We start from the raw sequence: 72,089 nt of genomic DNA, 5'->3' as shown, positions 1-72,089 counted from the left end.
GACACTTCTCCAACAAATCAGTCTTTGAACAAACACCCCTTCATGTAAGTTAATGCTATAAGTCACCGTTCCTCACACATCATGTTCAAACTGAGCTGCTCCTCCTCAACAGATGGAGGCTTGCAGAAGATGTTAAAACAGCTGCCTTGTGTTTCGGCTGCATGATGAAGCATCAAGCCCGTACCCTGCTGAGTTACTGCCATTAAAGCACAGACTGGATGCAGTGGTAAATACTTCTGCTGCTCCAGCTGTGAGACAGCAGTAAAAACAAGCAGCAGAAAAATCCGTTTTTAGCAGATTTGATATCAGATACCAAAACAATAATATAAACTTGATCTTCGGGCCTGAAAGTTCTCCGGCTCTTTTTTAAGACATTCTTTGCTTTGTTCGACATTGACTGTAAGCTACATGTGGATCAGTCTGTCCCCAAACACTCTCACACAGCTCTCACAATAACAGTTCCTCCTGTTTTCATGTTCATGCTATGAAAATGTTAAACATGCTGCGCCCGTCAGATTCAAGATGAGATAATGTTTCTGGTGAAATCTCAAAATGTCTCATGTTTCTATGTCATTATTTTCACAGAAATATTGGTTCATAAGATTTGAAAATGACTGCACCAGTAATTTCTTGCTGGTTTACTACCTGGAGCTTTTTATCCCAGTATAAACCAGTCTGTAGCAGCTGAAGCTTTTAATCCCAGTAAAAACCAGTCTGTAACAGCTGAAGCTTTTAATCCCAGTATAAACCAGTCTGTAGCAGCTGAAGCTTTTAATCCCAGTATAAACCAGTCTGTAGCAGCTGAAGCTTTTAATCCCAGTATAAACCAGTCTGTAACAGCTGAAGCTTTTAATCCCAGTATAAACCAGTCTGTAGCAGCTGACGCTTTTAATCCCAGTATAAACCAGTCTGTAGCAGCTGAAGCTTTTAATCCCAGTAAAAACCAGTCTGTAACAGCTGAAGCTTTTAATCCCAGTATAAACCAGTCTGTAGCAGCTGAAGCTTTTAATCCCAGTATAAACCAGTCTGTAGCAGCTGAAGCTTTTAATCCCAGTAAAAACCAGTCTGTAGCAGCTGAAGCTTTTAATCCCAGTATAAACCAGTCTGTAGCAGCTGAAGCTTTTAATCCCAGTAAAAACCAGTCTGTAGCAGCTGAAGCTTTTAATCCCAGTAAAAACCAGTCTGTAACAGCTGAAGCTTTTAATCCCAGTATAAACCAGTCTGTAGCAGCTGAAGCTTTTAATCCCAGTATAAACCAGTCTGTAGCAGCTGAAGCTTTTAATCCCAGTAAAAACCAGTCTGTAGCAGCTGAAGCTTTTAATCCCAGTATAAACCAGTCTGTAGCAGCTGAAGCTTTTAATCCCAGTAAAAACCAGTCTGTAGCAGCTGAAGATTTTAATCCCAGTAAAAACCAGTCTGTAGCAGCTGAAGCTTTTAATCCCAGTATAAACCAGTCTGTAGCAGCTGAAGCTTTTAATCCCAGTAAAAACCAGTCTGTAGCAGCTGAAGCTTTTAATCCCAGTAAAAACCAGTCTGTAGCAGCTGAAGCTTTTAATCCCAGTAAAAACCAGTCTGTAGCAGCTGAAGCTTTTAATCCCAGTAAAACCAGTCTGTAGCAGCTGAAGCTTTTAATCCCAGTAAAAACCAGTCTGTAGCAGCTGAAGCTTTTAATCCCAGTATAAACCAGTCTGTAGCAGCTGAAGCTTTTAATCCCAGTAAAAACCAGTCTGTAGCAGCTGAAGCTTTTAATCCCAGTAAAACCCAGTCTGTAGCAGCTGAAGCTTTTAATCCCAGTAAAAACCAGTCTGTAGCAGCTGAAGCTTTTAATCCCAGTATAAACCAGTCTGTAGCAGCTGAAGCTTTTAATCCCAGTATAAACCAGTCTGTAGCAGCTGAAGCTTTTAATCCCAGTAAAAACCAGTCTGTAGCAGCTGAAGCTTTTAATCCCAGTATAAACCAGTCTGTAGCAGCTGAAGCTTTTAATCCCAGAAGGAAAACTGCCACAGCCACATATCTGCAACAAGTAAGTCCTGGGAAGTCAGCTCAATGACAAGAACAAGGGCCAGGTAACTAACAGTGATGCCCTGCCAATGATAGATACTCTGCTGGGGTAATAAGCTGACCAAAGGAGGAAGTTCAGACCACAGATGTTAAAACACGGAAGTTGTTCACCATGCATGGAGGTTTCCACCCCAGATCCAGGGTCCAGACCATACACTAAGCACAGAGAGGGAGGGTGAGGACTAGTGAGCATCGGGGCCACAATCCCAGATGAACCATCCAGGCTCCATGAAGACGTCAGGAAGATGGCCCCAAGGGATGAAGCACTGAGTGAATGCCTCAGGCAATGGAACCTGGAGGAGAATGAAATGGAGGAACCATCATGGACAAGCCCCTGCATGGGATCCACCGACAGAGAGCTGAAGTGGTGGATGTGAACAAGTTCTACTGATGGCTAGAGAGGGCTGGACTGAAGGACAGCATAGAGGCGGCCTGTGAAGGTCCAGGCCAGCCAGGACCCCAGGTCTACCGCACCAGGCAGGACCCCAGATCTACCGCACCAGGCAGGACCCCAGATCTACCGCACCAGGCAGGACCCCAGGTCTAACGCACCATGCAGGATCCCAGGTCTACCGCACCAGGCAGGACCCCAGATCTACCGCACCAGGTAGGACCCCACGTCTAACGCACCAGGCAGGACCCCTGGTTTACCGCACCAGGCAGGACCCCAGGTCTACCGCACCAGGCAGGACCCCAGGTCTAACACACCAGGCAGGACCCCAGGTTTACCACACCAGGCAGGATCCCAGATCTACCACACCAGGCAGAATCCCAGATCTACCGCACCAGGCAGGACCCCAGGTCTACCGCACCAGGCAGGACCCCAGGTCTACCGCACCAGGCAGGACCCCAGGTCTACCGCACCAGGCAGGATCCCAGATCTACCGCGCCAGGCAGGACCCCAGGTCTAATGCACCAGGCAGGATCCCAGATCAACCGCACCAGGCAGGACCCCAGGTCTACCACACCAGGCAGGACCCCTGGTTTACCACACCAGGCAGGATCCCAGATCTACCGCACCAGGCAGGACCCCAGGTCTACCACACCAGGCAGGACCCCTGGTTTACCAGGCAGGACCCCTGGTTTACCACACCAGACAGGACCCCAGGTCTACCACACCAGGCAGGATCCCAGATCTACCACACCAGGCAGGATCCCAGATCTACCGCACCAGGCAGGATCCCAGATCTACCGCACCAGGCAGGACCCCAGCTCTACCACACCAGGCAGGACCCCAGGTCTACCGCACCAGGCAGGATCCCAGATCTATCGCACCAGGCAGGACCCCAGGTCTAATGCACCAGGCAGGATCCCAGATCAACCGCACCAGGCAGGACCCCAGGTCTACCACACCAGGCAGGACCCCAGGTCTTTTTTTTTTTTCACCTGTCTTGTCCAGCATCGTTGCAAACAGAATGATTGTCTGGCTGCCGTCTGGTGCCGGGCAATTTTACTCTATCAAGCAGGGATTTATACTACATGTATAAAGTCCCTCTTGATGATATGAAAAACTTTATTAAATCAAACTCTTAATGCTGGACTCGACCGGAGGGGACAGAGAGAGAAAGAGAGAAAAGAAGGGAGAGAGAAGAGGGAGGGGAGGGAGAGGGACAGAAAGGGTGTGGGGAGTGCAGGTGGGGACTTCAGACATCATACAAAAGACCATGTAATCCATACTACTTACAACATATATAGCTAAGATCATCCTGGCCAGTAGGTCATTACACAACTAGTTGATAATAGTAACAATAATAATAATCACAATAATAATAATGCACGGCGACGCAGAGACTGTGTCAACATACCGAATATACGGAGTGGAGACGTTCAGGAAGGAGTGACCATGCAGAGTGATCATGCAGATGCCACCTCACCTGAACAGAGGCCAGAGTCAGGCCAGCGGTCCCGAGACCCAGGCCACCAGCCCCCCCGTAGGTAACAGACCCCGACCGGTCCACAGAGACGACCACTCGCCCGCCCAGGAAGACAGCAGCAGGAGACCCCTGCAGGAGCCCCCCCGCTGACACAGGGCACCGGCCCCGGCAGGCCGAGGCCAGCAGTCCCCGACCCCCCCCGAGCACCGGCCGCCTGGGACAGACGGGGCAGAGGGCCCGGGCCCAGGAGCGCAGGGACACCCCCCTCCCCCACAGGCCAAGGGCCAGCACGCCACCCGGGGGGACCCGGCCCGCCCAGATGGCCACCGCCAGAGGCCAGCCCCACACCCCAGTGCCCAGCCGCACACCCCGAGAACTAATCCTGCCCCCCCCCCAGGACCCCAGGTCTAATGCACCAGGCAGGACCCCTGGTTTACCACACCAGGCAGGACCCCAGGTTTACCACACCAGCCAGGAGCCCAGATCAACCGCACCAGGCAGGATCCCAAATCTACTGCACCAGGCAGGACCTCAGGTCTACTCCACTAGGCAGGACCCCAGGTCTACCACACCAGGCAGGACCCAAGGTCAAACGCACCAGGCAGGACACCAGGTCTACCACACCAGGCAGGATGCCAGTTGCAGGCTGTGCAAAGAGGCCCCTGAAACAATCCAGCACCTCACAGCAGGGTGCAAGATACTGGCAGGCAAAGAATCCATGGAACGCCATAACCAAGTAGCCAGCGTGGGGTACAGAAACATCTGTGCAGAATATGGACTGGAGACCCCTAGGTCACAATGGGAACACCTCCAAGGTGGTTGAGAATGAGAGGAATCATACTGTAGATAAGTACCAAAGGAAAGCCGTTGTGATGGATGTAGCCATCCCCAACGATGGAAATATTAGGAAAAAGGATCACGAGAACCTGGAGAAATACCAAGGACTTACGGAAGAGCTGGAGAAAGCCTGGAAGGTGAAGGTAACAGTAGTACTAGTGGTCATTGGAGCACTGGGGGCCGTGTCCCCCACACTGGAGAAGAGGCTCCACCAGATACCTGGAGAACCATCAGACGTCCCCATCCAAAAGAGACACACATGCATTCATACACATGTATATACACATATGTAAAAAAGAAACTGGGTGAGTGTAAAGTGTAAAATAAAAGAAGTCTAATATTCCTCCCACCTCTACCTGACAAGTCTTACGTCAAATTGTGCAGTATTGTGCACCCCTACCACCCATTCTTTGCAACTCACAACAACTTCTGCTTCCGGTCTCTCTAAACCTGATTCAACTCCGTTTTTCTGAGATTCAAACATTCCAGACCCACAGCATTACGATGGGAACCCAGAAAATCCAAAGGTTACTATTGGGATGCTTGATTGTTTCAGATCAGAAGTATTATCTTATTAGACAGCTGGGAAATTCGGTGAGAATCTCAGGTCCATTTCTGAACAGGTTTGAATCCCATTTGAAAGACAGGAACTACTTTGTATCACCTGGCAACTATAAATCTACTCAAATAAACTTAATATGTGGAGTTCCTCAAGGCTCGACATTGGGCTCCCTAATTGTTCAGCATCTGCATGCTCCCACTAACTAGGAAACAAGCCAGATATCTAATCATAATTATGCTGAGGATACTCGGCTCTATATTACTGCCTCACCAAGGCACCAGACAAAGCTGCAGTTTGTGTCTCGGTTAACTCAATAATTCTGACTCACTGCCTGGAGCTCAGTACAACCTGTGAAAAACTAAAACAAACCACAGTGAATTCATTTACATGCACACCAAAAATCTGATTATTATTTCATTTCTAGCAGTTATCAGATTATTCAAGCAATCATGTAGACAGCATAATCTGATTATGAGAAACCAGATTAATACACCTTGATTTCTTCCAAGTACTCCGATGTCTTCTTTAATATAATCTGTAAATCTGATTTATTTAGCTTCTTTTACATCTGTAAAAAAAACTGTATGCCATGCAAGGCCATGACAGATGGATGGATGGATGGATGGATGGATGGATGGATGGATGGATGGATGGATGGATGGATGGATGGATGGATAGATAGATAGATAGATAGATAGATAGATAGATAGATAGATAGATAGATAGATAGATAGATAGATAGATAGATAGATAGATAGATAGATAGATAGATAGATACTTTAAATAAATATAGATACTCTAAATAAATTGAGGCAAGGTAAAAAATATTAATACACCAAAATAAACATGTACAAATAAGTAAATAATTGTATACAAAGGTAGATTAAAAGTGACAGAGATAATTAAAGTGACGTGTTAATAAAATGGGTAAATAAGTGACAGTCCTGCCCTAAACTGGGACAAAGCATGACAATGTTTTTTTTTTTTGTTTTTTTTTTTTTAACTTGTCCTGTCCAGCATCATAGCAGCAAAATGATAATCTGGTTTCTGTATTGTGCTGAACAAATTTGCTCTGCCAAGGGGAGGCCTATGGGTAAGGCTCCTCTTGATAATGTTATTAATTAATTAATTTATTTACTTTGAATCACGGAATCTCTGTAATCTTGCTGGACCTGACCAGAGGGGACAGAAAAAGAAGGAAAATAGCAAAAAGAGCAAAAGGGAAAGAAGAAAGGAGACAAAAAGATCACAGACAGAAGGAAACGACCTTCAATCCACACCATCACCAGACAACAAACTGTTACACCTGTACATGAACACACCAGAACATTTCCTACAACTTTTACAAAAGCAGAAACACACACACAGAAAAAAACTAGTCATTAAGAGTTTGTAAATAATAACCAAATCAAAAAGACATAACAGCGACCAGATACTAACTCACAGGAAAAAAAAAAAAAAAAAAAATTATCACTTAGTATTAAAACCCACTGGACAACTCAGTGACTGTGTCAGCATGCAGAGCATGAGAAACAAGGAGTGATCAGTGGTGAAGAATGATGAGTGAGATCATGTGTGAGACCACGCCTCCACGGAGGCCAGAGGCAGACCAGGGCCAGAGGCCCGGGCCCTCAGCAGCAGACCCGGAGCACCAACCCAAGCCACCCCACCACGAAGATGACTCCAGCCCCATCACGAAGATGACTCCAACCGGCTACTCAGAGAAGCCCAAGTGAAGGGCCCAGGGCCCCAGGAGCCCAGAGGCGGCCGCCCCACCCCCCAAAGGCAGAGGGCCCGCAACATGCCTAGGAGGACCAGGCCCCCCCAGACAGCCACCCGGCGCAGGCCAGCACACACCCCGATGTTCCAGCCACACACCCCGGGAACCAGGGTGCTATCAGCCCCCTCCCCCCACTCCCCACCTGCACCCTATATAACCCCACACTCAAACCCTCCCCCACGCCGCACCCACAATTACTCACCACCACACAGTCACGCCACACACAACCCACCCACCATGCCCCGTGGGGGACACCCCAGGCGGACCAGAGGACAGCAAACCCCAAGAACCCCCACTTGACCCAACACCCACAGAGCCAGCAGCCCACCAGCGCAGCCACCCCGGGACCCGGCCCCGGGGAACCACCTTCCCCTGCCCGACCCCGGCCACACACAGGGGAACAGGGGTGTGAGAGGTCCCCAATACCCTCTCCCTCCCCGCTCCTGACTGTTTATGTAGTGTGTGTTGTGTGCAATTAAAATTGAGGGGCAGTGACCGCAATGAGCCGGGAGCCGGGCCACCTAAGTGGCCCCGCCCGACATGCACCGCATGCCATGCCTCCCAGGTGTTGTTTGTGCGTTGTGTTTCTAGTGTTTTGGTGTCTTGGTGCAATTAAAACTGAGAGGCGAGTCGCCACGGGGTGCATCCAAGGAGACCACTGAATGGTCTTCTCTGTTCCACCCCGCATGGCTCCACGCCTCCCAACTCCCTACGTGTGTGTGTGTGTGAGAGACAGAGAGAGCGGGAAGTAAGAGGGGTCCGGGGACGGAAGTACGTCCAGAAGCAAACTTCCCTCTGGATGATGAGCCTCTAGTGGCATTAGGCACCCCCGCTCCCCAGGAGGCCCCCCAGGGCAAGACAGGCCAGGAGAGGCTGCCCCCCACGACCGGGCCATTCAGGGACCACAGCCAGTGAGCCGTCACCAACCCTAGAAAGTACCCACCCTCCCACATCCCTAACGGGGAATGAGAGGATGGGGACAGCGGCAGATCAACCCCCCCCCCACCCCAAGGCCCGCCCAGCCCCGCCCCAACCACACACAGAAACACATGCACATGCCTATTTCCTTGCACACTCCCGCTCATCCTAACTCATATATGCCCTCTCAGCCCCACCCACACAATATAAACACTCACACAGCATCCAACCCTCCCACTCTCACTCCCCAGACACACCCCCACTCATCCTAACACATGCATACACACGCACACAAACATACCCCCACATCCACACAAACATCATCCAAAGTACAGACACACACACACAACATACAAGCATCCCTGTCTCACACCCCAGCATCTCCCCCTATAATCCCCCGAATCCCACTCAGCCCTCCTTCAAACCCCTACACCCCCCCTGCCCCCGGGCCATATCCTGACAATGTTTGAGTCTACAGGAGGATGAAGCAGACAAAGGTGGCGGGAACCACCTCTTCTTTTCTGGACATTACCAAAGGGGTACCTCAAGGCTTAGTGCTGGGACCCATTTTATTTTCAATCTATATTAACATCTCTGTAATAACTTATCAAATGCAATGTACCATTTTTATGCAGACGATACAATTATTTATTGCTGTTCTACCTCTCTCACTCAGGCTTTTGAGTTTTTACAATCTGCTTTTAACATTGTCCAGTCTCATTTAAATGATCTTAAATTGGTTTTAAATACAGACAAAACCAAGCTCATGGTCTTCCATCATTCAAAGATGCTACCGCAGAATATTCCAAATATCACAACATCAAATGGAAAACCTATAGAGCAGGTCTGACATTATAAGTACTTGGGTTTTATCATAGATCAACAGCTCTCTTTTAAAACTCATATAAATAATCTGGTCTCTAAACTTAGGGCGAAGCTTGGTTTCCTTTTCAGAAATAGAACCTGCTTCTCTGTCAGGGTCAGAAAGTAATTAGTGACAGCGACCTTCTTGCCCATTATCGACTATGGGGATGTGCTTTATTTGAGTGCTTCGTCCAAATGTCTCCAGTCCTTGGACACTGTATTTCATGCGGCACTGAGATTTGGAACAGGCTGCAGTTATCTCACCCATCACTGTGAACTATATGCAAAATCAATCTTGCCTTCTCTGAGTGCCCGTAGGTATGCACACTGGCTGACCCTAATTTATAAGGCTCTCTTAAGCTTGAGTCCTCCTTATTTGTGCACTTTACTGCAGAAAACAAGCAGCTGCTATGCCTTGCGATCTTGTTCTACACTTGTTTTATCTGTTCCACGAGTAAGGTCTGAATTTGGAAAAAGAGCATTTAGCTTTGCTGCCCCCACAGCATGGAACACTCTACAGTCCAAACTGAAACTTCTTGAAATTATTCCTCTTGGAGCTTTCCGCTCTATATTAAAGGACAGACAGAGTGAGACTATCGGACAGTGCCTGTGTTATAAATCTTAATTCGTTGTCTGTTGTTGAATTGCTTGGATAGTACACGCACTCTATGTTGAAAATGCTATTGCTCTGGTGATATTGTATGTTTTAATTTTGTTTTGTTTCTTTGTTGTGGTTCTCATACTGTTTTCTTTGTCTGTTTATGACGTGCTGCAGACCTCTTGGCCAGGTCACCCTTGTAAAAGAGATCATGATCTCAATGGGTTTTTTTCTATCTGGTTAAATAAAGGTTGAAAAAAAAAACAGGTGTTCATGTTCTTAATGACCCTGAGCTCCATGGTAGACTCCCTTCTGCCTCCTGCTTGGACATACTGAAAACCTTTAAGTGTGACGTGTAGCTCAGTCAAGGCGACAACATTCTGGCCTTCTGTTATGGTGTAACGGTGTGCTTTGACATGGAGTTGATATAAATCTTTAGAAAAAAACTCCCAGACAAACAAGCAGAGAAGAGGTGTGATTCCAAGATCTTCAACATGTGCAGCGGCTCTGTGAGAAATCTGAGAGCACCGGCCAGTTAAATCTCAGCTGGACTGAAGCAGCATGCGTGTTATTGTGTCATGAGCCATTTCAGGGTCATTTCTGTTGGCTTGTCCAAATGAAGCCATGTTTGACTCGACTGCTTTGTTCAGCTCTCTGGAGACTTCTGCATGATCCCAGTTACTGGAGTTGCAGCAGTTGTTGTCCCCCCCCCCCCCCCCCCCCGCGCTCTCCTCTCAGCTGTTTCACCTGCTCAAAAGGCTTGAGGCAGAAACACAGAGGGTGCAGTATTAGGGAGGAGTGTCATTGCAATCACTTCAGATTCTTGAAGAAACTCCAGCTGATGGGTCAGAGTGGAAACAGTCTGGTTTTGGTAATGCTGCTGTGGCCTAACCATGCACTCTACCGGCTTGGCTTGGAAATGTGTAACCTTTGCAATCCTGTCTGAAACTGGTCGGTGGTACATGAATATTGGATTTAGCCAATAAAAACTCTTCATTTGATGGATACTGGGTTGTCTTTAAAGGTGATCACAGGATGCAACACACAGAAAGGCAACATGTCATGCTCCCCTGTGTGGGCAAAGACCTGGTGGTCAGGAGGCTGAAGTGGACTACCACTGGGTGTGCTGAGGAATGTTAAAGTGATAGATAGATGTTAGAAGTTACATTTACATGGACATATTTCATCTATCCCACTGAAATCAAGCTGAAATGCTTCCATGGATGATAAATAAAGTAATCCAAGCTGTGTGTTTACATGGAAAAAGGTTTAAAACAACATGTGCAATGTGCAGTAATTTAGAAGACGAAGACAAAGATTTCCTCTTGGAGGAAAGTGAGCCTAATAAAACTGTATCTACTGCAGGCTATTTTTACTTTACTGGTGCTCTTTGTCGAGCAACAATCCCTTCAACTGGTGAGAAACTCAACAATCCTTACATCTGCCAGAGTTTCCAACAAAAACGTATCCACCAAAGTCCAGTTCAGTTTTGCTACCGACATTTTGCACGTCTTTCCTGAAGCTCATCTTGTCTTTTATTCTGATGGGACGTTTGATTGGCTCAAAAATTATCCACATTAACGCAGCTGGAGATTGTTATATTCACTTATATGGTATGGGTTGGTAAAAGAGGAAAGGCAAGTTTATCTGTACGTCACATTTCATGTAGAAGACAATTCAAAGTGCTTTACATAAAACATTAAAGCATCACAGCGGGGAGCAGGAAGCAATGACAAGTGCATTAAAAACTGATTTTAAAAGAAATAAAAGAAATTTAACAAAAACAGAAAATAGAAACGTAAAATAAAATAAAATGGATAAAATAGAAATACAGTTCCAGTGTGGGGAATTAACAGCTGTTCTGATAAAAGGCAGCAAATAGAAAAGTTTAAACTCTGATGTGAAACTGCTGAGTCAGCAGACCTGCAGGTTTCTGGATGTTTGTTCCACATGTGAGGAGCATAAAAGCTGAACGCTGCCTCTCCACGTTTAGTTCTGACTCTGGTAACAGAAAGTAGACCTGATGCTGATTATTCTGGTCCTAAACTATTCAGGTCTTTGTAAACTAACAGTAGGAAGCCAGTGTAAAGATCTGAGGACTGGAGTTCTAGGATCTACTTTCCTGGTCTTAGTGAGGACTGGAGTGGAGCCTTGGGGAACTCCACAGGTTATTTTGGTTCGCTCAGATTTATAGTTACCTATAGACACAGAGTAGTCCCTGTCTTTTAAATAGGACTCAGCCCAGTTAACTGCAGAGCCAGAAAGTCCAACCCAGTTTTCCAGCAGGTCTAGTGAGATGTTCTGGTCGACCGTGTCAAATGCAGCACTGAGATCCAGCAGTACCAGGACTGAAATGTTCCCGCTATCTGTGCTCAGGTAGATGTCATTAAAGACCAGAGCTGAACTCCACTCGAATCAACATGGTTTAACCACCAGGCCCAGAAGCTACCAGCAACCACCAGGCCCAGGAGGCATCAGGAGCCACAAGGCCCAGGAGCTACCAGCAGCCACCAGGCCCAGGAGGCATCAGGAGCCACCAGGCCCAGGAGCTACCAGCAGCCACCAGGCCCAGGAGGCATCAGGAGCCACCAGGCCCAGGAGCTACCAGCAACCACCAGGCCCAGGAGGCATCAGGAGCCACAAGGCCCAGGAGCTACCAGCAGCCACCAGGCCCAGGAGGCATCAGGAGCCACCAGGCCCAGGAGCTACCAGCAGCCACCAGGCCCAGGAGGCACCAGAAGCCACCAGGCCCAGGAGGAACCACTAGCCATTGGGTCCACCAACAGGTGCCAGGCTGAGGCTACTTGACTAGCCAGGTACCAGGCTAATGGCTATCAGCCAACAGCTTTGCGGCCACTTGGTCTCCTTTGCCACTGGAGTATTTTTTCAAGATGGCACCTAAAAGAAATGTCACTGATGAGGAAACTGAAGAAATAAAGAAGTCTCTTAAATTCATGTCTCAAGAAATATCAACAATTTCAAAACAACAAAAAATGATGATGGACTTAATGGGAGAGATTAAAACCCTTAAAAGACTAAATGAGGAAAGGGATATGAAAACTGCCCCCCTGGAATCTCGAGTGTCAGAACAGGAACAGTACTCCAGAATAAATGATGTGACGATCAGTGGTCTGGAAACCACACACCAGTCATATGCAAGGGTTATGCAACAGAAACTGGGGACCCACCAGAGCAAGAACAGTAATTGCCTACTTGGAAAGCAAGACCATAAAGGTGGAAAGTAAGGATATAGAGGGGTGTCCCCCTCTTCCAAGAAAGAATAAAAATATAAAACTGGCAATCATTATCCGCAATCATTTAATAATAATAATAATAATACATGTTATTTCTTGGCGCCTTTCAAACACCCATAAAAATTATACAAAACAGTCAGTTTACATGAGTTATAGGGAGTATGCCAGTTTAAACAGGTGGGTTTTGAGTGCAGATGTGAATGATGGAAGGGAGTTGATGTTCCTAATCTCGGATGGAAGTGAGTTCCAGAGACGGGCAGAGGGAACAGTAAGGTGAACGGAGGAGGATGACCTGAGAGCATGGGAGGGAGTGGCAATATGGAGGAGATCAGACAGATAAGGAGGGGCCAGATGGTGAATACCTTTGAAAGTGAGGACCAGTAACTTATAGTTGATTCTGTATTTTATTGGGAGCCAGTGGAGTTGTTGAAGGACAGGGGAAATATGTTTAAAGGAAGAGGTGCGAGTCAGGATACAAGCAGCAGAGTTCTGGAGAAGCTGCAGTTTCTGGAGTGATTGTAGTCGATGCAGGATGTGATAAGACTATGGATAAGGATTGCAGCAGCATGTGGAGTGAGTGAAGAGCGTAGACGATCAATATTACGAAGGTGGAAGTAGGCAGACCGAGTAATGCTATTGATGTGGGCTTGAAATGATAGGGTGCTGTCGAGAATGACGCTGAGACTCTTGACCTGAGGGGAGGGGAAAATGGTAGAACTGTCAATGTTGATGGAGAAACTGTGAGACTTGGTTAGAGTGGAGGGCGTGATGACAAGTAGAGCCTCAGCTTTACTGCTGTTGAGTTTGAGAAAACTGAAGGAGAACCATGCTTTTATTTCCTGGAGACAGTCAGAGAGAGAGGAAGGTGGAAGAGAGGAGTACGGTTTGGAGGAGATGTAGAGCTGGGTGTCGTCTGCGTAGGAGTGGAAGTTGATATTATATTTATGGAAAATGTAGCCAAGGGGGAGAAGATATGTGATGAACAGAAGGGGCCCAGGACTGATCCCTGGGGTACACCGGCCCAGACAGGGAGTGACTCTGAAGTGTGGGTCTTGAGATGAATAAACTATGTGCGGTTAGAGAGATAGGAGGAGAACCAAGTGAGAGGAGTATGAGAAACACTGAGGGTTGCCAGTCTATTGAGGAGGATGTTGTGTGAGATGGTGTCAAATGCTGCACTGAGATCTAAGAGGATGAGGATTGTAAGAAGACCGGAGTCAGCTGCCATCAGCAGGTCGTTGGTGATTTTTAACAGAGCAGATTCTGTGCTGTGAAAAGGACGGAAGCCAGACTGGAATTGTTCGTAAAGGTTATTGTTAGTGAGGTGTTTGTGGAGCTGAGAGGCGACAACCTTTTCCAGAACTTTGGAGAGAAAGGGAAGATTAGAGATGGGACGAAGGTTATTGAAGTCAGACAGATCAGCACCAGGTTTTTTGATGATCGGAGTGACAGCAGCAGTCTTGAAGGCTAGTGGAACATATCCGGTGGTGAGGGAGGAATTTTCATTTATCATGTAAATGAAAAACTCACAAAAAAGCATGCAAGACATTGCAAGACAGGCACAACTAACAAGGAAACAGAAAAATCCAGTCAACGTAGACTTCAGATTGCAAGGTAGAAAGGCAAAAGTCCTAGTCATCAGAGAGATAACAGAACTGGAAAAATACCTGCGAGGACCTTCACTATGCCTTAACTAGAGCATCTCAGTGCTGTGGTTTGGCCGGAAACCTGACTGGTCGACATCAGAACAGTTATTTAGTGTCAGGAAGTTGTGTAGCTGCTGGAAGACAGCTTTTCTAGAATCTGACTAAGAAAGGGGAGGTTTGATATCGGCCTGGAGCTGCTCATGAAGGACGAGTCCAAGTTTTTCTTTTTCAGTAGAGGCTTGATGACGGTTGTTTTTAGGGTCTGAGGGAAGACGCCTGAAAGCAGAGAAGTGTTTACTACTTCCTGCTTTGCTGCCGTGTGGACGCTTCCTGCTTTGCTCTCCTTTCTGCTTGCATTTTTCTTCTTTTTTCTTTTTTTTTCTTATCTTTACCGGCAAGAAATTTAGGAAGAAGGACTCCTGGTCACTTATAAATCACCGGAACAAATATATTTTTTGATAAATTTAGTTGACTGCCATCGCAGAACTAGTGGAATGATGTCTCCTAACCCTGCAGTATCAGTGAGCTGCACTGAGTGTGAGCAACTTTCTTTGAGGATAACACAGTTGGAGAGGAGGATTGAAACACTGCAAGACATTCGTGTGAATGAAGAATTTATTGACTCTGTAGTAGCTTCTGTACAAGCTACTGAGTTATCAAATGGATTGAGTCACATCTTCATACGCGAAGGCATGTCGAATGTGGAGACTGTCGCTACAGACCTGGCTGATACACTTCCCTGGATGTGTTCAAATGACACTGGAATAGCTGGGAAATCCCAAACCGGACCATCAGACTGATCTCTCCTTCTGGAACACTGTTGGTGCCAGACCAAAGTCATCAACCCCGGCCAGAACCTGGTCTGATGTTGTTCATCGCAGAGGTAAATCCAGCAGGAAATATAAAGCTCCAGTACTCACTCCACCACCTGAAGTCTCACTGCATAATAAATATGATGTGTTGAGTCATATTAAAATGAATGATGATGAATGTAATGCAAGGATATATCAAAATTCAAGAAATAGCCCTAAAACTCAGCCCAGGGCTAACCAGACCAGGAGGAGAGGCCAAAATTCCACAAACAGGAGGACTAGAGAAGCTATCGGCGCCTCCACACAAAAACAAATAGACACAATTCTGACAGCTGACAGCTGTTCTGAGATCAAGACTGGACCCAGTAGGATTCCTGTGTTAGTTAGTAAAATAAGGAATCGAACACGGTCAGTTTGTGGGGTGAATCGATCTAATCTGTTAACTGTACCTTGTATAACTCAGAATACAACAGAGACCAGTGTAAACTTCATAAAGCTGCTGTACTAAATGTTAGATCTCTGTCCAACAAGTCACTGTTAGTTAATGACTTCATCATTTCTCACAGTTTAGATTTTCTTTTTCTGACAGAAACATGGTTAACAGAAGACACAAGTGCTACAGTTCTTAATGAAACAGCACCCCCTCATTTTAGTTTTATGGATAAATGTGGAAACGGGAGGAAAGGTGGAGGAGAAGCTGCCTTATTTAAAGATTCATTCCAGTGTAAAGAGATTTCATTTGCTGATTTTACTTCTTTTGAATATCTTAGTTTTATTTTAAGGGGCATTCCTAAAATCCTATTTCTAATCATCTACAGACGTCCAGGACACTGTGTAAATTTTACTGATGAATTTTCTGAATTATTGTCGGTTATCTCTACTGATTTTAACCATTTCATCTTAACTGGGGATTTTAACATTCACATAGATAACATGATGGATGGTAATGTCAAGGAATTTTCTTCCATATTGGATGTTTGGTTTGTGGCAACATGTAAAAGAACCGACCCACATTCGAGGTCACATTCTGGACCTGGTTATTTCAGGGTGTGGAAATTTCTTCTGTTACGGTCACTGACTCGACCTTGTCTGACCATTTTTGTATTTTGTTTGATTTACTGATCACTCAGAATGTTCAACCAACCTGCTCCTCGGTTAGGAAGAGGAACATTAATGAAAGAACAAGTGCTAAGTTTGTGGAGGCCATAGCTATGTTACCAACAACCAGAGCAGAGTCAGTTGATGGACTCCTGGATCATTTCAATCTGAAAGTCTTGAATGTAATGGATGCTGTGTCACAATGCAGTGGAGGTGCAGACCCAAATGCAGACAGAGGTCTAGAGCTGAGGGAAAAAGGTTTATTTGATGACAACAATAGTTTAGATTAATGGCAAGCAGGCAGACAGCTGAATCCTCGGTTTGAAGGGGCTGAGTGGTGCAGGCGAGGCTCTGGATTTGACAGGTTTACACAGGATTCACTGGAAGACAAAACGGATTTACACCAGGAAACAATGGCTTGACAGAATCTCTCAAAAATACAAATAACCAGATACCAAGTGAGGTTGGTACAACGCTCTGGCATCGAGTGAAAGAGGGATGTGGTCTAAATACTCTGGCAGATGAGTAGATGACTGGTAGCCATGATGAGTAGATGGGTGGCAGCTGTGATGATTAGATGAGAAGCAGCTGCACCATAGGAATCTGTTTGAAGAAACAATCATGCCCACAAATACACATAGGGACAGAACAACAAAAGAGCAAAAACTAGAGTCCGGTGTCCATGACATGCTGTTGCACCGATAAGAATCAAGAGCACTTTGAGCAAACAGAAAACACCATGGAGAAACACCACTGTGGTTACCAGCCTAAAAAGAGAATGCAGAAAAACTGAGCGGAAATGGCGGAAAAATAAACTTCAAATTCACTATGAGCTGTACAAACAAAGCCTGCGTAACTATAACAATGAGCTGTGAAGGCCAGAGAGCTGCATTTATCTGAAATGATTAACAGGAACGTCAACAATTCTCACATTCTGTTTGCTATGATTGAAAAACTTACTAATCCTCCTAAACAGATAAGCCCTGAGCTCCTTTCCACTGAGAAATGCAACCAATTTGCAAACTTTTTTAGCCAAAAAATTAAAACAATTAGGCAAAATATTAATTCCACACAGTCAAACAAGAAAATTAGTCTGCGTCTAAAACCCGGAAAAAATTCTGATGTTATGTCGCAATTTAAAATAGTGAATTTAAAAATCCTACAAGAAACAGTTTGGCATCTGAAATCAACAACATGAACTCTGGACATGATACCATCCGACTTTTTAAAACCAGTTTTTACCTCAGTAGAAAGTGGTCTCCTACTGATAGTTAACAGCTCACTGGCATCAGGCATCTTTCCCAAGTCACTAAAGATAGCTGCTATTAAGCCTCCTAAAGAAAAGGACTCTAGACGCCTCTATAATGAACAACTATAGACCGTCTCTAACCTCTTTTATTTCCAAGATTATTGAGAAAGTTGTATTTCACCAGCTTCATGACTTTTTAAATGAAAGTGGAAATCTTGATAAATTTCAGTCCGGCTTCCGACCTCATCACAGCACTGAAACAGCTCTGGTCAAAGTGTTAAATGGCATTAGGTTGTCAAGTATCAGTCCTGGTTCTGGTCTAGTACTAGTCCTGGTTCTGATCTAGTATCAGTCCTGGTTCTGGTCTAGTACTAGTCCTGGTTCTGATCTAGTATCAGTCCTGGTTCTGGTCTAGTATCAGTCCTGGTTCTGGTCAAGTATCAGTCCTGGTTCTGATCTAGTATCAGTCCTGGTTCTGGTCTAGTACTAGTCCTGGTTTTTGGTCAAGTATCAGTCCTGGTTCTGGTCTAGTATCAGTCCTGGGTCTGGTCAAGTATCAGTCCTGGTTCTGGTCTAGTATCAGTCCTGGTTCTGGTCAAGTATCAGTCCTGGTTCTGATCTAGTACTAGTCCTGGTTTTTGGTCTAGTATCAGTCCTGGTTCTGTTGGATCTCAGTGCTGCGTTTGATACTGTAGATCACAGAATCCTGTTTTCAGGCTGAAAACTGGGTTGGACTTTCTGGAGCGGTCCTTAACTGGTTCAGGTCCTATTTAGAAGGCCGGAGTTATTTAGTTACGATCGGCAGCTATGAATCCGAGCGAGTGGCCATGACTTGTGGAGTCCCCCAGGGGTCAGTCCTTGGACCTCTTCTGTTCAACTTATATATGCTCCCTTTGGGTAAAATATTACAGAACTATAGCATTAGTTATCAAAGTTATGCAGATGATACACAACTTTATGTCTCTGTCCAGGGGCGTGGCCTGGCCTGGGCGTTCCCGGCTCTAGCCCCGAACATTTCACATCAAGCCCCGAATGTTTTTTCATCCCAGAAGGAATAAGTTTACATTCTCTCAGCCGCCTTATGACATTAAAGAAGATGGTAGTTTTGTAATTTCCTGGCATATGTGAATGCAACACAGGTACAATAATATGACCAATTTATGGAAGCAGGAATCCTCCGTGTTGGCTAACAGCCCAGCGTTTTATCCCTGAACTCTGGTGTTATTTCGACGAGAAGAAGACGAGAGAAACTCTTCAGTTGTGGTCGCTGCCAACGGGCAGCAAGATTCTGGCCAACACATGAAACATGTAAACCACAAATAATTTACACCCTGTTTGTCTTAAAATTAAATGAACATTAGGCAGATCATTCGTGACAGTACTTAATACTTCGAAGGTTAAGCTAGCTGTACTAAACCGTTAGCCCTGCCCTTTTCTGTTCTACACATTTGCATTAAATCCAGTGGTGAAGTCTACGTGGTTCACTGGTTTACCCGCTGCTGTGTGTGTGTGTGTGTGCGCGCGCGCATGCGTTTGTGTTGTAGATGGAAACGGCTTTCCCAGTGTTGGATGTTCAGTTTCTAGATGCTGCTTTAGTTTAAATATAGATAAATAAAGAACAGCTTTATTATAAATTTATTTACTGTTTTTGTTCACCTCCAGGTCACTGGCTGGTCATAGCTAAAGAGTTTTAAAGAGTGTTTTACATTTTATGTTGCTCACAATACACTTATATTTGGAATACAAACCAGTCTTTCATGGTCTCACCTTTGTGTGTGTGTTTACTTTATGTATTAATGAGGTTGGTGGTTCTTGTATGTGTGTGTTGCTCCAGGACAGGTGTGTTCGAGACTGGAAGGAAAAATCAGAGTTTACCACTAGTTTAAACTCGGCTTTACTACTGAAAAAGTAGTAATGGTAAAGATGGAAAACAGCAAGAGAAAGAAGTAAAGAAGGGAAATGATGGAAGGAAAACAAGTGATGAAGCCTGTAGGGAAAGAAGGAAGAGACAGATGAGATGATAGAGGTACAGTAAATACTACAGCATGATCTTTATTCTGAAAATTGCAAGTGACTGAAAACAGTTCACGTACATCCTTTTGTTGCAGAAGATGTGCAGTAAAGAGCAGGTTGTGGAGATAAACAGCAGATGTCTGGAAAAGTAAAAGTTTAATACGGATCTTAGAGATCTTGTTTACATGGTCACGTTTAAGATTGAAAATAATACATATTGAAGCACATATTACAGTATTTGGCTTTAAACAAGCTGACACAATGCTGAGTGGACCAGTGACGTGCGGTGAAGTTTATGGTTGGTGAGGCACTGATTTACATTGTAAGAACTGAAAAGAGCATCTTATTTCTATATTCATTCAACAGCATGCAACTGGTAATGCTTCATATCCTATCAGCATTCCTCTTTTAATTACACTCACACACCCACTGTAACTAACTCTTTAGTGAGAAAAGTAGCTGCTGGCGTCCTAAAAGTCGCTAAATCGCTAAATGACATCATCTAATGTGCATAATAACCTGGTACATGGAGGCTGCTGTGGAGAGGAACGTCATGGGAACGTATGAAAAGACAAGCTAAAAATGTTAAAAAAGGCAAAACTAATAAAAATAAAACAAATTCTTTGGTTAATATTTTCTTTTATCATAGTTTAATTTTATTAGGTGTAGGCTATTTTCTAATTAGGAGGCTGCAACATTTCACAACACTTGTTTTCCTCCACACTCTTCATTAAAAGACATTAATATGTGACGGTAAGCCAGCCGAGATCCTCCTGCAGCAGCTTTGAACATTTCATGTTCATTAGCACTGCCTCACCTGCCTCACCTGCCTCACCTGACCACACGTCACTGGAGTGGACACAGGGACATATGTCATCCCCTGGCATGGAAGCACTGACTGCCTGGTTTTCTGGATGCAGTCGGTAAAGAAAGAAGCCAACTTATTCCAGGCCCGGTTGGATAGAAGTTCTGGGTTACTGACCAGGAGGATCAGTTAGCCTGTTAACAGTAACGAACAAGGCTCGAGCTTTGTTGCTGTTCTTAGCAATGATGTCAGAAAGAAAGATGGTCTGAATTTCTCAGCTCCAGATTAGAAATCCTCGGCCTCTTTCTTTCTGCATATGTGTGTACGCCGCCCAAGCTGACGTACGGTGTCGGCCAGCCTCTCTGATGGGTCGGACTGACAGCCTCAGTGAGCATCAGCTGATTCGTACATGTGACACAGCATCCAGTGACACCTCTGACTACCATCGAAACCTGTCAGGTAGACAGGTTTCGATCAGAACTAAATCAGCTGTAGAACATGACAGACTCTACCAACTTTACTGGATTATCTGAACTTTTGTTATTCTAATGGCAAACAATGAAGCTTCTAGACAGATAAATGACATGTTTCTACCTGCTGAGATCATGTTGAAAGAAACTTGTTTTTACAAGTTTTAATAGGAAATAAAGTCTTGACATGAATGATGGGTATGTTTGGTAAAAATCATGTCATGGCTGCATGAAGTTGTTCATGTGAGTTCTGTGAGGAATAAATGTGTTTTGTTTCACACATCCAAGAATCAGAACAAACCAGGTCACTTTTGTTCCTGGTTGTCATGTTTTCTGCTCTCTGCGGTTCCGTTTATAACAGTTTTAATTGCTTTTTGTCTGCATTCACCAACCCTAATGACTCCAGACACTGTTTGGCATGCTGCAAATGGGCACACACAAAAACACACCCATGGGAGCGTTAAGAGCCCTCAACACATTTTCTTAATAGTTTTCATTTAGCTGTCATGTGGAGGGTGGTGGGCTTTAATGGGCGGTGGTAGATGGAGCGTATTCCTCTGGTCTGGCAGCCTCGCTGAACTTTTTCTATCAGCTTATAAATCTGGCGACGAAGCAGAGCAGCAGCTGATCCAGACACTCTGGCTGCAGAGAGAAGACGAGGGACATGCATGAATCAGAGGGAAAAGGACGTCGAATGAAGCCTGAGGCAGATTCGCAGGATTGAGCAAAAGTTTGTGGAAGTCTGAAGGTTTTACGTTTCTGCTAAATGTAATATACTTTTATTTATTACAACCCGAGGTTAAAAGAAAGTTGTTCAGCACAGATAAAAGAGAATACAATCACTTTCAAACTGTCTGAAGCAAAATATTTTACTCACAATAAAAATATAAAAACATTAAAATAGTGAGACATGAAAAACTATTTCATTCAAATATGAATTTGATGTTTAAACTGATTATTTTTAGCATCAACAGTTTAGTGACATGAGTGGGTAGAAAAAGAGCACCACAGGGAGGCAGAGTCTCTCAGGAATGGTAAAAATGCTAAATGCTCCCTATTTATAAAGCGCTTTACTGTACCTGGAACGATACCCAAAGTGCTTTACATGATACATCACATTCACCCATTCACACACACATTCACACACACTGATGGCCGAAGCTGCCATGCAAGGCGCTAACCACGACCCATCAGGAGCAATTACGGGTTCAGTATCTTGCCCAAGGACACCTCGACATGAACTCGACTTGGCCGGGGATCGAACCGGCAACCCTCGGATTACGAGATGACCGCTCTACCTTGCTGAGCCACGCTGCCACAGGAATAATAATGAGCAGAAGTTCAAATTGCATACAAATTGAGGAGCTGTTTCAGAAAACTGTTCCTCAAAGTAAACTGGGAAAACTTTTCATCATCTGCAGCAGGGGTGCCCAAACTTTTTCAGCTCGCGAGCTAGTTAGAAAATGATCAAGTCAAAATAATCGACCTACAATAAAAATGCAAATGCTTATTTATCTATTCTATATTGTTTTTTTTAAATTATTATTATTGCATATTCTTTTTGTGTTTTTAGGATTAGAAATTCAGTCACTGAATTTGAATTTCAGCTGAAAACACACATTGGTGTTTCTTGCACAACTGCATTAACTCACATTGAACAAGCCCGTTCTGTACATGTCAGGTCTGGTTCCCTGTCCTGCGTTTTGGAAATTAACCCTTTTATCTGCATTGATTCTGGTTCTGTCCGCATTTGGCCCACTTCTTGACAGTACCTTAATCTTCCTTACCTTATTCTACAGTCATTTCTATTCTACAGTCATTTAGCAGACGCTTTTATCCAAAGCGACTTACCTTACTCTGATGACTTGCCCTGAATGGCATCAGCCAAGGCTGCAGAGTCCGGACAGGAGCTGCTGACAGCCAGCCTCACGCACGTTTTCATATGACCATCAGTCATGGTAGAACGGTATTTGGACCTAATCTTCATGTGGGAAAGGCTGATTTGCATGAATAAGTGGAACCGAATAATGCAGTCATGGAGGCAGCATTTCCTCATGTTGGGGTAGTTTTTCTCTGAAGAATTTTAGTTCTTTCTCAGCTCGCTTTTCGGAAGTAAGTCAAGGTCAGTGTTGTGGACAGTCTGAAAATGGTGCTCTACGTTTCCCTTCTTTGGAAGAGCAAAGGCACACAGACAGATGAGACAAACACACTTCAAATATGACACCGGGGGGAAAAAATCCTCCTCCTATTCCATATAGAAGTGATAAGTCTGAGGTTTCTTCTTTGGACCAGCTACAGCACTCATTTTATCCCCTTTCTTAAATTTTGTTTAAACTTGCGGCTAGCTATGCAACACGGTAGCTTGCTAAAATCATTAAGCTGAAGTTAGCGCAGGTAAATGCTCGTGCGTAGGGTGGCAACCCGAAGCTGATCAGACGTCAGATTGGCTACCCTGTATGTCAAACACAAATGTCATGGTGCAGATGGATGATAGCCTGTCATTCTTCCTCTACTTTTAAATGCCAGGCATCTACTTTTTTTTCTTTTTTTTTTTTCAACTTCATTCTGGGAGTTCTGTGCAATCTTCTTGTACTCCCTTTGCGATCGACCAGTAGATCGATATATTGGGCACCCCTGATCTACAGATTCAGATAATCAGATGGAATCTCTGTGTGCATGGGACAAGGCTGGATGCTAGTGATCTTCTGCATTAAAACACTTTGAATTGTATTGTACATGAAATGTGCTGTACAAATAAATTTGCCTTGCCTAAAAGCAGACATGATTCTCTACTAGAAACCACTGCATGGACTCAGGAAGACTTCCAGAAACCACTGTCTGTGAACACAGTTCACCCTGAAATCCACAAATGCAGGTTAAAGCTCCATCATGCAGAGAAGAAGCCAGATGTGAACAGGATCCAGAACCAGCTTCTTCCGTCTTCTCTGGACTAAAGCTCATTTAAAATGGTCTGAGGCAAAGTGGAAACCTGGATGAAGATGTGAACTAGTTTGTGGAAACATGGACGGCGTGTCCTGCAGACTAAAGAGGAGAGGGAGCATCCAGCTTGTTATCAGTGGACAGGTGAAAAGCTGCATCTCTGATGGGATGGGGCTGCATTAGTGCCTATGGCGTGGCCAGCTTCCACATCTGTGAAGCTCCATCAATGCTGAAAAGTACATGGAGGTTTTAGAGCAACATCTGCTCCCATCCAGACAACGTCTCTTTCAGGGAAGGCCTTGCAGATTTCAGCAAGATGATGCTGAACCACATCCTGCATCCATCACAGCAGCATGGCTTCACAGGAGAAGAGTCCGGCTGCTGAACTGGCCTGCCTGCAGTCCAGACCTTTTACCAGTACACAACATCTGGAGCATCATGGAAGCAGAAATCCAGCAACCAAGGTCCAGGACTGTAGAGCAGCTAGAATCCTGCATCAGACCAGAATGGGACAACATTCCTCTCCTAAAACTCCAGCAACTGGTCTCCTCACTTCCCAGACGTTTCCAGACATGATAGAAGAAGAGATGCTACACCATGCTGAACACCACCCTGGAACTACTTTTTACACCATGCTGAACGCCACCCTGGAACTACTTTTTACACCATGCTGAACGCCACCCTGGAACTACTTTTTACACCATGCTGAACACCACCCTGGAACTACTTTTTACACCATGCTGAACATCACCCTGGAACTACTTTTTACACCGTGCTGAACATCACCCTGGAACTACTTTTTACACCGTGCTGAACATCACCCTGGAACTACTTTTTACACCGTGCTGAACATCACCCTGGAACTACTTTTTACACCATGCCGAACATCACCCTGGAACTACTTTTTACACCGTGCTGAACATCACCCTGGAACTACTTTTTACACCGTGCTGAACACCACCCTGGAACTACTTTTTACACCATGCCGAACACCACCCTGGAACTACTTTTTACACCATGCCGAACACCACCCTGGAACTACTTTTTACACCGTGCTGAACATCACCCTGGAACTACTTTTTACACCATGCTGAACACCACCCTGGAACTACTTTTTACACCATGCTGAACATCACCCTGGAACTACTTTTTACACCATGCTGAACACCACCCTGGAACTACTTTTTACACCATGCTGAACACCACCCTGGAACTACTTTTTACACCATGCTGAACATCACCCTGGAACTACTTTTTACACCATGCTGAACACCACCCTGGAACTACTTTTTACACCATGCTGAACATCACCCTGGAACTACTTTTTACATCATGCTGAACATCACCCTGGAACTACTTTTTACACCATGCTGAACACCACCCTGGAACTACTTTTTACACCATGCTGAACACCACCCTGGAACTACTTTTTACACCATGCTGAACATCACCCTGGAACTACTTTTTACACCATGCTGAACATCACCCTGGAACTACTTTTTACACCATGCTGACCATCACCCTGGAACTACTTTTTACACCATGCTGAACATCACCCTGGAACTACTTTTTCCACCATGCTGAACACCACCCTGGAACTACTTTTTCCAGACATGTTGCTGCATCAGATTCACTATCAGCTCGTATTTTCGTCACATGGTGAAACGTCTCTGTTTACTCTGACATGTTGCTGATCTTCTACTGGGAATAAAATGTGACCTTATGAGATTCTGCTTTTTTCAGTTTTACTCAGCATCCAAACTTCTGTGGGAGGCCGAGTGAGCTTATGGTTATAAATGTGCAGGTTTTACATGAAGGTGGTGAAGCTCAGTGACACAGATGAGTTTTAAAGAGAGATGAGATGAGACAATAACAGAGAAAAAGTTCAACACTGTGAAGAGACAGCTGTAGAAACAAAGGTGAATAAAAGAGCAAGGAACATGCAGGAGAGGAGGAGGGGGGAGAAATAACAGCAGAAGGTGATGGAGAAAAACATCTGAGAGGAGCAGAAATCATTACAACAGGAGGGACTGAGATGGACATCATGGTGGGCAGACATGGTGGTCCTCCGTTGTCTCCTCTCCGGTTCAGTCCTAATAGGTTAAAGGAACAGTTCAGAGAACATGAAGTCCAAACTTGATGGACAATCAGATCATTAACCCTTAAAACTACAAGACATTATTTCCTGATTTTGGTACGACCGAGACCACCTCCCCCTCCAGCCTGTCTGGTTCCTGCAGTCAGGATGAGGTCTGGACTCTGACTGGTCCACACCGAGACCACCTCCCCCTCCAGCCTGTCTGGTTCCTGCAGTCAGGATGAGGACCTGCTCCACACCTGGTTCTGGTGTAGACCTTCTGCTGTGTTTGGGATCTTGGTCCTGCTGCATGAGACAGTTCCAGCTTCAGCTGTTGGACAGATTGGCTCACATCTGACTCTAGAAGACTTTGGTATCTAGAGGAGTTTATGGTTCAGCAATGACTGCAGGTGTCCAGACCATCATACCTCCACCACCGTGCTGACAGCTGCTATGAGGCGTTTAAGGACCAAACCTGTCCACTTTGGTCAGGTCTGTCCAGAGGACCTTGTTCCAGAAGTCTGGTGTCACGATCTGTGGGTTCTGGTTTGGGGTTTTGTTGGTCTGAGTTTTGTTTTGTTTTATTTTGAAGTTTTTCCCTTGTGTTCTGTCCACTTCCTGCTTCCTGGTTATCTGGCCTGGTTTCTTCTGCTGACTGCCTCGCCTGCTGCTCATTTTGTTGTTAGAATCACATGTTTCAGACTCTTGGTTTTCAGTTGCCTCTTGTTGGGTCATTACTCATGTTACTCCCTGTTTCGTTCCTGTATCTATAGTTTCTGGTATTTCCTCATTAAAGCTTAGACACCACTGGGCTTCAGCTCCTCTGTCTTTGTTCTGCATTTGGGTCCTTTCCAACCCCTCAGTCCTCTGGGACGTCTTCGGCTTGTTCAGATGCAGCTTTGCCAGCCTAAGCCGTGCTGCCATGTTCTTTTATCTCCTGCAACCTTCCCAACAAGCCGTACTGGTTCAGTCTGATTCTAACTGGACTGTCCTGAACTTTTAGACTTTACCTGCTGACTGAGACCTGGAGAGTCTGAGGTGGAGATCTGGGTTTTTTCTTGGGCTGAACCTGCTGGGACACCCAGTCCTGGAAAATAAACAACTGTTTTAAATGTTTTCTCTCTGACGAGTGATGGACTCCAGATATTTTGAAAATGACCTGATGACCTTCCCAAACTGCTTCTCTGATCCTTGCTGATGTCTTTCCTCCTTGGCATTGAGTTAAGCTGGATCCGGGTGCTGATCTGTGGAAACAGAAAGGATGGAAGCAGGTTTTCTCACTGAGCTGGTCTTTTGTTCGTCTGAGGCTGTAGTGAAAGAGAAGGACCAGATGGTGTTTGGTTCTCTTCTTATGTACATGAAACATCAGAGCTGAACAAGGATTCCACTTCTTTTGTGTCTCAGATCAAATATGTTGAAAAATTCAGGATTTCTATGGCGTGTACTCACAGGACTGTATATGACTGTTATTTGTTTTTGGTTTTTTTTTATAAAAAGACCACAATATTTAATTTGGCAGAATTATCAGCTTTCAAAAGAAACCAATCCCTGACATTTCCGTCCAGCATGGCAGCAGAGGACCCAGGGGAGGAGGGTAGTGTGGGAAAAAGGGAGTTTCCTTCTGCTTCCCGTCTACTCTTCATCCCAACAACAGCCAACCTGAGATGCCAACAAACCCAGAGCTGGTCACTCCTTTCTAACTTATTTCTAACTCCTCTGATCCTCCCACCTTCTCCCTCTGCTGCTCCTGCTGGCTGGAGAGGAGGAGGAGGAGGAAGAGGGATGCAGGGCGAGCACACCTTACCTCCCTCCCTTCTTCACTTTCTTCCTCCCTCTCTCTGTCTCTCCCTCTTCACTCCACAGCGACAGCAGCTCTCACCCACACAACACAACACATTACAGCCGTCGCTAGCTAGCTAACATACATCCACACCCTGCACACACACAACACACACACACACACACACCCACACACACGCACACACACACACACACTGAGTGGCATCCTCCACACAGACCAAGACGCCCTTGGACTGCTGCAGGCGAGGTGAGTGTGTAAATATTTATAACCTCCTCACCGTGTGTTCTGCTGGGATTTGTGTACTTCCTGATCCAGTGTGTTCATGTTCTGGTGTGTGTGTGTGTGTGTGTGTGTCGTTGCTGTTGCGGTTTGCTTCTGCTGTGTGTGTGTGTTTATGGGCTACACTAGAGCCAATGAGACTAGTGTTTTGCACCAGACCAAAACAAATTCACAAAATAATGCTGACTCTACCTCAGAGGAGTGTGTGTTTTTGTGCAGGCGTGCGGTCATGTGTGTTCCTGGAGAGGCCCGAGTCTGTCTGGAAACTTGTCAGCTGTTGGGAGATATGTGTGTGTGTACATGCATGTGTGTGTGGTGACGTAGAGGCTTACATTCATACTAGTCCTACCTGTCAAACTGTGTTCAGCTGCAGAAAGTTTGCAGGAATAAAACCTCCACACATCTTCTCTGTCGGCTTCTATTCCCACACGTCAACCTAACAGCGTAGACAGCTCACATCTGATTGGGCTCCTGTTGCTTAGAGACGACTTTACTGACTGAGGCTCGCTGCTCCATGCAACACCTTAACTCTTAAAAGGAAGGTTTTCTTTACTTTTTATGCTCCAGCTTTTCATCTGAGTAAATACAATCAGCTGCTTAGAAACCAGTCAGTTGTTCCTGATAATAAACTAAACTGGAAAAGTCACACAAACTAAATAAAATGCCCAAATCTTCTGCATTGCTGATTCAACTAGTTTTTTTTTAATGTCAGAAATCATTGTTTATATCAGTGGTTCCCCTTCTGGGGCCCCCCAAAGAGCACAGGGGTAAAATGTTAAATGGCTGATTACTGACCGGGTTTATCTTTTACTAAAGACTCCAGTCAGTCTTTCCAGTAAAGGGATTATTTCATCATCCATCTCTATCAGAAACCTTTTATGACCTAATGTTCAGTTAACATGAATTTATCTGTTGTGGTTTTCTCTGAAAAAAGCTGCGTATTCTGGTTTTAATGGATGATGATATGAGGAAAACAGCAGGAAATCTTGTGTAACTCATCAACAACATGTTCATTTTAAATGGAGGGTTTTTGTGTCACATTTACCTGCACAGAATGAGATACTGGGGAACTATTTTTCCTCCTTTGAAATGTTTTTGATTCAGACATTCTGGAAATGCCGGGTGGTGTTCCTGGGAATCCAGCTCTGAAGGGTGAGTCAATAAATAGGTCATAGTTCAAGTGTGAGCCTCTGTTTGCCCCCCGGGGGGGCGGCTAAACTCTGCTGACCTCCCTTTGGTTTCTCAGAGTCTTTTTCCTTCTTTCCTCCTTCCCTCTTATCTGCTGTATTTGGACTTCAGTCCTGTGCAGGGGGCCAAGGAGAGCCTTGAATCCCTCCAACCACCAGCAGTTTGGCTCATAAAGCAAAAAGCAGTGACTGAATCTGCCTTCTGAGAAGCAGACACCCACAACCACAGCCTTCTCCTCCGAGTCTGACCACTGTGGGCTTTGAGGCTTTGGAAGACAGACAGTGACACACTGGGGGTCGTGTGATCACTGATGTGTCACAGAGTTGTTTCCATGTTAAGAAATCTGAAGCATGTATTGGTCATGTGACCTGCTGACGCTCCACGCTCATGTTCGGTTCGAAGCTTTCTCTCATGTAGAAAACATCTGTCAGGTTGTGCAGGTGATGCATTCTGGAGGTGAAACTCCATGTTCTGTGGTTCCAGCATGTTTCATACCTGAGAAAAAGACTCGGGATGTCCAGCACCTTCCATGGCAGCAGTGTGTGAATCAGGGTGGGAGGTCAATCCACAGATGCTTCAGTCCCTGATGAGCTGGAGGTTTGTTTTGTCTTTGATCTCATGAGAATATAAGGTTGACATTACTTTATCTGGTCCTTTTGTTTTCTTTTTTCCTTTCTTGTCTCCTGCACAAGCCTGGAGACGAGCCTGGAGACGAGCCTGGAGACGAGCCTGGAGACGAGCCTGGAGACGAGCCTGGAGACGAGCTCGGTATGTAAATCCAGTTTGGTGCGCAGCATGCTTCAGCTGATGGAGGAGATTGCTGGTGGACCAGAGTTGGTTCATCTTCCTTCAGTTTGATTTTGCCTGTCAAATATTTAGAAAGACCTGCGTCCCCCCAGTTGCTAAAACTGATGGATGTATTTATAATATGTTAATTAGCAACCTTGAAACTCACTTTTCTTTAGAAAGAACCATAACCTCCAAAATGAAGAAGAACTTACTCCTCTATGTAAAACAAACTCAAACCCTGTTGGTTCGTTTACGCTCCCTTCATGTCCATAGATGGGTAAACACATGCTCGCCATGCATGCTTTGCTTCTGCGTGGTTGTTCAGTAATACGTCCACTAGAGGGCAGAGTTCAGTGTTCACCTTCAAGATCTGATGTCAGTTTATGAAACAAGCATGGTGGTGGTGTTTTATTCTTTGTTCCTTTTGCTGGCCTCATGGCGTCCAACGCTACTGCTTCGTTTGCTAGGTTTGGCTACACATCCGCAAGCGCTCAGAAAAAATGTTGTAACGTGCAGCTAATGAAGCAGAGGTGGGAGAAAAAGCTTCATCCATGTGCGTATTTAATGTTGCCTCATGCTTCGTCTAAATATGTCTGCACAGAAATGAGCCAGTCCTCGTCAAACTGCGTCGAGTCTGGTACACACTGATATCTAGCGGCTTTATAAAACTGTTAGGGAGTTCTTGTCTCCATTCACATCTGTGTTTATTCTCTATTCTCTCTTGTTACCCTTTTTTGGTGGAGATCAACTCAAAATGGTCACCCAGCATTTTAACGTGTTACAGGCCACTGGTGAGCTACAAAAGGGGCACCTAGCCCACCGGTCAGAATATAAACCAGGGGGAGGAACCGCTACCAGCAGCCGGTCAGCCTGATAAGTCAGCACTTTCTACTCTGTGTAAAACCCTCATTTCAAACATTTGTTATTGATATTGCAGGTGTCCACAGCATCTGGATCAGGTCCAGTATTAAATCAGAATGTTCAGCGCTGGTCTGAGGTATCGGTCCGAACGTTCCTCTAAGAGGACGAACTGCTGCTGTCTGTCTGCTCAGGCTGCCAGCACTACAAAAACAAGGTGGAGAGGCGAGGGGCCCCAGGGGTCCATCGGGGTGGGGACGGCACAGGGCCGAGGGAGGGGGAGATGGTGTTTACTTTCGTCCTCTTCGCCTGCCTTGCCTGGCTGCTGGGAAATAACAGCAGAGGAAAGAGGAAGACCCTGTTTGGACTGGGGAGACAGACTCCTGCAGGGATTTTGAGACTGAAAGTTGTTTCGGTGTTTCTTGATTAGCTTCTCTAACATGTCTGAGCAAAACTTTTCTGTATTTATATAAAAATGACAAATGTTTCAGAAGGCAAACTGAGAAACAGACTGTAAATCTAGAAAAACCTGTGTGTTTATGTGTAAAGACTCACTGTCCACTTTACCAGGTCCACCTACTTCCTGTTAACGCAAACATCCAACCAGCCAATCACACAGCAGCATGTAGACGTGGTGAAGATGACTTGCTAAAGTTCAACTTGAGCATCAGGATGAGGAAGAAAGAGGATTTAAGAGACCTTGAACGTGGCATGGTTGCTGGTCTGAGTATTTACTGGGATTTCCACCCACAACCATCTCCAGGGTTTCCAGAGATGGTCTGAAGAAGAGAAAACATCCAGAGCAGCAGTTGTCTGGACCAGGATGCAGCAGAAGACACACCGGGTGCCTCCTGCCAGCTAAGAACAGGAAACTGAGGCTACAATTCACACACACTCACCAACACTGGACAATAGAAGATGGAGAAACGTTGCTGGTCTGATGAGTCTCCATTTCAGCTCCACATTCAGATGCTCGGCTCAGAATCTGCTGGAAACATCATGAAAACATGGATCCATCCTGCCTTGGATCAACGCTACAGGCTGCTACTGGTGTGATGGTGGGGGGGAGATTTTCTTGGTCCACTTTGGACCCCTTAGTACCAACGTGGCCTGGTTTAACCAGCACAGCCTACCTGAGTATTGTTGCTGACCATGTCCATCCCTTTATGACCACAGTGGAGCATCTTCTGATGCTACTTCCAGCAGGATAATGCACCATGTCACAAAGCTCAGATCATCTCCACCTGCTTTCTAGAACATGACGATGAGTTCACTGGACTCCAACGGCCTCCACAGCCACCAGATCTCAGTCCAGTAGAGCAGCTTTGGGATGTGGTGGAACGGGAGATTCTCATCATGGATGCAGCCGACAAACCTGCAGCAACTGTGTGATGCTGTCATGTCGATATGGAGAAAACCTCTGAGGAAGGTTTCCACCTCCTGCTTCCACCTATCACACCAGGATTAAAAAGGTTCTGGAAGGAAAGGGAGTCCAAGGTTGACATCAAGTTTATTTACAGCACATTTAAAAACAACTTAAGGTAACCAAAGTGCTTGATATTTAATAGAAATTTACAGCTAAGGTAATAAAAGTAATAAAATATAAATAATAATAAACTTATTTGCAGACACAGGTCCTTAAAACACACATACAGGATGAAATAATAAGAAAAGAGGAAACCAAACATGATTAGTGCACATTAAAACACATCAGGCTGTGAACCCAGTGCTGTCTCAGTGTAGAAGTGAATGGACAGCAGAGTTTCAGAGGGCTAGCCAGGGCTGCTATGATACGCTTTTCTGACTTATCCAGTCAACACATAAAACTAAACATGAGCTGCCTCAAGACGGCAGTTGGCACCCTTGTGGCCACAAACAAGTGACTGGCATTGCGCCACCTAGGTACACCAAGCAGCAACCTCATGGCATCATTACAGGCGACCTCGAGCCTCTCGGACTTTTTTTCCTGTAGTTTGACCACAGCTGACCAGTTTAAAACGGTGTGACAGGTTCTGAACAGAGAGCACTTCACAGAATCAGAGCACATAGAGAATTCCCTTATCAGCGTGTTCACTTGAGCATAAATTTTACAGCGTTGTCGATGGACGTCTTTGTTGTCCCTCCAGTCATCAGATATGACGTGGCCTAAATTTCCTTACAGACAGTCAGAGGACCGTTAGACAGGAAAACACAGGAAAGGCTGAATTCCTATCATTAGCGCTTCTAGCATCATTATTTGGCTTTCCTTAGCATTATATTCTATATATAATCTACGGCGTACTGAGAACACACCTTCAACGTTTGCTGTAAACCAGCACCACGTGGAGCAGGATCAGGTCGTCGGCATGCAGGAGGAGACTGACAGCAGCGTTCTCCACAAGACATCCAGTGTTTGCCTTATTTAACGGATGAGATGGGTCATCCATATAAATAAAATAGGGATAAAATTCCTTCTTGACGTACTCCGTTACTAAGATGAAATGGAGAAGAAACAACACTGACCTGGAATGTGTGATGGGCATAACCAAAAGGATAAAACGCTCACCAAAAATGTAGGAACACCTCTATCTAGTAATTTTACAAATAATTTTTCATGATTGATTCTGTCAAATACCGTAGATGCAACAATAAAGTAAAGAAATACTGATGAATTATGGCTTTGTACAGTTAAGTACAATCTCTTTAAGAGCGTAAATACGCAGGTCAGTACTGTTTTTCTTTTAAAACCAAACGGATTGTCAGTGGTGAGAATATACTTTTCTAGTTTTGACAAAAGTATTCTTTCCAGGACTTTAGACAAGATACTGGCTAATGCAACATGTTGATAATTGTCTAAACCATTGAGTCTACCAGCCTCATGCTTCAGCACAGGAACAACATTACAGCCATGATGGCTGAGGCCGAACACCATGAACCAGAAACCCTGTGAAAATGAGCGTCTGGCCGGCACGTTTTAAATGTCCTGCAGCGATGCGGTCCACACCACAGGCTTTGTTAGCATCCAAAGCTTTACTAGCATCATGAACCCCTGCTGCCCCCACCGTCTGCAGCGAGCAAAGGATGAACCTGGCCGTAATCTAAAAGCCTCTCTAGCAGCATGATGCTCAGCCACCACATCAGTCCACCCAGGTCTGATGTTCGGTACCTTACAACTACTTTTATGAAAAGGCTCGATGGCAGCATGAAGACATTTCACAATAACATCATACGTAGCACATAGTTGGTCAGCGTCATGCACTTCATTGCAGTTAATATCTGCGCACATTAGGGCCTCTTTACGCGATTCAGTATTTTTAACAGACCGTCATCAGTGAGTATCCCTCCAAATACTTTTTACTCAGTTCTGACCAGTCTCATTTTCTTCTGGATGCAGCAATACTGTTACTGGCCACCAGGGGGACATTTTCAGCATTGAACAGTGCAGCAAAAGGTATGTGATCAGAGGTGGCAGGACTAGAACATCTCCACATTTTCCAGTGTGTCATGACAGAGGTGAAACTTGTATCAGGCTAGAGAGATTTACTTGATACAGATAATTTAGAATCAATGCAAAACTGCTGCAGATGTTTTGCAAATAAGGAGTTACAATCAGACACGTCTGCATTAAAATCATCCATGACGTACACACAAGATGAGCTGTTGTCCTCTATGCTCGTAACATTCACAAGGTGTATATACATTCAAAATAGTACATTTTTTCTCATTATAATTAAAGTCTCGCCCTATGGCCCAATCAACATTCAGACGCACCACCTTCACCAGTGGGTCATATCTGATGCTCCATATAATGGCTACACCACCAGCTATCCTACCACCAACCAGTCTAGTACTGAGATCGGTGGTGGAATCTCCAGCCCCATGGAAGTTAACTTGTCAAGGTCTTTTTGGCCATCCATGTTTTTGAAGGCACAAAATGTCACACTGGTTCAAAAGTGTGTCCACAACCATGCATGTAGGATCCCAGTGTAACCTACTCGCAAACCGCGAGTGTTGTATGAAACCACACACATTATTTACCTTTATAAAAACCAAGAAAAAAACTAATTATGCAGCTAGAACAGTGAAGATGAAGAGGTGAAGCTTTATCTGTGATTTCTACATGGAAAAACCACAAAAACGCCTCTGAGTTCTTTGTCTGGAACATCTGAGAGAAACTGGCTGGATGACCTCGCTGCTCTAAAAAAGTGATTCACGCTTATTTTCAATTTTCGGGTTTTAGGATTACTTAGACAGTTTCAGTGGATTTTTACTGCATAGGGAAGTAGATCTGGATGTCATCTGCTGAACAACAGAAGGGAATATTAAAATTCCTGAAAATACATCCCAGAGAACATACACAGATTGAAAAGCAGTGAGAGGAGCGCTACAAAAATTCCTTAAATGAATAGAATAGAATAGGAATAGAATAGGAATAGAAAACCTCGTCTTAGTCAGGTGTGATTTAAACCTGGTTAACTGGTCAAGTCTAGATTACAGAAACCAGGCAGCTACCACCAGAAACCACTCGGCATTGTTGGGCTGTATAGCTGATGTCCAACCCGGAGCCACAACGTAATTAATGTCCTCTCAGACCTCCTCCGTTCATGACGCTGCCTCTTTTTATGTCTCTTTCTGAGAATGAGCATCAACATGAGCTCTTCCATTGTCATCTTGTTTGTTATTGTCTGAAACTGATGCCAGAACTTGGACATGAACTCTGAACCCTGCACTGCCCTCTAGTGGATGTGTAGGCTAACAAATAAGCTAACATGCTAACATCAGGGATGTGTGGAAGTATAAACACAGTGACGTTTAAAATGGATGTACATATTTATGTACATAACGTGAGCATAAATGAGCCTTAAGAAGAGATGTTTGGATACTGCAACCTGATTAAAAACCAGACTGGAACTTTGTCCTTTCAGGGTTTTCAGCATCTGGTTTACTTCAGAGTTTGTTTCTAATCTGAGAAAATCAGGTCTGCTTCTAAAAGTTGTTTCACCAGCAAAATTATGATCAGATATTCATTTTGTTGATCTGAGTTGGTGCAGATCCTGAAAAACAGAAGGCCCAACATGGAGCCTTGAGGAACTCGACTAGTCGGCAAAAAAAAAACAATAAAAAAACACATGCACAATAAAGTCCGCCAGGGGAAGAATATGGCCAGGGAACAAACGGCGGCAGAAGATGTCAAAAGTCTGAAATAACTTCAAGTTAAACTTATAAAATAAATTAAATACATGTGAGGTTTGTAAAGCGGACCTTGTGTAACACAAAGTACGTCTGCAACGCTTGAACATTTAAAGAGGAGGAATGTTGGACTTATTTAACAACCTCATGCAAGATTTCAAAGCTGGAAGTGAAATAAAATCCATTTAATAATCATGAGATACAACATCCGATTGGTGGACTAGTCGTTCTAATAGTCGGTGACTAATCGACCATCAGAATAGTTATTAGCTGCAGCTCTACTGAGCAATAGAAGGCCCAACATGGAGCCTTGAGGAACTCTGCATGTCATCTTTGTTTTAGTAGATCCATAGTGGGTTCGGGTCTGGAGGACCTCAGTTCAGGTTCCTGGGTTGGCAGCTGAGATGAACCACTCATCACTACCAACTGGACTCTGGCCTGGCAGCCAAATGCTCCTTGTTTAACTAGGATAAGAGATTCCCGCCCAGTTTTCCAGTTCAGTTCAGACTGACTGCGTCAGAACCAGAAACTTCTGCAGCTCCGTTTTTAGATAGATCTCAAGACTTCCATAAGGAGAGTTTTAGTTCTGTGGTCCAAGTTCTGACAGAAAGACAACAAAACAACTATCAAGTACCAAGAATGAATAAATCAGTTGAAATAAACAGCTTTTTAATGATTTTACTCAGATGGATGGTTATTTTGGATGGATATGCCCTGAATGCGTTTTATTTTTTATTGTTATGACCAAACTGACGTAGATAAATGACCCTTCCAGGTCGAGGCGCACGTGAGGGCAGTGGTTCTGCTTGAAGTCATACAAATGTGTGTGTGTTTATTTGAGGGCTTTTGCATGACTGTAAGTGAACAGTATGAGCGTGCACCATTGTGTGTGTGTGTGGAGTCACGCCATTGGCTGAGTCTATCCTCATGCGTGGCGGTGTCTGACAGAGTGTCCTTCTCCTCTGTGAATGTGTGTGTGTTTGGCAGCTGGCTGGTCTCCAGCTGTGTCTGGTTGGATAATCAAGTCCAGGTGCTGCTGCGCCTGCTTTAAGACACCTGTCACCAATATTTAGTGCCAGAGAAAGCCAGACTTCATACGGGCGAGGCGAGCTCTTTGCTTATTTTAACAAGGCTGCCTAACTGGATCTGAGGGTGCAGGATGTACAAGGAGCTCTTTGCTGAAAGTGCATATGAGTCGTCAGGAATCATTCAGGTCTGCAGTGTTTTCTGATCAACATTTAGAAAATCCAGAATAATTAAAATTATATTAATAATCCATTTAGAGTTGGTTGTATATTGTGAGGTAGCAACACATCCACATGGTTGCTGTAAGGCAGCTGTGCTGTGAACCCATGCAGGTATTAAGCTTCATATCAGAGCAGGTTTTTCTCCTCGTTTCTCAGTTGTTTGGAAATAAATACACAATAATGATCGGACATTTAGCCAAAGCAACATTTAGCAGGCAACTGTAGATGTGTTTAACGTCTGCAGTTCATCCCAATGAGGCTGATCCAGACTTTCTGATGGACTTTTATGTGATATGTGGACCTTTTGCTTCTATAGAATAAATATCAACCTTAATCACTGGCATCAGGGGAATGTGGACACCTTAACAATAATACCATAATGTCTAGGAGTGGGGCTTTAACGTGTTAATTCTGATTAATTAATTACAAAAAAAGAACTCGTTAAAAAATTTAACAAATTAATTGCAATGTGAATTCAATGTGGAACATTTGTCAGCGCTTGAATTCCTGATACACCGATTAAACGGCTTCTAAATGTAGCGTCAAAGTCTGTAACAGCTTTTAACGAGTTTTCAGACTAAAAATCGACCAGCGACAACTCAAGCAACTTGGAAGCAAGTTTACTCTTTTCAGTGAGGAACAGGTGCTGCTGCAGGACCCTCCCCTATCCAGAAAGACACACCTGCAGTCATAGGACGCCTCCGCCGGAGTGTCGCTCAGAGCGGGAAACGTTCTCCTCCTCCTTACACTCGTTTTAATCGAGTCCTACCATTTTACAGAACAGTTCGCCTCACATCTCACCTGCTTCTTGTGATTTAATTGTTGATGATTTTACCAGTAAACTCAGGTCCACCCTGGACTCTGCAGCTCCTCTCAGGATTAAACATATTAACAAAAACAAAGCCCACCTCGGAAAAATGAAAAAGAAGCCGCAGAAGAGCAGAAAGAAGGTGGAGAAAGACCAAATTAATCATTTAACTATATACCATACAGCAATAAGTCAAGCAAGACCAAGATTATTACAGAAAACCACAAGGATCCAAAGACCCTTAATAAAGTCATTTAACCCTTTTAAAGACGCGGGTGTTAACAGATGTTTAACAGATGTTAAATGTTTGCAGCTCATTTTATGAATTAAACTGATTCTATTAGATCGGGTTTTAACAACATTGCATCAGTTTTTGTTCTGGACATCTTTGTTCCGGTTGATGCAGAGATGGTTAATAAAGGAAACCTGTCCACCAGGGGGGCTGCAGGCCAAACGACAGCTTCTTCCCATCCCCTCCTGTTTATAAACCTGTCTGCACCTTTTTGGAGGCTGATATTTTAAACACTGAATTTGAAAATGAAATTTCAGTTGAGAAAAGAACAGTCAAACCGTATGGTTCCTAAAATAAAACATCCAACATCGTTGACGAGGTCTCACACCCAGAAGAAGTAGCTGAAGCATTTTGAATTTTGGATAAAAAGCTTTGTGATACACAAAAGAAACTGGAAGCTCTGTTTAAGGACCCTAATTTAGCAAAACTCTGAGTCAGAAGCAGATGAATTATAGCACCAATTAGAGAAAGTGAGATACGAGATGTAATCAAAACACTGAAAAACAGCAAGTCCTCTGGCACAGATGGCCTACCGAGCCAGTTCTATAAAACCTTTATGGAGGAGCTTGTCCAAAACGTTGTCAGGTCTTCAGTTAGGCCTTACAGGAAAATGACCCACCAAAAAGCTGCTCAGAAGCCATAATAGCAGTAATCCACAAGGAAGGGAAGGAGCTGCTGGACTGTGGTGCCTATAGGCCAATCAGCCTGCTGGGGAATGACTTTAAATTCCATATTGGCAAATAGGATGCAGAAATACTTCAACTGGTTCAGAATGCAGCAGCCCGGGTCATCACAAGAACCGCGTCCACCCGTCACATCACCCCTGTCCTGCAGCAGCTCCGCTGGCTCCCCGTCACCTACCGCAAGTCCTGCTGTTCACCTACACAGCCATCCATCACCTCACTCCTCCCCACCTTTCTGACCTCCTCCATGTCTCCATACCAGTCTGTTCCCTCAGATCCTCCATCCACCTCACCGTCCCCCCGCCCACCTTGTTATCTCCCCCAGACCTCCGTAACCTTGATTCAGTACAGCTGTTCCAAACTTTAAACCGTCATACTCCCTGTAATATCTCACACCGCTCTTTATTATTGTTTTATGCATCCTTTTATTTATGAGTGTATTTACTGATTTATTGTTATGCTTGTGTTTTATCTTGTAAGGGGACCTTGAGCACCACAAATAAAATGTATTATTATTATTATTATTAATGTTCTGTGACCAGATATGATGGTAACAACAATTATAATGTGAACACTGAGTTTCCTCCTGTCAGATACTGTATTATTGATTGGTTGGTTGTGATGATGGAGCATCTAAAACTGCCGTTGCTTTAATAAATCAGAGCTTTCACTGACTCACTAAACTCCTGCAGGGACCCTCCTTTTCCTGTGTCTGTGCCTTTACATTCAGACATCTACATTTCCTTATAGTCTGAGCAGCCATACAAAGGCCTCCCTGTGTAAAGTCCAAGGAAACTTACCTTCATCCTTCCAGCACATTGGAGCTTGTTTGACTTATTACACGGGCCCCTCTGCTGTCCAACTACCCCGTCTCCCACACCTGTGGCCTCTCAGCAGCCTGTCTGTGTCACCGTCCACCTTCCAGCTGCAGCCTGCCAGCGCGGTGGAATACCTGCATCCTGCTGCACGGCCTGCAGCTGTCTTTCCTGAGCTTTGCTGATGTACTTGGAAACCCGACAGTGTGTTGTGTTACATTCAGAGCAGAGTTCAGTGGCTGCTGTCATCCAGAACATCTTCTACATACAAAAAACAGACTTTTATCACAGAAATCATGTGACATTATGTCTGTGACTTTATTAAATGAGCAGGTTTTGGGAATGTTGGAACAAGCCTGATGTGATTTGCTGTGCTACAGCCTCCTCTCTCTGCAGGGATAAAGTCGGCATCAGCTCGGCAGGTATCCCTCTGAACGAGCACCGATGCAGCCGGAGGAGGGATTTCACTGCAGAGCAAGAGAGGAAATCTTACAACCACAAATGTGCTCTCATGGTGTGAAAAAATCCAGCTTTAGACCCTTCTGTGGGTTTGGAAGCTGAGAGGCCTCAAATTAGAGTGGGGAAAAAAAAACATACCCACACGTCTCTGCAATATGTTTTCATCCACAGCTCACTCCAGCGTCTGGCCACAAGAAGTCATTAGTGGTCAGGATGTTTCCCTTCATGCCCCTTCCTGTTAAAGGCTCATCACTCGCTGCCTTCATCGAAAAAGCTGAACCTGTCTGCAGCATTTTGCTGGTGATGATTTTCTGGATCTACTGGACAGGAAGCAGGTTTGTGCTGCAGATTAACTGAATCTTTCTCTCTCGTTCTCTTGGATCAGGATGAGGGTGTGGTCATGGCAGTGTGGGGAGACGGGTGTGGTTCTGCTGGGTTTCCTGACCCTGGCGGTGTCTGTGGGAAACCTGTCCACCAGGGGGCTGCAGGTACAGAAACTTCACCTCCTTTGGGCCTTTTTACACAAACAAAGAAACTACATGTTTCTTCCAATCACAGGTCAGTCATGTGATCTGATGAAAGTGCTGTTCATGTGAGGTTGACCCTGCCAGGGTCCATCTGCAGTGTTAGAATGGGAAGAAGCAGTAAAATAAGACCAGGCAGCTACATGCTAATTGAACAGAAGATCTGGCTCCCAGTTTTTTCCTTTTGCTACTCAGTAGTGATATTTCATTCATGGACGAGCTGGTTCTAAGAGCCGGTTCTTTCCAGTGAACGAGAAGAACCGATTCCTGTCTGAGAGACAAGTCTTTAGAAGGTTATTTTGATGGACACCATACCTACTACCTACTATTGCTACTCTTATGACAAAAAAATAATAAAAACTGTTTGCCAGCAAACAAACACTCATAGCTGCTAAAGTAGATTAAAATAGAAGCTCTGAGTGAATCTAAAAGAAGAGTCGACTCTTTTAAAGTAGCCGAGTCAAAAGAGCCGAACTTCACATCACTAATGCTCATACCAAGACGCTGATCAGTAGGGATGTGTGATACTGCAAAATTTGGTATCGATCCGATACCAAGTACATGAAAGGCTGGTATCATTTATACCGACACCTTTTAAGTTAATATGCTGATGCAAACAGATGAAAATCTGGAATTAATCATTAATTTTAAACACATTAACACATAAACAACAAAGTTATAACTCATACTATTTTAAAAATGGCTGCATGCCCACCGTCAAGACGAAGTTGATGCATCTTTGGGACGTCTGATTGTGACCAATCGGCGCCACCGCCAGCTAGGTGTTAAAACCGCGCCTATCCTGTGATTAATCCAATTAATCCCCAGTTATAGATAACCACAGCAATCTGTGGTTTAAAGTCATCTCTCTCTTACTCTCTCTCTCTCTCTCTTTCTCTTTCTTCCTTTCTCTGATATGGTCTCTCGGCCTCTCACTGCTCAGCTTCACACCTTTACAAGCAGCTCAGAACACATTCCAGCTTTCAGTCTGATGAATCTGTCTGAATGAAGGGCTACAGCCATCGGCCTGAGTTAATGCTGTTAATCCACATCAGGAATGTAAGAAATGCTGTAACACAAAATGCCGTGACGCTGGTGTTGTGACGTGCGCGCCTCTGACCATCCAACATTCATCCTGCAGCTGTTTCCACACAACTCGCTTCCTGAACACCACCAGCTGTTAAAGCTGGAATTTCTCTATTGTCCCCTTTGTTGGTGTTAATCATCTGCTGTATAAAATCTCTCTGAACTGAGAAAACAGAAAATAAATCTATTATCATCAATATTAGTCATAATTCATTCAAAATAAATATTTTAACAACAGTCCCAGATGAAAGGCAAAGATGCTGGTGTGTTCGTCCACCAGCCAGAATCACTTTAACCTGTAATGTGCTTTCAGGAAAAAGGAGAAATTGTGTTTAAAAAGTAAATTAATAGAATTATTGCTGTGTGTTAACATACAGATCCAAGCCATGTGAGTACTTCATGGACTCCTGTAAGGCTGAGATTAACAGAACTTTTCTACCTTTTATCTCCAGTTTTGTAAGTGTAACAAATAAAATCTACAAGTACAAAAATATTGTCCCACATTTTATACAACTACACAGGAACCAATCAGATTTCTCCAATCCCTGACCAGTCACGTGGCGCTCTGTGACTGGTCAGATCAATAAAAGCTTCCTAATTAAAACTGGAACTGTGAGATGAATAAGAGCAGCATTGTGCTGGTTCACGCTGAACCAGTTCAAAGTTTCATTTAAGTCTTTGTAGGTTAGAAATGAGAATGAAAGACTTGTGAATGAAAATAAATTAAAGTGTTTAGTTATACTAAACCTTAAATTCTATCACATGAATAGATGCATGTTTAACAAATGTGTGGACAGAGGACGAAAATAACCTTTTCAGTGGAACAAGGTCATATTTTCATTGATGAAGCTGATCTTCTGACATAGCTTACATATCTCCCTCGTTCTGCTGGGGGACTTCAGTGGCCACGTGGGCAATGACAGCGAGACCTGGAGGAGGATCTGAGTCCGAGTGGCCACCTGGAGCTGTGGCCGTAAGATTGTCGGTGCCTGTCACAGCGGAAATTCCCAAACTCGTTGGTCGACACCAGCAGTGAGGGATGCCGTCACGCTGAAAAAAAGAGTCCTATCAGGCCTTTTTGGCCTGTGGGACTCCAGAGGCAGCTAATGGGTATTGGCAGTGACTCAGGGGCTGAGGCAAAAACCCGTGCATGAGGAGTTTGGAGAGGCCATGGAGAATGACTTTTAGACAGCTTCGAAGAGATTCTGGTCCACCGTCTGGCGGATCAGGAGGGGGAAGCAGTGCTCTGTCAACACTGTGTACAGTGGGGATGGGGGGCTGCTGGTCTGCTCGACTCGGGACGTTTTGGGTCGGTTGGAGAAATACTTCAAAGACCTCCTCAATCTACGTTCCTACCCTCACCTATGGCCACGAGCTGTGGGAAGTGACCGAAAGAACGAGATTGCGAATACAAGCGGCTGAAATGAGTTTTCTCCGCAGGGTGGCCGGGCTCTCCCTTAGAGATAGGATGAGAAGCTCGGTGATCCAGGAGGGGCTCAGAGTAGAGTCGCTGCTCCTCCACATCGAGAGGAGCCAGATGAGGTGGTCGGGCATCTGGTTTGGATGCCTCCTGGACGCCTCCCTGGTGAGGTGTTCCGGGCACGTCCCACCGGAAAGAGGCCCCGGGGAAGACCCAGGACACGCTGGACGGACTACATCTCTCACCTGGCTTGGGAACGCCTCGGGATCCCCCCCCAGACGAGCCAGCAAATGTGGCCTGGGAGAGGGAAGTCTGGGCTTCACTCATTAGGCAGCTGCCCCCGCAACCCGACCCCAGATAAGTGGAAGAAATGGATGGATAGATGGCACTTTTATAAATATGCCAGATTAAGCTAAAGAACTGCTTTGTAATCTGTTGTCTTTGGTCAGATCTTACAATGGCTCCCTAAATTGTGAGGAAAACAAATATCCATCTATCCAAAACTAAACTCGTGATAAAACAGTGTGCAGTAGCAGTGTGGGCTACTACTTCATTACTCCCTTAAATTTGATTTACATCTCACCTGTTTTCTGACCTGTTTCTAGTTTTTTGTTTTTACTTCCACATACTGTGAAACATGGGCCAGAAACGGCTCCTCAGGGACAAACGTCTTTTTTAATTGACCTGAAGTGTAATTTTTCAAACCAGAGGATTCCACTAGGGGGAATCAGAGAACTCAGACCAGATAGAGATGCTGAGTTTGTCGGCTGGAAACAAAACAATAAACAGATGAAAGAAGAAGTCAGTGACTGGGCAGAAAAAAACCATGTCAGCAGCATCACAGAGGGTCAGTACAGACTCCAAACATCTGGTCGAACTGGTCTCTACACTGCCCCCTACTGGTTACTGCAATATTGCAGCATGCTAACGCATAGTGTTAATTTCTGAGGACTTTATTCTGTGTTTTACTGTGTTTTTAGTCTGATTACTAATTTCACAGATGTGAAATAAAATCATAAATATCAGATTCGATTCAGTGTTTGAGCTGAAATGTTTCTAATTAAACTTAAAACATGAGTAGCTTCTTCCCAAAAGACCATAATATGATTATCTTTCTTATTATCATTATCAGTGTGTATTGATTGAAATTTGATAATTCAAACAGGATGGAATAATAACTGAGAGAACTAACAACCGAAACAAGGCAGGTAATCAGTGAACTCGTGGACAGGAAGGAAAACTGAACAAGGACACAAGTCCAAGTCCAACCCGAAAACGAGCAGAACATGGAAAGAAAAACTCACTATGGACCAGAAAAAAACTAAAAAAAAAAAACTAAAATATGCAGCATGGAAATCCAACGGATGCAGAATGTTAACACACTGTGACAGTTTGTATGTGTGTTTCTACGTCCAGGAGGAGGGCGTGGCCTCCAACAGTCTGGAGGAGGAGCTAGAGGTGACCACATACTGGTGGGGCGAGTGGGCCAAATGGACCGCCTGCACTCGGACCTGCGGAGGGGGAGTGATGTCGCAGGAGAGACACTGCCTCAAACAAAGGTCGGTCGGTGGGTCGGTGGGTCAGTCGGTGGGTCGATCCTAGTCTTTGTATAAAATTAGAGATGGGTATTTCAGGTGATTTTTGAAGTCGACTAGTCAGGCCAATCAAAATTAATTAGTCGTGACATCATCATGACGCCATCAGTAATGAAATGAAAAACACTTTATCTCTAAATGGAAACTGTAAATTGTGTGAGATGTTATCTGTGTGTGTGTTTCATAAGCGTGTGTTGTGTAGATGAAGTGTGTCAGGAAGACGTCAGGATGTGCAAACCTGGTTTCTCTGACTGCGACGTTCAGACTCCCACAGTGGTCTCACACACATCGAATGCACTGCACAGGATTTCCTACACAAATAAAATAAAGAAACTGTCCTGATTGATGTTTAGTGATATAAAAGAGTGTTAAAAACCTCTCCAGGTGTACGTTCATGCCTTTTTAACTTGAACACACCTGCAGATTTACAGGATCTCCGGAGAGAAAATAACAAAATACATAAAGCAGTAAATTAATTATTATTTATTTCAAATAGTCACACAGAATTTAAATGACTTACTTTTAATAATCCGTTTATCTATCATCATCATCATCATCATCATCATCTCAGTGATTTCAGTCAGACATTTGGTTTCAATCTGTTTTTATTTCTCCAAATGTTTGTTTTCTGATTAAAGGAAAAAAGTTGCTGCTGGAAAGGACAACATGACCTGCACAGGAACTGCCAAGAAATATCGTCTCTGCAACACTAAAGTGAGTCGCAGACATCCAGCTCACACCTCCTCACGTTATTTCGCTTCGCCGTTAAAAGCAGCGGTCCCTGAGAGCTCAGGACCAAAACCTTATAATGAGTTCTATAATAAAGCGTAAAAGCAGGTCTGCTCTGTCTGTGGGAAACAGGACTGTCCTGCCACTGGGAGGAGCTTCAGGGAAGAGCAGTGCTGGTCCTTCAACTCCCAGATCTACAGTGGGAAGAACTACCAGTGGAAACCTCTTTATCCTGGTAATAATTCCAGTAAAATCCCCTGACAGCTGCTTCCTCATCAGCATCTCTCTTTCTGAGTGAGTTTAAAGCAGAAAAGGCAGCTATAAGACGATAACAGAGATCTTCCATCTTGTCTTCAGATGATTATATTCATATCTCCAGCAACCCCTGCGACCTTCACTGCACCACGACCGACGGCCAGAGGCAGCTCATGGTGGCGGCACGAGACGGGACGTCCTGCAAATACAGCAGCTACCGCGGGGTCTGCGTGGACGGTAAATGTGAGGTGAGTCCGGCATCGGCTTCCAGTGCTGCTGCAGAAGCATCTCAGTGTGACTGAAAGGCCTTGATTTCATATCCAGCATCCCACACACATCACTTCACTCGTAAGATCAGAGATTTAAAATCATGAACAGATCTGAACTGACCCATGAGCAACATTTACATCAGAAACAGGGGAAGATCTCTGCATCGCAGTGCTCCTTAAAACACAGTAAGAGAAGAGTCAGCCTTTCCAAGCCAAAGAGCCATTTTCCTCCGCCAGCTAAATAAGACCCGTTTAGAGACGCAGAAAAAAGACAACTTATCATTTTTGATAAATATCTACTCTAGGACACATTTTTATTTCAGGTTTTAGGTTTTAAAATAAAGAAAAACAAAACTTTTGCACTGGACAGACTTTCTTCTGTGGGATGTAAATGTTTGTGGAAAATTATGTGGAAAAAAGTCCAAAGTTTCCAACCTGACAAGAAAAACAGATAAAAATGATTCCTGGTACTTTTAGTGTCATTATGTTGTGGAAATTCAGTGCAATTATTCCATGGAAAAACTGAAAACATGCTAAAAACCTGCATTTGTTGTTATATCCAGATTTGAAAACATTCAGTTGGTTCTTTAGCATTTTAGACATTAATTAAGAGCCAGTGTGGAAGGTCCAGTTACAGCTCCAGAGCCGCAGGTTGAACACCCCTGCTCCGGTGGGTATTCTCCTGTGCTTGTGCCACGTGTTGGCTTAATTCCCAGAAGTTCCTCAGAGTTTACTCCACGGAGAAAGACTGACAGCTGGGAAGTATCTGATATGTTGCTGCTTTCACCCACTTCCAGGGAATTCACAAGGAAATCTTTTCCCTTTCCGTCAGCTGCTGTTGCAGGTTGGTTGCAACCATGTTTCTGCTCGGCGTGATGTTTAAAAATGCTCTCCTCTTGTCTGGACACTCGACTTTAGCCATGCATCCTTTCACAAGCTCTTCCTCTGTAAAAAGCTGGAAGGATTTAGCCAGCTCAGCAGCTGCATCACTTAGTGGTTTCACTTTCATGAACTCAGTCTGCGATGATACTGAACTCCTTAGTTTCTGCTGCATGTCCAGATCCAGCTACCTGTCCTTGTGTTTTGTTCTTTAACATCAGCTCCACACAAGACGAACGGGTCTACCTTTCACGTTACCTGTCTTCAAACTCCGTTTTCAGAGTTCACCTTTTGTTTTACCATTTTCAGGTATAGCTTAAATTTCCCTTTAGGTTACTACATGAAGCAACAGACACATCAGCACACCTTCAGGCCTTGGTTGCCGTGACGATGGACAACTCTACAAATCCCAGTGCAAGCCAGAATTTTTAAGTATGTTGCTGCATGATCAGTATGTTGGTAGTCCAGCTCTCATCCTGCAGGCCTACTGTAAAAGCAACGGGCCTTGAGTTTGACACGTGGTCGTCAAACTTTGCTTTTTTCCTTAAATTATGAAAACTCGACTTACTGTGGTGTTAATGTGTCAGTCCAAAGTCTAAACCCAAGATTTACAGCTGTAGACTTAAAGTGCATGGCCAGGGGACCCAGCTCAACAGGAGGGTCCTGGAGGGCCACAGTCCTGCAGGCCTACATGTTTACCTGCTCCAACACACCTGATTCAAATTAAATGTCTCTCCTCAACAGCTTGATGTCAAGTTCTTCCCATTAATCTGATTCAGGAAACATCAAAAACCTGCAGGACAGCTGGCCTGGAGGACAAGCGAGCGCCTCACCAGGCAGTCGCTGCATCGGCACCTTTTTCTGACATTTTCTAGTGTCAGAAAAGTCACATTATTTTCCAAAGTGCTTCATCGTGACATGAAATGACTACTTCTGTGTTCACTTTCACCTGTGTTTGCCCCCCAGCCAATCGGATGTGACGGGGTACTATTCTCCTCCAACACCTTGGATAAATGTGGCGTTTGTCAAGGAGACGGCAGCAGCTGCAGCAGAGTCACCGGAAACTTCCACCGCGGGGCCTCCACTCTGGGTAAGCCTACAAACATTCCCCGTTCCCCCCATGACTCTGTTTCCAAAAGGTTGGGCTGATTTATTTTGCTCTTATGCTGTTTGAAACGTGTGATTTGTGGAAGTTCAGTCAACATCTGGGGTGCCTTCACACACTGCTAAGTTAAAATCACATGATGTTTATTTATAAAGCACTGAGTTTTTAAACTGGTGGGGGATTTTGCAACCACTCCAACATCGAATCAGATAAAAACCAAAATATGCAGCATTGCCCAGCCCTTATCACAACTTAAAACCTTTAAAATACATTATTTATTTCAGGCAAACATGTAGTGTAGCCTTATCAAACCACACAGTTTGCCAGGCTGAGAGCGCCTGATCTATCTTCTTCATTTCTTCATCCACCACTGTACTTTAAATATATTTTTTCCTTTTACATCTCTTTTCTGTTTCAAACTGCTAATCTGTTAAGTGTGTCAAGTACATTGTATTTTTGCATCTTACAGTTTAATTTTACTCTTTCTGTGGATGATGGATGGATGATGGATGGATGGATGATGGATGGATGGATGGATGGATGGATGGATGGATGGATGATGGATGGATGGATGGATGGATGGATGGATGGATGGATGGATGGATGGATGGATGGATAGATGGATAGATGGATGGATGATGGATGATGGATGATGGATGGATGATGGATGGATGGATGGATGGATGGTTGGATGGATGGATAGATGGATAGATGGATGGATGATGGATGATGGATGATGGATGGTTGATGGATGGATGGATGGATGGATGATGGATGGATGGATGATGGATGGATAGATGGATGGATGATGGATGATGGATGGATGATGGATGGATGGATGGATGGATGGTTGGATGGATGGATAGATGGATAGATGGATGGATGATGGATGATGGATGATGGATGGTTGATGGATGGATGGATGGATGGATGGATGATGGATGGATGGATGATGGATGGATGGATGGATGGATGGATGGATGGATGGATGGATGGATGGATGGATGGATGGTTGGATGGATGGATAGATGGATAGATGGATGGATGATGGATGATGGATGATGGATGGATGATGGATGGATGGATGGATGGATGGATGGTTGGATGGATGGATAGATGGATAGATGGATGGATGATGGATGATGGATGATGGATGGTTGATGGATGGATGGATGGATGGATGATGGATGGATGGATGATGGATGGATGGATGGATGGATGGATGGATGGATGGATGATGGATGGATGGATGGATGGATGGATGGATGATGGATGGATGGATGGATGGTTGGATGGATGGATAGATGGATAGATGGATGGATGATGGATGGATGATGGATGGATGATGGATGGATGGATGGATGGATGGATGGATGATGGATGGATGGATGGATGATGGATGGATGGATGGATGGATGGATGGTTGGATGGATGGATGATGGATGGATGATGGATGGATGATGGATGGATGGATGGATGGATGGATGATGGATGGATGGATGGATGGATGGATGGATGGATGATGGATGGATGGATGGATGGATGGATGGATGATGGATGGATGGATGGATGATGGATGGATGGATGGATGGATGATGGATGGATGGATGGATGGATGGATGGATGGATGGATGGATGGATGGTTGGATGGATGGATAGATGGATAGATGGATGGATGATGGATGGATGATGGATGGATGGATGGATGGATACTTTTATTGATCCCAAGACTTTTTTCCCTTTTCAGGTTATTCTTTTATCACTCAAATCCCTGAAGGCTCCTGGGACATCCAGATCATTGAGAGGAAGAAATCAGCTGATGTTCTCGGTATGCTCTTCCTCTTTTCCTCTTCTTCACACACAGATCACAGCCTGCAGAGGAAACTTATTAACTCAGTTTTAAATATTCATTAAATGAAATGAGCTTTTTTCTCTTGTTTACTCACAGTTTTTCTCTTTTCTTGCTCTGCAGCTGTGACCGACCAGGCAGGAAACTTCTTTTTTAACGGTGCCTACAAGGTGGACAGTCCCCAGAACTTCCATGTTGCCGGCACCGTGTTTAAATACCGCCGGCCCATGGATGTTTACGAGACCGGGATCGAGTACATTGTTGCCAAAGGCCCCATTGACCAGGCCATAAATATCCTGGTACATTCAACGTTCCTCTGTCCATGTCTCACATGAGTTTTTCTGGTTCACTAACCATTAGCATAAATGAACCTCTAAAACCCAACCCCCAGGTAATATCTTGGTAAACTAATATCATAGTAAGTTAACATCCACATAAGCTCATATCCAGGTAAGCTAACATCCAGATACCCTAATATCCAAGTAAGCTAACATCCAGATACGCTAACATCCAGATAAGCTAACATCCAGATAAACTAACATTCAAACAGGCCAGAAAACAAAAAGGAAATGTTTTTTTAATTCTTGTTGTTTAGAAAGTTCTGAGTCAGAATATGAGTCACTTTCTCTTTATCTTTCCATCCACAGGTGTGGAACCAGAATGGTCGAACTCCGTACATCACCTATGAATACACTGTTCTTCGAGACTCCCTGCCTCCCGTCCCACCTCCACCTGTCTACACAGGATCAGATACCTCAGCAGGTGAGGTATCAGTGGAAGTGGGTGGCCTGCTGGCCCCTAACAGCAGCATTTATGATCAGAAGGCCCCCATGGACCAGCTGGAAACAGGGGATGCAGATAGACAGAAGGGCCAAGAAACCAATGAAGTATATGAACAGACGGCAGCGATCGACTGTGACCAGGACGACGCGTCCACCTCTAGATTTACAGGTAATGACACCTGTTTGAAACGTGTCTGATCATTTATATTTTACAGGATTTAGATTACAGTAATTAGATTACTTGACAATGGGTCAGTAAAATGATCAGATATATAACAGCATGTGAGTCATCCACACAGACGGAAAAGGTTTTCACCTCTCTGCTGGAGACCATGGGTGAAAGTACTAAACATAAATTGACATAAACTTCAACCCAGAGTAGCTGGTAAGACCTTGAGCGGTGGGATGATGATGATGGGGTCAGTGAAGGAAACTTTTTTTTTCTACCTTGCTCTGTCCAGCATGGCGGCAGCAGAATGATGGTCTGGCTGCTGTGTTGTGCCGAACAGGTTTGCTTTGCCAAGGGGAGCAATATGGATATAAGCCTCCTCCATAAGCTGATTTTTTTTTTTTTATCTTATTTATTTATTTTGAATTATAGAATTTATGTAATCTTACTGGATCTGACCAGAGGGAACAGAAAAAAAGGAAAATAGTAAAGAGAGTAAAAAAAGAAAGTATTAAAAAGACAAAGGAAACAAAGATAGAACAGATAGAAGCAACGAGCTTCAATCCAATCTAACACCAGACAAGCAGCTGCAACACCTGTACAGAAACACTTTTACAGGTAAACTAAGCTGACAGTCATCAGGAGCTCCTAAAAATAACCAAAACAAATAAAAAAACCAAACAAACATGTATCACAACAACCAAAGTACCAGAAACACAAAAAACTCTAAACAGAAGTAGCTCTTAGTGTATAAACCCATCGGAGAGCTCAGTGTTTCCATTACACTTTTTTCACAAAATAAAATCAAAACTTCTAAAATTTTGCTAAAGTACAACCGGGATTTGCAGGTGTTTCCACTGAATGGTGTTTAGCATTAGCTGTTATCCTCGTAAAATCTTGTCCTGCGAGACTCCGCTTTGAGGTGGAAGGAGATTTCTACTTCTTTGTAACACTCTGCATTTTGCTGTTGTTTGCTATCAAGGATGGAGGTTATTGTTTTTTGTTTGTTTGTTTGTTTTTTTTTGTAAAATGATTTCCGTCTCCTCCTGCATCTACTCATACCACGCCATCTTTATTTGAAATGAACTGGTCACGTGACCCCCTATGTCACGTCCGGTGAAGTGTACATGTGAAAAAGTGTTTCAATTTTCTGATATACCTCTATACTGACATTTGGCACAACATGCCACAGAACCCTTCACATTACTTATCAACAGTAATTAAAAAGCATCCCATGACCTCCATGTTCACCCAAAATACATTAAAACAGTCCCACATGTAACATAGCGTGGAGCACTGCGCTAACCTACCTCGAGCACGTCCGTCTCACCACTGGCAACGTTCTGCCACTCCCAGTGGTATTTACCAACCAATGAGAAGAGAGTGAGCCCGAGAGTCAAGATATCACATTAGTGGTATTCTTCAGTATCCCTGGTGACAAGTGGAATAATGTCTTTTTAACTCTGGTACATTCCCGCCTCCCAAATCCTGCCGGCACCTGGCGATAAGAAAGAAGAGAGAGAGAGAAAAAATAATAAAACGAGAGAAAAAGGAAAAAAGAAAAAAATAGCCACCCCAGCATCAACAAACCCAAAACACAGACACAACAGAACAAACCAATACAGTAACAGCAACAGCAGAAAGAAAAAGAAAAGACAATACAAGCACAAAAAAAAAAAGTGTGTCCCAGTGCACCATCCCCAATTACACACCACTGATGAAGTCGTCAGTACAGTCACAAGACCGCTTCAGACCGCTGAAACACCAACATCAGACCCTGCTAATAGTTCCGGCCTGGTCAACAACCGTGAGGAAAACAACGAGACAGAACGGTGGATACCTGGCCAACCAATGGCACAGACAGAGTGACACTACCACCCAACACTGGGCTGGATTCACCCTGTCCAGAACCCCTGGTCATTGCACCACGCCTTGAGACTTCCAAATCTCCCTTGTCAGAAGACACCGACAGAAAGACAGGCATCCACTCTCTAGTCCGGTATTCCGCTGAATCCACAGAGATGCCCACAGACATGGAGCCCACATCTACCTCATTTCCAGACACAGGGTCACACAAGGGAAGGAAACTCACATGGTCCGGTCAGGTTACGATGAACCACCTTTTTATGACCATTGGAAACATCCCGGATCCTGAAATTGTGACTTCTGTCAGCAAGTTTCCTCTTAACACGCTCTGTCTTGTTAGCCTGCAACACACGGTCACCCACTTCCACAGGTGCCTCTTGCACTTTTCTGTTATACAGGTCTGTTTGCCGCTGCAAATGCTTAGTTGCCACACACTGTCAACGGCTTCCTTCAAATTCCTCTTCAATGGCTTAACATACTCACTGTAATCCGACCTCTGGAACATCCAGTACGGAACCAACGGTGAGATCAACAGGCAGCCCCTACACCCGTCCACACATCAACAGGAACTGTGCATAGTCCATTGTCTCATGAACTGTACAGTTGTAAGCAAAGGTCAGGGAGTTTGGTGCTGCAGGCCATCTGGACTTAGCCTTAGGCGACAAAGCACAAATCATATTTCCCAGCATCCTGTTCACCCTCTCACCAGAGCCATTGCCCATAGGGTGATAGGGCGTCATGTGAGACTTATGAACACAAGCCACCATCAACAATTCAGCAATCAGCGCGCTCTCATAATTGGCGCAACCGTTTAGGAAAGCCACAGATACTGAAATAGTTATACTGCAACTGATGTGTGACCGCCTTAGCCGACTGGTTAGGACACAAAAGCGCGTGAGCCTTCTATGTGAAATGGTTGGTGACAACGAGGACATCCAGCAACCTATTTGCTGCATCCTCAGTGGTCCAGAAGTTCACACACACCAGCTCAAGAAGCTCACACATTCAGATGTTGTCCAAAGGTGCCCTGGCTTCAGGCTCAGGTGATTTGCTCACCACACAGGTGAGGTTCAATTTTGCAATCCACCTCTGTTCAAGAAAAGGGACAGTCTAGACCAGTCACTGTGGGCCAAGTCATGAGTAAAAGCTTGCTCTTCAAGAAAATACCCCCATCCTCCCTGCAGAAAGACTGAAAGGATGGGAAAGAAAGAGTATAAACGTAAGGATAAAGGATTTCCTGCTGTTGTGGTGGAAACAGGACAAGCCCGTCAGATTTCTAACCCTCTCCATTTTCCTGGATGTGAGATGGCTCTTTGGAGCTTTGCATTATTCACGGTACAGAGACATAAAGAGGACCAGCAGCAAATAAAAAATTTAGTTTCATGGTGTTTTGCTCTGATGAAAATGGCTGGATCCCAAACATTAATGGCCTTTCTGTGGGCTCTCAGTTCGCTCAGCTGACTGCTGAGACCATTACACCTGCTTCAGGTGTTGAGCTGAGACTGAGAGGCTGACGTCATGCTGCCATCATCCTCTCTCTGGCTTCATTTTTCCTCTCTGGATCGTGTTTAAATGGATCAGAATATGCCGAAGTACAGAAAGATATTCTCTCACAACTACTGGTTTGAGTCATCTTAACATCTGAATCTGATCTAATCTATAATCTATTGTTAATAAATGTCTGGTACCGGTCTCTTAGTTGTTCCCAAAGTCAGAACCAAGACTTCTGGTGAGGCCCCGGTCCACCACTACGGACCTGGACCGTGAACCAGCCTGCCAGAGAACCTCAGGCTGCAGAGATTGATGCTGATTTAAGAACAGGCTCAAAACCTTTTTATCTAATAGCTGAATTTAATGTGATTTTGTTTAGATTTTCACTTATTTAATCACAACTTTTTCTATTTATTTTAAATACCACCTGTTTATATGGCTCTTTGTTTTATTGTTTTGTTTTACCGAAGTACAGTTTTTATAAACTCCTTCATTTTATTTTATTTTATTTTATTTTATCATTGTCCTGAGCTCCTTTATCTGTATTTTTACTCGTGTGGCTCTTATCAGTTCTTATTGTTTGGAAGTGTCTTTATTCTTGTTTTTACTGTTTAACTCCAGTGTTTCCTCCTGGGGATCCTTCACACCGGTAGCTCTGCCTGCTCTGTCTGTGGGGTTGTTGCCATGGTGACGGTCCTTGTCTGGGGGGCTGGGGGTCCTGCACTGCAGCCCTGTGGTTGTGGTGTGAACCCCGGCCTGCCCTGACCTGGGTGGTTCCTGTGGTGGCGCCCTCTGTGGTCATGTGGTCCGTTTCCTCACAGCAGCGTCGAGCCAGATGTTTTGTTTTTGATGATTTTGTACTTTCATCCAGGTCAGAGACAGTAGCCAGGGATGGAGGTCATGTTGGTACAGAATGGGGTCTGGGTGCTTGGGGGGGGGGTTACATGTGCTTTGTTTGAGTGTGTGTGTGCGATTGTGTGTGAAAGAGAAGACTGAGGTGTGTTTGAATTCCCTGCTAAATACTCTGATGTGTGAAGACTTTTAAATTTAGTTTTTTAATTTAATGTGCAGAATTTGTTTATATTATGAAAAATACTTTGTGTTGCATTAAAAGTGCTCTATAAATAAAATTTGATTTGATTTAAAAATAACATTGGTAAAGCTAGCAAAACATTGTCGGTTAGCTTTTTTAATATAATGTTTTCTCCTTAGGTTCATTTACCTTTAAAATGATCTTGTCTAGGTAAAAAATGCAGCTCACACCTTTTTATGCTAACATTATCATATTTTGGCCAACATAGCTGCTGAAGTCATATTGTTTGATCTGAAATCGCAGCTAAAGTATTATAGTTTAGGCTAACATCACATTTAGACTAAAATAGTAACTATAGTTATCTTTCTCCACTAAAATAGAAACAACAGATTGAGCTTATTTATAATAATAAGAAGAAGAATACATTTTATTTAAAGCGCCTTTCAGGGACCCCAATGACGCTGTACAAAACAGAAAACAGGATTTTAGCAGCAACAAGGTGATTCTCAGAAACCTGCTGGCATGTCTCAGCATGTTGTGTAGAAACTGGACACATGGAGGACAAAGAAGAGTCAGGACAGTGAATGAGGGTGGATCAAGGCTTTAGCCATTAACAAGAAGGAAGTAGAGACTAAGTGAAATTCTCCTTTAACCTTTAAATCGCAGCTGTTAAACTTCTGCTTGTGTTTATTCAGAAAATGAATATCAGCTCCAATAAAGTTGACTTAAAGCTTCATCCTGTCCTCACTGAACATCTTGTATTCTGTCTCCAAACAAATGTCCTCCATTTTGATCCGTGTGAAGGAAACAGCAGTCGAACAAGCAGCACAGCCAAACCGGCTCCTGACGGTGGACATCCGGACACAGGATCAGACTCCACAAACCTTATATGGAGGGTCCTACTGGATGGACGGATGGGTCCGGACGAGCTGCTCATCAACATCTCCACCAATCAGCTGCTGACGGAGGGAGACGCTTTGTTCTCATCAGAGATGGGCCTAAGCAGCCTGGAGCAGGCCAGGGCTTTGGATCTGAACGAGACCCTGGAGTTCACTCTGGGCCACAAACGCAACGACAGCGGAGACGCCAACCAGAACAGAACAGTGCCGAGCGGAGGGAGGACCTCCAGCCGCTCCAACAGAACCAGGTACATCATCAGGTCACATGATCCCGCTGCTGATGGAGAAGAAGCTCCAGAGAGTGGCGGCCGTGTCTTCAGTCACAATATCAGGAGAAAAGAAAGGAGGACATCAGGAGTTACTATAGAGGGAGTCAACGTAAAAGTTTAAGACACAAAGAAATGATTTTTTCAGCTGCTGTGGAGTGATTAATAACGGTGAAAATAATAGTTAGAGAAACTTCCTCAGCATGAATCATTGTCGGTTTATTCTGGTGACAGAATATAATCCAGGATGTTCAGAGAGAGGAGGAGATGCTGAGGCTGGAGGAGAGGAAGGTGGTGAGGAATGAGGAAAGGCTGGAGGAGATGAAGGTGGCTAGGAATGAGGAAAGGAACAATATCAGAACAACGTTCTTGGAAGAAACAAATGAAGAGAGAAGGTCTTTGGCTAGTATGTGGTCTGAAGAGCCTTCACCTCTCAACCAACAGCTGTGCTGGGTGGCTGAAAACCTTCAGACTGGCTTGGTTCATCCAACAGTGATGAATGTCATATGCAGGCCTGCAACAGCAGGAAGACAGGCGGTAAGGCCAGTAAACCTACAGACCAGCAGTCTGCCAGAGAGATATGCAGCAAAGCTGTTAGAGAAGTTTATATATCTGCAGTAAAGCAGGCAGACGGGTAGATAAACAGCACAGACAGTAAATCAGACGAGGTAGACAGTAAGCAGGTGGATTTATTGTGCGGGCAGACATAAAGGAAGATAGAAGCTCTCAGGCAGAGAGTGTATATGCTGCAGGGCAGGCAGACAGACCTGGCAGGTTCTGCATTCATCATTTTTATAATTCATGTTGGCTTCAGTCATCAGCTATAAAACATCTGATGATGCAGCCTGTCCTCTAAGACACAGAAAAGAGAGGAAATGAGCAGAGCAGAGGAGCTCAGGAGGGAGGAGGGGGCTTAGACACTTAAAAACAAATAATTCAAAGTATTTGCAGGAAAAGTGGGACATAAAAGTGAAAAGGGAGAGAAGTGCTGTCAGACTGTAGTCACCTCTGGGGAGAAAATAATGTGTGAGAATCAGACATGGAGGGATGCCGGTGAGGTATAACTCAGAAGGGCCGGAGATTTTCAAATAAACATCTGGCAGCAGGAACGACCTGTGATATGCCAGGAATGTGCACATGACTTTTATGTGATGAGAAAACAAATTGTGTCTGCTGGAGCTCAGGCTGTGAATCAGCTGTCACAATGAGGACGTCTGGGAGGCCGCCTCACTCTCTTTCAGACTCTCGCTACTACTAGATATCCTTAAATGTCCTTAGAAGCATATTTCTGTAAAAATAAAGAAGCTGAAGCTTTTAATCCAGTATAAACCAGTCTGTAGCAGCTTTTAATCCCAGTCTCTGATTAAACACTACATCTAGTGGCTGGATTGTAAACCTTCTGGAAAACTTCTGTAGATCTATTCATCACAGTTTACCAGTTTACTACCGCTCCTGGTGGTGGAAGAGATAGACCTTGGGGAGATCTGCTGGACGTTTAAGGGTTAAATAAAAGACATAAAAGTTCAACTTCTGAAAAATTTTAAGGAGATTCATAAGAAGACTGGTGAATGAGGCCGAACAATCCCAAGCACATCAGTAGAGTCTCAGTGTGGTCCAGTCCTGACTGCGATGCTGTGGTGGGACCTTCAGATGCTGCAAACCTCCATGAGCTGCAGCAACGATGGAAAGAAGAGTGCAGCAAAGTTCCTCCACCTGCGTAAGAGAGACTGATGACGTCATCCAGGAAACCATGACTGCAGTTTCCTGCTGCTGTTGGAGCTGCAAAATGGAGAGGAAGAGATGAGATGAGATAAATTAAGATAAGATAAGATATGATAAGATAAGATAAGATAAGATAAGATAAGATAAGATAAGACAAGATAAGATAAGATAAAATAATATTAGATAAGATGAGATGAGAGAAGATAAGATGAGATAAGATAAAATAATATTGGATGAGATGAGATGAGATGAGATAAGAGAAGATGAGATGAGATAAGATAAGATAAGATGAGATGAGATAAGAGAAGATGAGATTAGATAAGACAAGATAAGATAAGATAAGATAAAATAATATTAGATAAGATGAGATGAGAGAAGATAAGATGAGATAAGATAAAATAATATTAGATGAGATGAGATGAGATGAGATGAGATAAGAGAAGATGAGATGAGATAAGATAAGATAAGATAAGATAAGATGAGATGAGATAAGAGAAGATGAGATTAGATAAGATAAGATAAGATAAGATAAAATGATATTAGATGAGATGAGATGAGATGAGATAAGCGAAGATGAGATAAGATAAGATAAGATAAAATGATATTAGATGAGATGAGATGAGATGAGATAAGCGAAGATGAGATAAGATAAGATAAGATAAGATTAGATAAGATGAGATAAGATTAAATAAGATGAGATGAGATAAAATAAGATAAGATGAGATTAGATGAGATGAGATGAGAAGATTTAAGATGAGATGAGATGAGATGAGAAGAGATAAGATAAGATAAGATAAAATAAGATAAGATGAGATGAGATAAAATAGGATGAGATGAGATAAGATGAGATGAGATAAGATAAGATAAAATAATATTAGATGAGATGAAATGAGATGAGATAAGAGAATATGAGATGAGATAAGATAAGATAAGTTAAGATAAAATAAGATGAGATGAGATCAAATAAGATGAGCTTAAATGAGATGAGATGAGAAGATAAGATAAAATAAGATGAGATGAGTTGAGATAAGAGAAGATGAGATGAGATAAGATAAGATAAGATTAAATAAGATGAGATGAGATAAAATAAGATAAGATGAGATTAGATGAGATGAGATGAGAAGATTTAAGATGAGATGAGATGAGAAGAGATAAGATAAAATAAGATAAGATGAGATGAGATAAAATAGGATGAGATGAGATAAGATGAGATGAGATAAGATAAGATAAGATAAAATAATATTAGATGAGATGAAATGAGATGAGATAAGAGAATATGAGATAAGATAAGATAAGATGAGATGAGTTGAGATAAGAGAAGATGAGATAAGATAAGATAAGATAAGATAAAATAATATTAGATGAAATGAAATGAGATGAGATAAGAGAAGATGAGATGAGATAAGATAAAATAAGATGAGATGAGATAAGATTAAATAAGATGAGATAAGATAAGATGAGATGAGTTGAGATAAAATAAGATAAGATGAGGTTAGATGAGATGAGAAGATTTAAGATGAGATGAGAAGAGATGAGATAAGATGAGATGAGAAGAGATAAGATAAAATAAGATAAGATGAGATGAGATGAGATAAAATAAGATGAGATGAGATAAGATGAGATGAGATGAGATAAGATAAGATAAAATAAGACAAGATGAGATTAGATGAGATGAGATAAAATAAGATGAGATGAGAAGATAAGATAAAATAAGATGAGATGAGTTGAGATAAGAGAAGATGAGATGAGATAAGATAAGATAAGATAAGATTAAATAAGATGAGATGAGATAAAATAAGATAAGATGAGATTAGATGAGATGAGATGAGAAGATTTAAGATGAGATGAGATGAGAAGAGATAAGATAAAATAAGATGAGATGAGATAAAATAGGATGAGATGAGATAAGATGAGATGAGATAAGATAAGATAAAATAATATTAGATGAGATGAAATGAGATGAAATAAGAGAATATGAGATAAGATAAGATAAGATAAGATAAGATGAGATGAGTTGAGATAAGAGAAGATGAGATAAGATAAGATAAGATAAGATAAGATAAAATAATATTAGATGAAATGAAATGAGATGAGATAAGAGAAGATGAGATGAGATAAGATAAAATAAGATGAGATGAGATAAGATTAAATAAGATGAGATAAGATAAGATGAGATGAGTTGAGATAAAATAAGATAAGATGAGGTTAGATGAGATGAGAAGATTTAAGATGAGATGAGAAGAGATGAGATAAGATGAGATGAGAAGAGATAAGATAAAATAAGATAAGATGAGATGAGATGAGATAAAATAAGATGAGATGAGATAAGATGAGATGAGATGAGATAAGATAAGATAAAATAAGACAAGGTGAGATTAGATGAGATGAGATAAAATAAGATGAGATGAGATAAGATAAGATAAAATAAGACAAGATGAGATTAGATAAGAGAAGATGAGATAAGATAAAATAAAATAAGATGAGATAAGATAAAATAAGATATGATAAAACTTCATTAATCCCACAATGGGGACATTTGTGTGTTACTACAGCCCAACTACAGAAAACAGTAAGAAAAGCAGATTAACAAATTATAAAATACAAATATTGAAAACAAATTCAATAAAATAAAAATTATATACTACAGTAACTGATGTTCTCTGTACAAGTATACACAGTGTGCATTTTGCAGGAAGGGTTATGGAAATATGCAATTTGATAATATCTGTCTCTATATATGGACATCCATGTATATCAGAGGACATCCCAGTTCAGAGCTTGACCTCCGTACCAGTTTTTCAATCCTGTTTCTGTCCCTGCTGGTGCACCCGCTCCCCAACAGACTACTGCATAGAAGAGGGCGGATGCTATGATGGAATCATAAAATGTCTTTAACAGGTGTGGTTGGGGTGACGTCCTCCTGCAGTCTATGACCATCTGCTTTGTCTTGCTGGCACTGATTTGCAGAACCTGGTCTCACACCAGCCAACAAATCCCTGATCACCCCCCTGTAGTCCTGGTGCCGTCTAGGTAACCCTAACCGGTCCGAGTTGTGCCTGAAGTCGTCTGAAGGGTACAGACTAGTGATGCGCGGGCCGCCTCCTAACCCGCGGGTCCCGCGGGTTACCCGCGGTTCGGGTTGGGGCGGGTCAAAGAATTTTCGCTTCACTGCGGGGCGGGTTGGTGTGGTTTACTATTCTGAAATATCTAGTTCTATCTATTAATTTTATTTTTTGTCAAACTGAAAATAAAGACCTTACTCAGTGTCTACATTTTGTTACTATAATATGTAAGACAAAATATTTATCAGTTATTTAAACACAGGTCACGTTTTGTAACGTAATGTCCACGTAGGCGCGTAGTAGGCTACGCAGGCTACGTGCAGAAAGCGCCAAGCAGACAAGCAACAAAAGATGGAAGAAGAAGTGTTGAATAACATTCGTTTGGGAGTTTACGTCCTTAAAAAGAAGAAAGAGGGTCAAATGGCTAAATCACAGGTTTGGGACAGGTTCAACGAGGTAATCAGTGCAGACAACAGCAGCAGCATTGGCTATGTGCTTTATAACACTTAAACGCTTTAAAACACTTTATTTATTTGTCTATTTATGTTTATAGGCTTAACGTTCAAATGAAAATACATTTTGTGTTGCCAGTTTCCAGTGCCAATTTAGGAGACCATATGCACCTTTCTCAGACTAAATAAAAGCATTCGTCAATATCATAACATGTGTTTTAATGGGGCGGGTCGGGTCGGGTCGGGTTAAAAAAATAGAAGCGGAGGTGCGGGGCGGTTTGGTGCGGTCCAATTTTTTTAAAAGAGCGGGACCCGCGGGTCGGAAAAAAACCCGACCCGCGCATCACTAGTACAGACTAAACAGGAAGGGGGAGAGAACGGTGCTCTGTGGCGCCCCCTTGCTGCAGACTACACATCAGACACAGTCATGGAGCCTCACACACTGGTCTGTTGGTAAGGTAGTCCATGGTCCATGCAGGCGGCTGCTCGTCCACTCCGGCTCCCACCAGCTTCCCTCTCAGCAGTGCAGCCTGGATGGTGTAGAAAGCACTGGCGACAACATGCATCATTTAAGAGTGTAATGTGTCATCTGTTGCTGTTAATTTGAAGCTGTTTTTATCTCATTTTCACACCTGGTAGATTTAGATAATCTCAACAACTGAATGTGGTTACATTGCTTGAAAAGCTGTTAAGTAGCTTCGTCTGTGTGTGTGTGACAGAGGGAATCAGAGGTTCTACCAGAAGAGTCTGAAGCTGAGTGCTGCCGACATGTACCGCTGGAAACTTTCGTCTCAGGAGCCCTGCAGTATGACCTGCTCTATAGGTAGCTGCAGTACGGTCACACACAGAGAACAGATCCATGAATGAGTTGATCAATGAATAGATTAAAAAAGGACTAAATACTTTTTATTCCTTCCTCCTTGTGTGAAATTGGTGGAACCCATTTGGGAACTTTTTTGTAAAATATGCTTTAGAAAAGTCTTTTTTTTTTATTATTCTTTATAATCCAGGAGTGTCGAAGTCCTTCGTCACGTGTGTTCGTTATGATGGCGTTGAGGTGCACGACATGTACTGCGATGCTCTGACCAGACCAGAACCGGTCCATGACTTCTGTATCGGGAGGGAATGTCAGCCCAGGTACAGAAATGCAGCACCCTGACAGCAGGACTCCCTGCTCTGATCCAGCTGGGGCACCGTTTTCTCATGGCTTCATGTGGTCTTCAGATGGGAGGCCAGCAGCTGGAGCGAGTGCTCCAGAACCTGTGGGGAGGGGTTCCAGTTTCGCCAAGTTCGCTGTTGGAAGATGCTCTCGCCAGGCCTGGACAGCTCTGTCTACAGTGACCTCTGCACCATGGCTGACCTGGAGAGGCCCGTGGAGAGACGGGCCTGTAGGGGCCCGGCCTGTGGTCCACAGTGGGAAGTGGCGGAGTGGACGGAGGTACGACTGACCCAGCTCCCCCAGTAACGATGGCGTAGTTGCTAGGGTAGCTAGGGCTGAACTATTCATCTTTTAATAGAAATTGAAATCCTTGCAATTGCAAAGGAGAAGGATTAATTTTCATGCGCCTGATCCAGGTTTCAAACCTGCAGCGTCAGCTCCCTTCAGACCGACTTCCTGTCGGCGTTCTGGTGTGACCAAACCTCCTCTTCGGCCCGGACATGTCCTTATTTTTTAGAATTAACCCGGTGGTACCAGTCTCCCTTCCAGCACCTCCACATGTTCTAGAAAGCTGAGATTCTGGAGATGTGAATGATGTAAATCTTTCCAGGCTACAGTAAACTGCAGTTTATAGCAGTGTCCTAGTTCAGGGTCTGAACACTTCGAACGTCATCGTGGGGCGCCGCACTTCCTGATTCATCCTTCGCGGCCTCTTTTCTCCCAGAATTCACTTGCACGAGACGGTGGTGAATGAGCAAATGAGCTCAGAAAAGTACGGTTCTTTTTTCTATTTTTTTAAACTACACTTTAGTAGAAACGTGACAAAACCAAGTACATTAAGAACATGTTTGTTAAACGGTGGCATTAAAATTCTGTAATACTTGATATTGGTGGATTTTTTAAGGGGTTAATGAAGTGTGTACTGGCTGGAGACCACCAGAGCAGACAGTCAGAGTAGACTCTCCAAAGTCTACGTAGCCTGCACTCTGCCGCGTGCAGACCCTGAAGCCATGCTTTACTCCAGTAGCAGATGATGCTGCAACAGAAATGCTCCTGGTGCATCAGCAAGGGTCCAGTAAAAGTGGTTCAGTAAATAATTGAGGCTAGGAAACAATAAAATATAACTGGTGGCAGGGTTCATAGTTCTGAAACAGAACTGCAAAAGCAAAAAATAGGATCTTACTTTCTGGTTCAGCAGTCCTCAGCTTCTCTGCTGAGATGATGGAAAGTTTCATCTCCTCACCAAAAGCAGCAGCTTCTTCGTTGCTTTTTTAAAAATAGGATTTAATTGTTTAGGTTAAAAGTTTGTCATGAGTCGTTATCATTATCTAACATGTTGGGTTTTTTCTCCAGGTGTCGAGCTGGTTTGTGGTGTTAGCCGAGTAGTTTATCTCAGAGTGAGATGACTCCATTTTCTCAAACATATTTCTGGTTTATTCTCCGGAGGAGGGACGGACGCTTCAGCCTGTCTGCAGACTAAATGAGCTTCTCCTCCATCCAGTGTCCTGCTAAATGCGGCCGCAAAGCTCAGGTGACCCGTGATGTCCGCTGCTCTGACGACACCAGGCCATGTGACCCCATGACCAAACCGCCGAACATTAAAAACTGCACCGGTCCGCCCTGCGAACGCCACTGGACCGTGTCTGAGTGGGGGCCTGTAAGTATTCGTGCATTAAGCTGGACTTCAGAGATGAATCCACAGGAAAAGTCTTTTGTTAGGCTGGTCAGACTGGTGTGTGAAATATCCTCCTGTTTATTTACAGCATCTGAAACCAAACCTGTACTGGACAGCACGCATAAAAAAGTTGAATTTATTCAGAATAATTGAACAAGTTATTGAAAGATGATTTTCCACACATTACATAATATTTCCAGATTGTTCCAGGTTTATTTTTGTTTTCCTGTCTCAGAACTTTGTGTGACACTCTTCTGTCTGCAGACATCAGTGATGAGAACGGGTCTGAACCTTTATTATAAATCCTGATTCCTGCAGCCTGACTTCTGACCTCTGTCTGTTGCAGTGCTCGGGCTCGTGCGGACAGGGGAAGATGGTACGTCATGTGTACTGCAAGGCTCCGGAGGGCCGAGTGGTTCCTGAGAACCAGTGCTCCACGGAGAACAAGCCCCTGGCCAACCAGCCCTGTGGGGAGAGGGACTGTGCTCCACACTGGCTAAGCCAAGACTGGGAGAAGGTGAGGCCCCGTCAGTCTTGGACATCAGGACAGAATCCTGAGATAATGAGGAGGTCATGACATGTCATGGATGGTGCAGCTGGGCAGGCTCTTCCAGCCGTAACGTTGTTTTTTATCCATAGTGTAACACAACATGCGGACGTGGAGTAAAACGACGGATCGTCCTGTGTGTCGGCATCACTGGAGGAAAGTTCCAGACCTTTAATGAAGAGGCGTGTGGAGGCAGTGAGAAGCCTGAAGAGGAAAACACCTGCTTTGAGAGGCCATGCTTCAAGTGGTACACCACCCCCTGGTCTGAGGTGAGGTCAAAATAATGCTGCAAAGGTAGATAACAGCTGGTCTGAGGTTCAGAGGTCAGTAAACCAGAGACTGGTCAACATGAACTAAAGTGTTAAAAGAAGGAGTCAGGCTGTCAGCATCTCTCAGGTGGTTAAACATTTTTATTCTTCCACCATTAAGAACTGGTAAGAACTAGTCTTATAAAGTGTGGGTTTACTGGTTTTAATAAAAAGATGTGTGTGTGCATGGACTGGTTCCTTGGTTTAATGGTTTTATTGGTTTTATTGGTCTTTATGAGGACGTTTTTTCCAGTGAATAAAGCTTGTTTCATCCTCTGCAGGAACAGAAAACTTTGTTTTTCTTCTTGAGGTGACAAGAACAAGAAAAACCTTTTGGTTCATATGTCACCAGAAACTTCGTCAGGGTTGTGCACGTGGCGAAGGTTGTGCACGTGGCGGTCTCTATCTGCCATGTTTGTACGTCCTTACCACTTTGATCAGCTGTTCTTTAAAACTATCCCTGCATCCTTGTGGAATCTTTGGCATCAGCAGAAATTACTATGTTTCACGCTTTTCCACATAAACCACGCCCACTTCATATTTCCGACCAATCACGTAACTGTCCTTGGACACCACACACGGATAAAGTTGTGCTGGGCTGATGTGTCAAGAACTCGCAAACCAGGGATGCCTATAGAACAAGAACAACGGATGTAACAGCCTCCAACAGACCAGGGATTCAGACTCTGAAAATCCTTCTGGAGCAAAACCTTCCAAGGCATCATTTTTGTCCTGGATGTTTTAGGCTTGTCATTTCTCATGATGGTAGAAGAAGGATCCAAATACAGGACTGAACCATGATACAAACCTGAAGAGACATCATTGTCTTCCTCATTCTCTCTCTCAGTGCACAAAGACGTGTGGTGTGGGGGTGAGGATGAGGGACGTCAAGTGTTACCAGGACAGGGAGCTGGTCCGAGGCTGCGACCCCCTCACCAAACCCGTGGCCAAGCAGACCTGCACCCTGCAGCCCTGCCCAACCGAACCTCCAGGTAACTGAACCACCAGCTCCACCAGAGAGTTAACGTGATATCCAGTTCTGTCCACAGCTGCTTGACTGGGTGAACATTTCCTTTGTTTTCTTTAGAGTCCGGGTCTAGACTCCTTATCCAGTCCTCATGTTTTCATCTCTGAATTTGTAGTAATCTTTTAAATGATCTTGATCAGGAGCAGAGTTTTCCTGCCTTTTCCCTCATTTTCACTCCAGTCCTGGTAACAGACCATTTCACTGACCTCTGACCAATGCATCATTTAGGCAGAATAAAAGGCTCCTAAGCTAACTTAGTAGCTAGCGTTAGCTTGCTGGGTTTAAAATGAACTTCTTTGGGGAAAATATTGTGTCTGACATCACTTTGTGAAGACAAATATAGTTGCTGACTCTATTCTGGTTTAACTTAGCAACTAATGCTAACAAAGCTACTCATGTTATCTTGTTTATGCTAATGTTGCAGTTAAAATAACTCTGGTGAAGCTAATCCAGCAGCTTATGCTGTGTAGACTAATGTAGTAGATTACAGTTCCATGTTTATGCTAACATAGCTTGTTTAATGTAACCTTCTGTTCTTAGACTCATTTAACTTTAAAAATGATCTGTTCCAGGTAAACAATACAGCTCACATCTTATTTGTGTTAACATTAGTGTAGAAGGAGAGTTTCTGGGTTTCAAAGTTCAATAATTAATTTGTGTGGACGTTAATTTATGAATGTATTTATTGATTTGTTTTACTCTTGTGTTTTATCCTGTAAGGTGACCTTGAGTGTCTAGAAAGGCGCCAACAAATAAAATGTATTATTATTATTGATAAAGTAAGACTGAAAAACTCAGTTTTAAAACTCGACTTAGAACTTCGTGGAGGCCAGTGTGTGTGTAGTCCATGATATACTTTGTAAAAGTGAGCTAATTTCATGCATACAGTTTAAATATTTTCTGTTGACGTGACACAAAACAAATGTGTCTAACAATGAAGGTGCATCATACGGTATTGTAGTTCTGAGCTAACATAGCCGCACAGGTTCATGGGTAATCATGTTTTAAACCAACAGGTCTCAGTTAAGTTTAAGTGATATTATCAAATTACTTTTATCCATTGTTAAGTTCATGTTAAGTTTCGCTCGTAGTTTGAATTTCATGTTGACTTTCATGTTGAATCCGTGACTCTGGGAGGTTTTGTGTGTTAAAATAAATGACTGTTAAGCTGGAATACCTGCGTGTTGTCCGACCAGCTCATTGCAGTATTTTCATTATATGCTAAAGTTTTATATTTTAGGCTAATATGTTTAGACTAAAACAGTAACCATAGTTATATTTCTATGCTAATTAATTAATCTTGTTGAAGCTGACACTGCTGATAATCTTTTTAAGGGTTATCATATTTTGGCTAAAATAGCTAAAAAGTTATATGGTGTAGTAACTTGACACGTACTACATCACTTTATTCCAGTACAGGAATCGCCACAAACATACGGCTAACGTGCTGTTCAGAACACACGTTTTCGGAGACACTTCTCTGTACCTCGCAGCGTTATACGGTGATAGCACCACTAGCATCACATTACTACACTGGTAATATGGTTATCTATCTATCTACAGACCATTTTACTGAACTCTGACCAATGCATCATTTAGACAGAATAAAATGCTCCTAAGCTAACTTAGCAGCCAGCGTCCGTCTGTCCGTCTATCAGCCATAGATCCGTCCATCTATAATGACTTAAATGTTTTTCTTGGTTAAGCCACTTAACTATGGCCTCTTTTCTGTCTACAATTAGGCAGAAAAGAGGCTCCTAATTCAAGGGATGAACCAAAGTTCTGTCGACATGTAACAGACAACTAAGCAAGACTGAAGTTAAACTGGATCTTTAGGCTCTTTGTCACAAAGACACATCATTTGTTCCTATTTCTTTACTTTCATCTGTAAAAATTAGCAGAAATCAGACAAGTTTGTCAGACAGAAAATAAGATTTTAGCAGCAACAAGGTGATTCCCAAAGAGCTGTTAGCTGGAAACTCTGCATGGAGGCAGAAACTGAACACATGAAGGACAAAACAAGAAGACGCAGGGCTTAAAAACTATCTACAGCAAATCAGAATCAGAATCAGAATCAGAATCAGAAAGGTTTTTTATTGCCATATGAGTGAACAGGTTCACATCATTAGGAAAATGCTGCGGTACTTGGTGCAGACATAAAAACAATATAAGTTATAAGTTTAAGCATGCAATAAATATAAAATAAAAATTTTAAAACAAAATAAAGTCTCTACACTTTAACACAAAAATGAACAGGATCTGAAAGTGGTGTCCTGAAGAAATCGAGGTGTACACCCAGATACTTGTAGGGGCTGACCACCTCAATGCCCTCCCCATTGTCACCATCAACGGGGAGGACATTGAGGTGGTCAGCCCTATAAGTGTCTGGGTGTACACCTCGATCACAAGCTGGACTGGTCAGCACAGGCATGCGCCGTGCATAAGAAGGGACAGAGCAGGCTGTTTTTCCTCAGGAGGCTCAGGGCTTTTGACGTAAGCAGTGAAATGATGCACATTTTTGTCAGTCCGTTGTGGCGGGTGCTGTTTTCTTTGGGGTTGTCTGTTGGGGCGGCAGTATGACCACAAGGCTGGTAACCGGCTGGACAGGCTGACTGATGTGATGGGGAGGATGGTGGACTCTGTGGGAGCTGTGCTGGAGAGGAGGATGAGGCGTCCTGAGCAACTCCAAACATCCACTGCACGGTAGAATGGCAGGAGTAACCATAGCAACAGGCTCCTCCTGCTGTCATTCATCCCTTCAGCTATTAGGCTGTTCAACAGATGTGAACTAAGTTTTATCTGTGCACTTTTACTTTTATCCAAGTCTTATTTATGTGTGTAATTGGTTATGTGAATGTGTTTGCTGCTGGACTCCGGAATTTCTCCTGTGGGGGATTAATAAAGTTTTATCTATCTATTTATCTACCTTTCTAAATAGGAACAAATCCAGCAAAGACCTGAACCAGGACTTGAAAGATGCATCTTGGCATAATAAGTACATCTTAATAACTTGCTTCTCCTGCTTCATGTTTATTTGGTAATATATCACCAACTGAAGGGGGGCTCAGCGCTTTTTTCAGTATTGTCTATAAGGAAAATTAAACAGTGATGTGCAAAAGTCTGATACCAGTTTTTGAAGATAAGATCTGACATATTCGCATTTAAACCTGCAAATGACCCAAAGTTTGGGGATCAGAAACATGTCAAAAGTAAAGAAGTTAATAAAAATGCAAATGGAAATAAATTTTGCTGCCATGAACTCTTATGATTTGTCCCAGCAGTAGCATGTAAATAGTAAATTATGTGGGCAGAAATCGATCCCTGGGGGGCCCACTTCAGAGTTAGCTGAGAAGGGCTTATAAAACCTGCATACTCCTAACAGTCAGATAACTCTGGACCTTTTTTAGATTGAAATGTTTTTCTTGTTCCAGATGAGAACTGCCAGGATCGGCCCTCCACTAACTGCCTGCTGGCTCTGAAGGTAAACCTGTGCAGCCACTGGTACTACAGCAAGGCCTGCTGCCACTCCTGCCGGGCCGTCCGCCCTCCGGTCTCCTAGTTCAGGATGCCGCTGCTGCCTCTCTCCACCCCGACTCCAACACCAGAACCAGGAAACCCAGCAGGGATTTTTACCTGTACTGCAGGTACTGTGAAAACTGAGAGGAAGGTAACTGTCACACCTGGTTTTAAGAAGCAGAACCTCTCAGACCAGATGGGTGTATCTGTAGACGGTTAATATTCCACCTCATCATCATTTCTCATGTCATATCTCAGCTGTAAACCCTAAAGTCGTTATCAGTGGAAGGCAGTCCTCCCCGCCACGGTTTTACAGATCTGTTAAATTATTTCTCAGCTGATTATACTGCATGACGAGAAAATTTAATACAGATTCTGTTATTGAAACATTATTTAATTTGTGCTTTAGTTTTAGTGTCTGGCATGGCCCAACACGAACTGAACATTTCCATCCCCCTGCTGTTTGGTGCCATGGAGCGTATTTATTAGTCATAGCACATTTTCATTTTGCATAACGGACCAAATGTCAGCTGATACTCATCGAATGGCCCGACGCCAGCTGACGGTTGCTTAGTGGGTGGACTGATGCCAGTTCTGGTCTGTGAGTGACGCATGAGGAAAGAGTTGATACGAACAGACAGAAAGATTCCTGACACTTGAATTATGGCTGAAGTGTTCTCAGATGTGTTCTTGTATGTCTCATTTTAAACTGTTTTGTACTGTGTTTTTATATAAACGATACCTCTTTGTACAAAACTGAAGTATGAAACTTGTGTACTGTTGATAGTAAACTGAAAAACTAAAGGTACTGATGTGTATTTCAATTAAATAAAAGTTCAAATGAACAGATTTCCTTCTGTTACTTTTATTAGTTCATTTTTATATGCAGCTCAGGTCGATCCACACGTCCATCCACGGGTGTGAACCCTCTTAGCTTAATGTCATGTCTTTCAGAAGTCTTCAGGAACAGTTCTCCAGGATCCTTGAAGCTTCCAAAACTCTTCTTTGGATGTTTTGCCTTTTGTTCCCTTCTCTGTCCAGATGATCCCACACTGCCTCAGTAATGTTGAGGTCCAGGTTCTGGGGAGGATCCGTCCTTCTATCAGACCTGTTTCCACTGATCTAGAGACCAGTTCTTGTCATGTGACCTACCTCAACCTTTTCTCCCTGTTTTCCTTCCTTAAGAACGGCTTCTTGACAGCCACGTTTCCATGGAGACCATTTCTGATGAGACTTCGGCCAACAGTAGAAGGACCAGATGCATCTCTCCGGTCCTGGTTCAGGTCTTTGCTGGATTTCAGATCCCGTTTCTCTGCTGTAGATAGTTTTTAGTCCTAACTGTTCTTCTTTTGTCCTCCCATGTCCAGTTTCTGCCTCCATGCTGAGATTTGCAAAGTTTCCAGCTACCAGCGCTTAAAGAAATCACCTTGTTGCTGTAAGCAGCTTAACCAACAAAAAGCCCAAATTCTACTCGTCTTAGTCATAACATGATAAATTTAGCCCACACCAGGTAAAATTAGCTGCTATATCGTATATCTCAGACTTAGTAACTAAAATGAAGCCCTCATCTTGCCCTTCTGATGCACTCCCTTGTAAACTCCTTTTAAAAGTGTTAGATGTCATCGGACCCTGGGTTACCAATCTGGTTAACACCTCACTGTCTTCTGGCGTTTTCCCCAGTTCTTTTAAACATGCTTTTGTGGAACCTCTTCTTAAAAAATCTAACATGGATCCAAACAAACCAAATAGTTTCAGGCCCATATCGAAGCTACCCTTCCTGTTCAAAGTTTTGGAGAAAGTTGTTTCGGAACAATTGATTTCCTTTTTAGAGAATTTTAACATCTTTGATCCTTTTCAGTCCGGTTTCAGTAGGGATCACTCAACAGAAACTGCTTTGCTCAAAGTGTCCAGTGACATTTTGATGTCTGCGGACTATGGGAAATGTACTGTTTTAGTCCTGTTGGATCTCTCCTCGGCATTTGACACTGTTGATCATGACAGCTTGCTAACCAGATTGCGCGATCAAATAGGAATGTCAGGCCCCGTTTTATCATGGTTCACTTCGTATTTGTCAGGTAGGAGTTTTTGTGTATCAGCTAACCAGATCCTGTCTGACTCAGCTGATTTGCGGTGTGGAGTACCTCAGGGTTCTGTGTTA

General features: G+C 43.7%; 1 protein-coding gene across 2 annotated transcripts; it reads left to right on the top strand.

Annotated features, from left to right (window-relative positions):
• Positions 1 to 27,722: 27,722 nt before the first annotated feature.
• Positions 27,723 to 70,776, top strand: adamtsl2 (ADAMTS-like 2). 2 transcript variants are annotated; one of them, XM_042000570.1, is made up of 20 exons: positions 27,723 to 27,905; positions 29,831 to 29,894; positions 40,632 to 40,734; positions 44,693 to 44,835; positions 45,510 to 45,585; positions 45,733 to 45,835; positions 45,958 to 46,103; positions 47,970 to 48,093; positions 49,856 to 49,936; positions 50,081 to 50,256; positions 50,605 to 50,908; positions 56,103 to 56,445; positions 62,419 to 62,522; positions 62,710 to 62,836; positions 62,924 to 63,137; positions 64,360 to 64,515; positions 64,880 to 65,050; positions 65,173 to 65,349; positions 66,236 to 66,380; positions 69,847 to 70,776. In XM_042000570.1, exons 3-20 carry the CDS (start codon positions 40,633 to 40,635, stop codon positions 69,972 to 69,974), a joined length of 2,820 nt encoding a protein of 939 aa, XP_041856504.1. In that variant the 5' UTR covers positions 27,723 to 27,905; positions 29,831 to 29,894; position 40,632; the 3' UTR covers positions 69,975 to 70,776. The 2 variants fall into 2 exon arrangements, with proteins under 2 accessions (XP_041856504.1, XP_041856503.1); XM_042000569.1 differs by having other exon boundaries at positions 29,819 to 29,894.
• The last annotated feature ends 1,313 nt before the right edge of the window (positions 70,777 to 72,089 follow it).

Source organism: Melanotaenia boesemani, chromosome 11 (assembly GCF_017639745.1).
Source record: "Melanotaenia boesemani isolate fMelBoe1 chromosome 11, fMelBoe1.pri, whole genome shotgun sequence".
NCBI classification, from domain to species: domain Eukaryota; kingdom Metazoa; phylum Chordata; class Actinopteri; order Atheriniformes; family Melanotaeniidae; genus Melanotaenia; species Melanotaenia boesemani.
Note: the sequence above shows the minus strand (reverse complement) of the source record. Positions and strands in the feature narration are given on the sequence as shown.

Bases quoted from the DNA above. Each gene is read 5' to 3' on its own strand.
- adamtsl2 (XM_042000570.1), top strand. From the start codon at position 40,633: ATGAGGGTGTGGTCATGGCAGTGTGGGGAGACGGGTGTGGTTCTGCTG. The intron at 45,836-45,957 runs GTAATAATTCCA...TCTTGTCTTCAG, and splicing joins GTGGAAACCTCTTTATCCTG to ATGATTATATTCATATCTCC. The intron at 49,937-50,080 runs GTATGCTCTTCC...CTTGCTCTGCAG, and splicing joins GAAATCAGCTGATGTTCTCG to CTGTGACCGACCAGGCAGGA.